General features: G+C 49.0%; 2 protein-coding genes across 2 annotated transcripts; both read left to right on the top strand.

Moving 5' to 3' along the window:
- Nucleotides 1–20,986: 20,986 nt before the first annotated feature.
- KEG (protein kinase KEG) lies at nucleotides 20,987–35,370 on the top strand. Its single transcript, XM_048681894.2, has 15 exons — nucleotides 20,987–22,004; nucleotides 23,702–24,052; nucleotides 24,129–24,359; nucleotides 24,863–24,988; nucleotides 25,073–25,406; nucleotides 25,484–25,641; nucleotides 25,835–25,992; nucleotides 26,149–26,270; nucleotides 26,369–26,503; nucleotides 28,764–28,888; nucleotides 29,251–29,355; nucleotides 29,568–29,801; nucleotides 32,501–32,834; nucleotides 33,169–33,357; nucleotides 33,488–35,370. Exons 1-15 carry the CDS (start codon nucleotides 21,268–21,270, stop codon nucleotides 35,045–35,047), a joined length of 4,899 nt encoding a protein of 1,632 aa, XP_048537851.1. The 5' UTR covers nucleotides 20,987–21,267; the 3' UTR covers nucleotides 35,048–35,370.
- A 12,482-nt stretch (nucleotides 35,371–47,852) lies between these two features.
- Nucleotides 47,853–55,511, top strand: LOC125516443 (xylan glycosyltransferase MUCI21). The gene is made up of 4 exons (XM_048681884.2): nucleotides 47,853–48,696; nucleotides 48,819–48,944; nucleotides 49,059–49,667; nucleotides 54,522–55,511. The coding sequence occupies exons 1-4, from the start codon at nucleotides 48,459–48,461 to the stop codon at nucleotides 55,220–55,222; spliced, it is 1,674 nt and encodes a 557-aa protein (XP_048537841.1). The 5' UTR covers nucleotides 47,853–48,458; the 3' UTR covers nucleotides 55,223–55,511.
- Nucleotides 55,512–71,680: the final 16,169 nt, after the last annotated feature.

Raw genomic sequence — 71,680 nt, 5'->3', positions numbered from 1 at the left:
GACGCGGCACATGTTATCGAGAATGTCTGCAAGCGCCTACTCCAGAACTTACGGCACGAGGCTCGGGTGCAGGCTGTTCGAGACTACTACGCCTTGCGTGGTATCAAGAAGACCAAGCCGGCGTGCCGCGATAAGTTCCTGAGTAAGGAGCAGTACATGAAGGTAATTCTTAAGGCCTTCTCTACTTAAGTTCCTTCATTTAGTAATTCTTAGCCGTAGCGCTCAAGTTTCTATTTGCTAACTTAGGCGCCTCCGAGATGGTGTGCGGATCGGATGGATTGTTGGGAGGTGTTGGTCGATGAGTGGTGCTCAAAACAATGGCTAGCCCTCCACAACGAGGCCAAGGACAAACGTGCCCAAATGGAAGGTGTGCCACACCATCAAGGCAGCTCCAACTTATATCAGTTCGGGCGCAACTGGGTATGTGGTTTGCTTCATGATTCATGCAATTCATTCATCATGCTAGCTTGAGCCCTTTAATTACTAATTTTCATTGTTTCTCTCTTTCAGGCACGCTACAATAAGGCGGATAAGGTGCCAGAGGTGTACGACCTGTATGCCATGGCCCACACTGCCTCTTTCAAGAAAGTCAAGGCTTTCTCTCAGTCTGACCTCGATGATGCAAACAACTTCACCAACATCTCCTCCCACAACAAGCTCGTGAGATATAGAGATGAGGGGAAGGCGAGGAAAGGGGAGGACTTTAACCCGAGCCAGGGTCCCATTGATCCAGAGCTGTTGATGATATCTGGTGGCGGGAGGTCCCATGGCTCCATAGCCATTGGAGATGGACTTATCCGTTGTCCTAGCACTCTCCCGGAGATCAAGGCGCGCCAGTCGAGCTCCGCTCCTGAGATAAGGCCTCGTGAACGGCCAGTGCAACTCGCCATCAAGGTTAGTGATACGTACTCAGTTATCTTTCTCCATTACATTGTGTGCGCTTCCATCAATGATTACAAATGATCATGTGAGTGGTGTTGCAGGCTGCTATACAGAGTGAGAGAGATAGAACGGAGAAACTTCTGGCGAAGGCGGCGGAGAGGCAGCGGGAGTTGGAGGAGAGGATGACAAAGATGATGGAGGAGGAGAGGGCACGGAATGACATGCAGGCAAGGGCCATGTACGAGCTCCTTGTGGTAAGTTTCTTCTGCAGATTAGCCAAAACATTCATGTAGTGTTTGTCTCATTACTAACTAGTATGACTAAGTCGTCAAAACCAAATGTGCAGTCTGTGTGCGAGAAGACAGGTCAGACCGCTCCGCCGATGCCAGTGATTGCTCCTGGGACCACGGTGAGTTTTATTTGAATGGACATTACTTGCTAGTCTTAACATTTGAGTGTCATCATGCTAACAAGACATTGGAAATGATCTTTGGTGCAGCGTAACTCCAGACAAGCATCGCACGATCCTTCTCCAGCTACCGACATGAGCCACCCCGCTCCTACACCTCCTGGATCTTGGTAAGTTTATCTAGTGTTTTGCTTAACACATGCATAAAGACCTAGACTTAGCTTTATTTCCTCCAATGCTTACCATAATGACCTAGACTTAGCTTCTTCTCCTCCAAAATGACTTAATAAGCTTACTGACCTCCAAAACCATCCATTTTACCTAAGTTAGCTCTAAAACGATCTGTACTTAGCTTACTTATGTCAAAAATTGCATAATTAGCTTAGTTAGCTCATAAACGATCCATTTTACCTAAGTTAGCTCTAAAATGACCCATTTTACCTAGGTTAGCTTATAAATGATCCAGTTCATCCAAGTTAGCTCAAAAATGACCCATTTTACCTAGATTAGCTCCTAAATGATCCATTTTACCTACGTTAGCTTTAAAATGACCCATTTCACCTAGGTTAACTCCAAAATGACCCATCTTACCTAGGTTATCTCATAAACGATCCATTTCAACTAATTTAGCTCATAAACGATCCATTTCACCAAGTTAGCTAAAAAACAATCCATTTCACCTAAATTAGCTCTTAAATGATCCATTTCACCTAAGTTAGCTCAAAAAGATCCATTTCAACTAAATTAGCTCATAAATGATCCATTTCACCTAAGTTAGCTCAAAAACGATCCATTTCAACTAAGTTAGCTCATAAATGATCCATTTCACCTAAGTTAGCTAAAAAACGATTCATTTCACCTTAGTTACCTCAAAAACGATCCATTTGACCTTAGTTAGCTCATAAACGACCCATTTCAACTAAGTTAGCTCATAAATGATCCATTTCACCTTAGCTAGCTCATAAACGACCCATTTCAACTTAGTTAGCTCATATATGATCCATTTCACGTAAGTTAGCTCATAAATGACATACTCTTCTTGTTCTAGTCTTCTTCTTGTTCTACTCTTCTTGTTCTAACTTTCTTATTTTTCATTTTGCCGATTTCATTCACTTGATGAAAGCTTGCATAGATGGAGTGCTCCTTATCCCTTTCTCTGTTTCTTTTGTATCGTTGAACTATGCATGTATCGTTGGATGAAACTATTGTAATATATATGGTTGGATGCCTCTATGTTGAACTTGTTATGTATGATGGAACTATGCATGTAATATATATGGTTGGATGATGAAGTTATGTGTTGGATATCTTATATGTTTGCTCTGTAATGGCCTTTTGAAATATATCTATATATGTCATATATATTTGTGATGAAAATTGTTGGATTTAATAAAAAACAGATAAAAGAGCCAATATGCAGGCTCTTTGCCGTCTGCCACCGACGGCAACGGGCTCTTTGCCGTCTGCCGCGGACGGCAAAGAAGACACGTGGCATCTAGCTGTGCTTCCTGGGAGCTGACCCATTTGGTCAGTTTGCCTACAGTGGCAGACGGCAAAGACTTTGCCATCAGTGGCGGACGGCAAAGAACCTGCACTTTGCCATTAGTGGCAGACGGCAAAGAACCTACCATGTAGTGACGTGTAGATGACATCATACGGCGGACGACAAAGACACTAGAAATTTTGCCGTCAGCGGCGGACGGCAAAGGCTTGCCGTTAGCCACTTAATGGACTGACAGCACAATTATTGCCGTCCGCTCTCTTTGCCGTCCGCCGTAGAAGGCAAAGGGCCTTTGCCGTCAGCCGCCAGGAAGCAGACGGCAAAGCAGTTGTTTACCGTAGCCTACTTTGCCGGAGCCTTTTGCCGTCCGCCGTTCATGCCTTTGCCGTCCGCCGTGGCAGACGGCAAAGTAGATGATTCCTGTAGTGATCCCTTCGAGGCAATCCACCACAAAGCTGGAGTAGGGTATTACACCACAAGGTGGCCCGAACCAGGATAAACTGTTGTGTCTCTTGTCCCTTGGGTTCGTCGAGCTAGGCTGTGGAATCATTGAGCCGGCGGGTTGGGAAGAGGGAGTCCTTCCCACGCACCCCAGTGTTCGAACCTATCAAGGGTCTGCGGAACCCCGAATCCGACAAATACTAGGTTTCAACTTTAATTTGTTCAGGGGGTGTAGGTGTTCAGGTAGAACTCCTACGAACCACAGTTGTAGCTTTAGCATGATCCTTTATCCTAACAGGAAAAGGTGGTTTCTCAATATAAGCAGTAGGAACAATAGGATCAATATTATAAGTAATAGTTTCTTCTTCAACTTTAATAGGTTCTACTACTTTCACTTTAATTGGAGGATGATATTTAAACCACTTCTCTTTAGGTAGATCAACATGAGTAGCAAAGGATTCACAGAAAGAAGCTACTATCTCAAAGTCAAGTCCATATTTAGTGTTAAAAGCACGAAAAGCATAGGTATCCATGAAAGATTTAACACAATCAAACTTAAGGTTTATACGTGACTCATTACCTTCGTCAAGTTCCCAATCTTCAAAGTTGCATTTAGTTCTTTCCAATAAATCCCATTTGAATTCAATATCCTTCTTCATAAGAGAACCAGTATAAGAAGTATCAAGCATGGATTGATCATTACGAGAAAGCCGAGCATAAAAGTTTTGAATAATAATTTATTTTGAGAGCTCATGATTGGGGCATGAAAGTAACATTGACTTAAGCCTTCCCCAAGCTTGAGCGATACTTTCTCCTTCACGAGGCCAAAAATTATATATATATAATTTCGATCACGATGAACCAGATGCATGGGATAAAACTTTTGATGAAATTCCAATTTCAATCGGTTGTAGTTCCATGATCCAATATCATCACATGGCCTATACCATGTCAATGCCTTTCCCTTCAAAGATAAAGGGAAGACCTTCTTCTTGACAACATCCTCGGGCAAACCTGCAAGCTTAAATAATCCACAAACTTCATCCACACAGATTAGGTGCATATTAGGATGTAATGTTCCATCTCCTGCATAAGGATTAGCTAACAGTTTCTCTATCATATCTGAAGGAATTTCATAATAAATATTTTCAGTAGGTGCAGTAGGTTGAGGAGCAACTCTTTGATCTTCCGGTCGAGGTGAAGATACCCCGAACAAGCCCCTCAAAGGATTATTTTCCATAGTAACAAGTGACAGTAAATTTCAGCACACTATATAAATGTTTCCTTACCAAATTCCACTTACCAAAGGCGCTTCACTCCCCGGCAACGGCGCCAGAAAAGAGTATTGATGACCCACAAGTATAGGGGATCTATCGTAGTCCTTTCGATAAGTAAGAGTGTCGAACCCCAACGAGGAGCAGAAGGAAATGCAAGCGGTTTTCAGCAAGGTATTCTCTGCAAGCACTGAAATTATCAGTAACAGATAGTTATGTGATAAGATAATTCATAACGGGTAACAAGTAACAAAAGTAACTAAGGTGCAACAAGGTGGCCCAATCCTTTTTATAGCAAGGGACAAGCTTGAGCAAACTCTTATATAAAGCAAAGCGCTCCTGAGGACACATGGGAATTACTGTCAAGCTAGTTTTCATCATGCTCATATGATTCGCGTTCGTTACTTTGATAATTTGATATGTGGGTGGACCGGTGCTTGGGTGTTTCCCTTCCTTGGACAAGCCTCCCACTTATGATTAACCCCTCTCGCAAGCATCCGCAACTATGAAAGAAGAATTAAGATAAAACTAACCATAGCATGAAACATATGGATCCAAATCAGCCCCTTACGAAGCAACACATAAACTAGGATTTAACCTTCTGTTACTCTAGCAACCCATCATCTACTTATTACTTCCCAATGCCTTCCCCTAGGCCCAAATCATGGTGAAGTGTCATGTAGTCGACGTTCACATAACACCACTAGAGGAGAGACAACATACATCTCATCAAAATATTGAACGAATACCAAATTCACATGATTACTTATAACAAGACTTCTCCCATGTCCTCGGGAACAAACGTAACTACTCACAAAGCATATTCATGTTCATAATAAGAGGAGTATTAATTATCATTAAGGATCTGGACATATGATCTTCCACCGAATAAACCAACTAGCATCAACTACAAGGAGTAATTAACACTACTAGCAACGCACAGGTACCAATCTGAGGTTTTGAGACAGAGATCAGATACAAGAGATGAACTAGGGTTTGAGAGGAGATGGTGTTGATGAAGATGTTGATGGAGATTGACCCCCTCTCGATGAGAGGATCGTTAGTGATGACGATGGCTTCGATTTCCCCCTCTGGGAGGGAAGTTTCCCCGGCAGAACAGCTCCGCCGGAGCCCTAGATTGGTTCTGCCCAAGTTCCGCCTCGAGACGGCGGCGCTTCATCCCGAAAGCTTCCTTCTAATTTTTTCCAGGTCAAAACACACCATATAGTAGAAGATGGGCATCGGGGGCCTGCCAGGGATCCCACAAGGCAGGAGGCGCGCCCAGGGGGCAGTGCGCGCCCCCACCCTTGTGGATGGAAGGTGGCCCTCCTCTGGTGCTTTCTTCGTCCAATATTTTTTATATATTCCAAAATAATTCTCCATGAAGTTTCAGGACTTTTGGAGTTGTGCAGAATAGGTCTCTAATATTTGCTCCTTTTCCAGTCCAGGATTCTAGCTGCCGGCATTCTCCCTCTTCATGTAAACCTTATAAAATAAGAGAGAAAAGGCATAAGTATTGTGATATAATATGCAATAACAACCCATAATGCAATAAATATCAACATAAAAGCATGATGCAAAATGGACGTATCAGCCCCGACCACCCACCGTAACCGGGAACTCCCTGATATTTTCCTCGCCCTCACTTCTACCATGATTTTTTCCGTCATGGACGGCCCAAAGAATGTCATGCAGGTGCGTCTCTGGCCTGCCCAGGACAAAAAGCCCATTTCTGTCATGATTTTTTTCCATAGAAGTAGGATCCCACCACATCTATGATGATATCGGGTTTTGTCACAATTATCATCATAGAAGTGTCATAAGCATGACAGAAAAAATTTGTTCAGCCCAAAATGTCACAGATGTGTCTTTTTTGTAGTGTAAGTTCATGAAGAACAAAGTAACGCTTTAAGTAAGATGACATGATGTAGAGGATAAACTCAAGCAATATGATGTAAACCCCATCTTTTTATCCTCGGTGGCAACAATACAATACGTGCCTCGCTACCCCTTCTTTGTCACTGGGTGAGGACACCGCAGGATTGAACACAAAGCTAAGTACTTCTCCCATTGCAAGGAAAACCAATCTAGTTGGCCAAACTAAACCGATAGTTCGAAGAGAATTACAAATATATCAAATCATGCATATAAGAATTCAGAGAAGATTCAAATAATATTCATAGATAATCTGATCATAAATCCACAATTCATCGGATCTCGACAAACACACCGCAAAAGAAGATTACATCAGATAGATCTCCAAAAACATCGAGGAGAACATGGTATTGAGAATCAAAGAGAGAGAAGAAGCCATCTAGCTACTAGCTATGGACCCGTGGGTCTGAGGTAAACTACTCACGCTTCATCGGAAGGGCAATAGAGTTGATGTAGATGCCCTCCGTGATCAAATCCCCCTTTGATAGGATGTCGGAAAAGGCCCCAAGATGGGGTCTCACGGGAACAGAAGGTTGCGGCAGTGGAAAAGTGTTTTCATGGATGCTTCTGGAGGTTCGGGAATATATGTGAATATATAGGAGGCAGAACTAGGCCAGGGGAGTCACCAGGGGCCCACAAGGTAGGGGGCGCCCCCCCCCCCTAGGGCGTGCCCTCCACCCTTGTCGCCGCTTCATGGCTCTTCTGACTTGAACTCCAAGTCTCATGGGTGTCTTTTGGTCCAAGAAAAATCATCGCAAAAGTTTTATTCCGTTTGGACTCCGTTTGATATTCCTTTTCCACGAAGCTAAAAAATAAGGAAAAAACAAAAACTAGCACTGGGCTCTAGGTTAATATTAGTCCAAAAAATAATATAAAATAGCATATTAATGCATACAAAACATCCAAAACAGATAATATAATAGCATGGAACAATAAAAAATTATAGATACATTGGAGACGTATCAATCTATTTGATGTAATATTCTTTTGAGGTGCGTTTGTTGAGATCCGATGAATTGTGGATTTATGATCAGATTATCTACGAATATTATTTGAGTCTTCTCTGAACTCTTTTATGCATGATTAAGATATCTTTATATTTCTCTTGGAACTATCGGTTTGGTTTGGCCAACTAGATTGGTTTTTCTTGTAATGGGAGAGGTGCTTAGTTTTGGGTTCAATCTTGTAGTGTCCTCACCCAGTGACAGAAGGGGTAGCGAGGCACATATTGTATTGTTGCCATCAAGGATAAAAAGATGGGGTTTATATCATATTGCTTGAGTTTATCCCTCTACATCATGTTATCTTACTTAAAGCGTTGCTCTGTTCTTATGAACTTAATACTCTAGATGCAGGCATGAGTCGGTCGATGTGGAGTAATAGTGGTAGACGCAGGCAGGAGTCGGTCTACTTGTCACGGACGTGATGCATATATTCATGATCATTGCCTTAGATATCGTCATAATTATGCGCTTTTCTATAAATTGCTCAACAGTAATTTGTTTACCCACTGTATGCTATCTTCAAGAGAGAAGCCTCTAGTGAAAGCTATGGCCCCCGGGTCTATTTTCCATCATATATTTTCAGATCTATAAACCAAAAAAACCAAAAAAATACCTTGCTGCACTTTATTTATATTTACTTTATTTTGCCTTTTTATTTATCTTTTATACATATCTCTATTAGATATAACTCTTGTTCGTGACCATGAAGGGATTGCCAACCCCTTTTTCGCGTTGTGTGCAAGTGTTTGTTAGTTTGTGCAGGTGCATACATTGGAGACTTGCTTGTGCCTCCTACTGAATTGTTACCTTGGTTCTTAACTGAGGGAAATACTTATCTCTACTTTGCTGCATCGCCCTTTTCTCTTCAAGGGAAAAATCAACGCAATCTCAAGAAGTAGCATTGTATACTCCATATTACGTAATAAAGTAATGTTTGGAGCACTATATCGTGAATCTAGCGCATACCGGGACCTGTCCTGAGCTGACACGTGCATGCATATGTCTAACGCGTGTCAGAGTGCAATGCAAGGGGCCGAAAATGTCGGATGTGGGGTTCCGGCTAACCCTTAAGGTTCGAACATTGGGGTGCGCGCGAAGTCTTTCCCTCCTACCGATCGATGCTCTAGCTCGCTAAGATCTTGCGGACGAACTCGACAAACTCACAACACAGAAAGACACGGGGTTTATACTGGTTCGGGCCACCGTTATGGTGTAATACCCTACTCCCGTGTGGTGGTGGTGGGTTGCCTCTTGGGCTGATGATGAACAGTACAAGGGAAGAACAGCCTCCTGAGGTTGAGGTGTTCTTGTGCTTTTGGAGTTGTGTGTATCTCTGGGTCTGATGATCTCTCTCCTCTCTACTGTGGTGGCTAGTCCTATTTATAGAGGCCCTGGTCATCTTCCCAAATATCGAGCGGGAAGGGAGCCAACAACGGCGGGCAAATTTGAAGGGGGACAACTAGTACGGGCCATCCTGACAAAAGTAGTCTTCGCCTGCACAAAGCTCTGGTGGTGACGCCGTCTTGGCCTCCACAATGACCTCCGCCTTGTCGTCCTCCTGGTCTTGGTCTCGTTGCACCAAGATGGCAACCTTTGCCTGATGCCTCGGTACTCCGCGGCTGCGCCTGGAAACAAGGACGCTGCGCGCGCTGGCGCCCGCCTGGCGCCCGCCTGGTGTCGATCGTCATGGCTCACATCACAAGAGCCTTGTGAGGTTCTCCCCACCTTGATATCTCCGCTCCTCGCGAGCTAGCCTGACCAGGCCGCTCCAGAGGAGATCTTGCATCGTCCGCCTCACGAGGCTTGGCCCCTCGCGAGGGTCTTGGATGCCTTGTTGATGAAGACGGGCCGTACGGCCTGCTAGCTCAGCCATGCCATGGGCCGCAGGCAGGCAGGTCTGGGGACCCCCGTTCCCAGAATGCCGACAGTAGCCCCCGGGCCCAAGGTGCGCTCGGGCTTGGCTTCGCGGCGAAGCCAAGGGTCAAGTTCGGAGCACCGCGGGCCCCCAAAAGCCCGCGGCCTCGGTCGACGCGTGGCGGTTGATTGGACGTGGGCGTCTCCGCTTCCCCACGCTGCCCTTGAATCCGCCTGGCTATGCGGCCCCTGCGGCCTACACGGTTATTTTTCCTTTGCCACGCCTGGTTCTCCCAATCTCCCTGCTTCCTCGACGCCTTGCTCCACCTTCCCAATCTGACCAGCGCTCCGCCTGCTTCACCTCCATGGCGCCGAAGCAAGCCCCAAAGGGGAAGAAACCTCTGTCCTCGCCAACTGCGCCTCCATCCTTCGAGCCGGCGCTCGGCCGGCCTCGGGTGCTCAACGACGAGGCCATGGGCAAGGTGCGCCCCATGCTCACCTCCAGCTTCAACGAGTGGGGAGAGACGCTGACCTGGCCTGCGTCTCGCTCCAGCATGGCTCGGGCAGTCACCGAGGTTCCGATCTTCATTGACGCCCTCTGGGCTGGCCTGCTTCCTCCCTTCTCCGCCTTCTTCAATGCGGTGCTCGAGCATTATCAGATCCACATGCTCCATCTCGACCCTCAATCTGTGACCCTTCTTGCCGTCTTTGCTTTCGTGTGTGAGGCCATGGTGGGCATCACCCCCCCCCCCCCGTGGCACTCCTCCGCCACTTCTTCTCGCTGCATCTCACCGGTGCCCGACAGAGCTCAGGGTGTGTGGGCTTCCAGCTCCCCTCATCTGCAAGCGAGTTCCGCACGCGATGGGTGTTTGTTGATGCCGGCGTGCTCAATCCTCTGCTCCAAGCACCGGTGGGGCCTTCCATTCCAAACTCCGGCTGGGGCCATCAGAAGATCACGAGCCCATGCCTTGCCCCCGTCTGGGCTAGGCTGAGGTGGTTGAAGGACCTTGGCGTGACTGCGCCCATGGTGGTGAGGGAGTTCTTCAGGCGTCGAGTTGCTCCGCTTCAATGCCATTCTCGCTCGATGTGGGACTTGCTCAGCAGACAGGACAACATGAGGGTTCAGGAGGAGGGGCTTCCTCTCGCTGCGCGGCAAACGGTGCTCATGGTCCTATCTGGTGTCCCTCTGCCGGACGAGATGCCCAGGAAAAGCTGCATGTTGTACCGCTGCGAGAACAAGGTCACCTTTGCCGCGAACATGCCTTCCTTTGATGAGTGGGGGCTGCGCCCAATTGGCTTGGTGGGGCCCCGCGAGAATCCCGTCATCGTGGTCCCATTCTTTGTCGCCGGTGCCGAGCTCGCCCCAGGTGACGGTGCGGGGGAGCGAGCGGCGACGGTGGTCGGCTGCTCAGATGTTGAGGAGCACATGCCGAGCGGTGATCCGAGGGCGTCGTCCTTGGGAGTTTGCGACTCCCCTCCTGAGGCGTCGGTCGCTGATGAGATGCGGCATGCGGCTCCCGAGGCCGAGGCTCCAGGAGCCTCGGGAGGTCGCAGCAAGAAAGAGCTGGGCTGTTCGCCACATCCAGGCTCCCCTAAGGCTATCCCTCTTGGTTCTTCTTCGGCTCCGCCGCACGCCGGCCGTCACGTCCAGTGCTTCGGTCGCCTTTGTGTGGACTTCGAGGATCTCCGCAAGAGGAAGGGATCCCCCAGCGGCAGCAACAACTTCGGGCCGTTGAAGCGACGGAAGTACATCGCTATCGACAAGTAAGTACCTTATCTTGGTGATCTTCTATGTGCCGCCTTCCTTTCCTGACGATTGTGCCCTCAGGTCCCCTTTTGTTAAGGCCGTGAAATCTCCAGAGAAGCAGCTCCCTCTCGTCCCATCGCACCCACCAAGCTCCAGCGTTACAGGCTCGGACGCTGCCCACGGCGTGGGGTCAGCCATGGGAGTTGGCCCGTCATCATGGCGTCCCGAGCTCGCGCCTTCGTTGTCCTTTCTTCGCGGCCCTGCTCAGAGCACAGGAGGCATGCCAATGGCTCCTCCCTTGGTCACGGTCGGTAGCTGGCTAGCCTCGATCCTGGAGTCTTCTTCAAGCAGCGGGCCTTGTTCGGTTCGGGCCCCTCGCGAGGGTCAGCTGGTGCCTGGGGCCGTGCCAGCCCCCAGCCCCCAACCGGGAGGTGGTGCGCCACTTGATGCTCCACCCGCAGCCCCCGAGGTGGAGGACGAGGTGGGCCGAGCGTTCGAGCTCGAGCACGAGTGCAGCGTGGTCCGCCACGAGCTCTTCCAGGAGGTGATGGGCGCGATGAACCGCCTTGATGAAGAGCTTTCTGGTGTCGACTCGCGTCTTGAGGCTGAAGGTCTTCGGCTGGTGGAGGAGCGGCGCAAGCTGCGAGTGGCCATCAACCTTGGTCGTTATCATCGTGACCTCGAGAACGCGAAGACTGAGGCGTCCCTCAAGATTGCCAATGAGGCCCGAAGAAGCTCACGAGGCCGATCGCCGCCGCGAGGCTGCGGAGGAGCGCGCGTGGGAGCTCTAGGCCTGGAGCGCATCCCTTGAGTAGCAGGTCGAGGCGCGCGAGGCCTCCCTTGCGTCGATGAGGGGGACGCCTGCGGAGGAAGAGGAGGTCCGGCAGCGCGAGGAGACGCTGGCCCTGGAAGCCGTGGAGCGCAGCCTCGAGCTCGAGCGACTGGAGACGAGGGAGCGTCAAGTCGCTCAAGTTGAAGATGCCGCCAGGGCCCGCGAGGCCAGAGTCGAGGAGGAGATCAATCGCCGGGTGGCCGTGGTTCGCGTAGATCTGGAGGGCAGGTACAACCTGAAGCTGAAGCTTGCCGGGCAAGAGGGTGCCGGTAGGGCCGCCGCCCTCAGGCCCAGGTTGGACGAGGCCGAGAGGCATGCGGAGGACACAACTGCCGCCCTGGTTACGGCGCAGGCGGACTTGGCCTCCGCCCGCGCCGAGCTGCTTTCCCTCCGGAGACGAATCGACGACGCCGAGGCCGTCGCTCGGCAACACAGGGATGAAGTGCTTCAACGCCGAACGCTGGAGCGCGAGCATGATCCTATGCTTCAAGACCTTCGGAACAAGGCCAACACCGCCCTGGGTTATATCTACGACGAGAACGCCCCGACCCCTCACTCAAGTGACTACGCCAGCCACCTGACCTTCTTCACCGAGGTGGTGACGCGCCTGGAGGCTCAATCTGCCAGAGCTCGGCAGCTTGTGGAGGAGAGGGGTCGTGGCCTGCTTCAGCGCGCCTTCTCCCGTGTCTTCAGTCACCTTCTGAACGCCGACCCCGACTTCGACTTTGATGCCGCCATTGCCCCTGTACCCATGGCCGTCCGGGGCGACCTGGCGCGTTGGGTAGAGGACCATGTCGACGCGTTGGTCAGGGCCTTCACCTTGGAGAATGATGGGGTGGTGGTCATCACAAACGAAGGTGACATAGTCAACAACGGTGATGGGGGCGTCGCCGACGGCGGCGACGATTCCGACGAAGATGATGACGATGCGAGTGGCACGTCCATGGACGATGCAGCGAGCGATATCTCTGGCTGATCCCATATTCTTCTGTTGTTTTACTCTGCATGCAAAACTCGGGCATGGCCCTTGGAAAACTTGTAAGAGCATTTTGAGAGGGGGAGCCCCTCGTGTAAGCAAATCGCAGTTTTTACTTTCCTATGCAATGTGGGTATATGTCCTCGTGAGCTCATGAAGCTGGGGGTGAGTTTCCCGACGTGGCATACCTTAGTCATCGCCAACTTAGGGCTGGGTCGTGAGGCGACGAGTTACTGAGAATCCTGCGGAGCTTATCGCCCCGTTTGAGGGGGCCCCGCAAGGGGTGAGCACCAGGCGTAGTGCTAGCGCGTGCTTTGCGCGGTCCGGCTCGCGAGGAGCTTTGCGAGGGAAAGGCGATGGACGTGAGTCCCAAACCAAACAAGATCCAGAAGGCGAGAAACGGCTCGAACGAGAAAAGGCACCCCCCCGCGTGCATCGATAAAAATTTAGCTTCAACTTAAGTCCAGAATCAGAAAGCAAAGCCACAGAAAGAGAGATCCAAAGCAAAAGGCCGCGTCCGGCACCTAGTCTAGTCTTCAGGTCTTCAAGTCTTCTCACCGGCACGGAGCTAAGTGTTGTCCACTAGGCATGGGAGGGAGCCCCAGGGCCTGAGTCGGGCGCTCCTGGGACTCCGGGGCGTGTACAACCCCAACTCATTATTACGTGAGAGTGTCACGGGCGGCGAGCTTCACAGGCACCGAGCCTTCTTCACAGGTACCGGCCTTGCTTCATATCGCCAGACGAGGGCCCCGCCTTGCGCCACCCTTGACCTCCTTTGAGCCGACCGGAGACCAGGACGACACAAAGGAGGGAAAGAGGACGCCAGCGGTTCCCTCGGCGACCACAGGTCCTCTGCGGGGGAAGGGTTGTTGAAGCCACCCCGGCAGAGGGCCTACCTCCGGGTGTCCCCTGGTTTCGCGTGCCTTGGGGAGGGGCCTTGCTCCTGGCTCCCTCCCGGCGGCCCCAGCGTGTCTCCCTTGTTGAAACGGGTGCCGCCATGCCAGGGTTGCCGATCGATGCTGCAACCTGATTCATCTGCAGCCCATGGTTAGCATAAGCCTGTTCCTGAGAGGTTAGCGGTACCCTATAGTTGTCGTTGCCGGCGCGATCGTTGTGGTTCTCCGCTGGCTCTTGGAAGGCTTCGACTCCTAGCGCCCCCTTCTCCCCAATCTTCTCCAACGAATGAGCCGATGTCGTCCTCTGGTGTGTACCCTTGGTCCATCATGCGGGGCACGTAGGCTTCCGGGGCCGTCACCCCGAACACCTCGTCGTGGTGCCCCACGCTCCATGTTGCTCTGCCCATCATGGCGTCCTAGGGATGATAATATGGCATCTGGCTGGTGAAGGAAATATGCCCTAGAGGCAATAATAAAGTTATTATTTATTTCCTTATATCATGATAAATGTTTATTATTCATGCTAGAATTGTATTAACCGGAAACATAATACATGTGTGAATACATAGACAAACAGAGTGTCACTAGTATGCCTCTACTTGACTAGCTCATTGATCAAAGATGGTTATGTTTCCTAACCATAGACATGAGTTGTCATTTGATTAACGGGATCACATCATTAGGAGAATGATGTGATTGACTTGACCCATTCCGTTAGCATAGCACTTGATCGTTTAGTTTATTGCTATTGCTTTCTTCATGACTTATACACGTTCCTATGACTATGAGATTATGCAACTCCCGTTTACCGGAGGAACACTTTGTGTGCTACCAAATGTCACAATGTAACTGGGTGATTATAAAGGTGCTCTACAGGTGTCTCCGAAGGTACTTGTTGGGTTGGCGTATTTCGAGATTAGGATTTGTCACTCCGATTGTCGGAGAGGTATCTCTAGGCCCACTCGGTAATGCACATCACTATAAGCCTTGCAAGCATTGCAACTAATGAGTTAGTTGCGAGATGATGTATTACAGAACGAGTAAAGAGACTTGCCGGTAACGAGATTGAACTAGGTATTGAGATACCGACGATCGAATCTCGGGCAAGTAACATACCGATGACAAAGGGAACAACGTATGTTGTTATGCGGTTTGACCGATAAAAATCTTCATAGAATATGTGGGAGCCAATATGAGCATCCAGGTTCTGCTATTGGTTATTGACCGGAGACGTGTATCGGTCATGTCTACATTGTTCTCGAACCCGTAGGGTCCGCACGCTTAAAGTTTCGATGATAGTTATATTATGAGTTTATGAGTTTTGATGTACCGAAGGAGTTCGGAGTCTCGGATGAGATCGGGGACATGACAAGGAGTCTCGAAATGGTCGAGACGTAAAGATCGATATATTGGACGACTATATTCGGACATCGGAAAGGTTCCGAGTGATTCAGATATTTATCGGAGTACCGGAGAGTTACGGGAATTCGCCGGGGAGTATATGGGCCTTATTGGGCCATACGGGAATAGAGGAGAGAGGCCAAAAGGAAGGAGGCATGCGCCCCCCCTCTGGTCCAAATTGGAATAGGGGTGCAGCCCCCTTTTCCTTCTCCCTCTCCTCCTCTTTCCTTCTCTCCTACTCCAACAAGGAAAGGAGGAGTCCTACTCCCGGTAGGAGTAGGACTCCCCCCTTGGCGCGCCCTTCTCCTAGGTCGGCCGCCTCCCCCCTTGCTCCTTTATATACAGGGGCAGGGGGCACCTCTAGAGACACAAGTTGATCAAGTTGATCGTCTCTTAGCCGTGTGCGGTGCCCCCCTCCACCATAGTCCAACTCGATAATACTGTAGCGGTGCTTAGGCGAAGCCCTGCGTCGGTAGAACATCAACATCGTCACCACGCTATCGTGCTGACAAAACTCTCCCTCAACACTCGACTGGATCAGAGTTCGAGGGACGTCATCGGGCTGAACGTGTGCTGAACTCGGAGGTGCCGTACGTTCGGTACTTGATCGGTCGGATCGTGAAGACGTACGACTACATCAACCGCGTTGTTATAACGCTTCTGCTTTCGGTCTACGAGGGTACGTGGACAACACTCTCCCCTCTCGTTGATGTGCATCACCATGATCTTGCGTGTGCGTAGGAAATTTTTGAAATTGCTACGTTCCCCAACAACCGGGACTATGGGGGGTGACGCTTGCATTCGTGCTTGTCGAGGGCGACATGGGGGGGGGGGTGGAGCCCCCTATGTCGTCGGCCGTGCTGATGTTGACGAAGCCCCTGGGCGTACTCGATGGCACGCAGATGTGGTGAGGCTCGCCGCGCGACCTTGCAGTGGCCTGGGGGGAGTCGATAGCAGAAGGGTGGCGCTCCCGATGCCGCTGCGTCCAACAGCTCAGCAACACGCTCAAGCAGCGTGTCCCGGCCGCTCTCCATCAGCCTGCATCACAGTAGCTCCCTTGCCACTGTTAGTGCCGTCCGCATGTTCGCTTTGCTCCCGCCGTGAGTGCGGCGCTGTTGCTGCGGCGTGACTCGCTGCTCTCGCCGTGGCTCGTACTTGTCGCGGGGTGAGGGTGGATGATGCCTGGTCATGCTGTCCACGCCCAACGGAGCTTGGTGGCACCCGCGTCGCTTGGGGTGCGGGGTCGAGACCTTCATGGGCAGGCGGCGCCATCCGGGCCGTCCGGGCCGGCCAGGCTGCCCAGCGGTCGGATCCGGCCCTTGGGTCGCCAAACATCGTAGCCGGTGAACGTCGGAGAGCTGATTGGCGGAGAAGAAGCTCCGGTGCACCCCTACCTGGCGTGCCAAATGTCGGATGTGGGGTTCCGGCTAACCCTTAAGGTTCGAACATTGGGGTGCGCGCGAAGTCTTTCCCTCCTACCGATCGACGCTCTAGCTTGCTAAGATCTTGCGGACGAACTCGACGAACTCACAACACAGAAAGACATGGGGTTTATACTGGTTCGGGCCACCGTTGTGGTGTAATACCCTACTCCAGTGTGGTGCTGGTGGATTGTCTCTTGGGCTGATGATGAACAGTTCAAGGGAAGAACAGCCTCCTGAGGTTGAGGTGTTCTTGTGCTTTTGGACTTATGTGTATCTCTGGGTCTGATGATCTCTCTCCTCTCTATTGTGGTGGCTAGTCCTATTTATAGAGGCCCTGGTCATCTTCCCAAATATCGAGCGGGAAGGGAGCCAACAACGGTGGGCAAATTTGAAGGGGGACAACTAGTACGAGCCATCCTGACAAAAGTAGTCTTCGCCTGCACAAAGCTCTGGTGGTGACGCCGTCTTGGGCTCCACAATGACCTCCTCCATGCCGTCCTCCTGGTCTTGGTCTCGTTGCACCAGTATGGCAACATTTGCCTGATGCCTCGGTACTCCACGGCCGCACCTGTTTCCTTAGCACCAAAGAGGAAACAAGGACGCTGCGCGCGCTGGCGCCCGCCTGGTGTCGATCGTCATGACTCACGTCACGAGAGCCTCGTGAGGTTCGCCCCGCCTTGATATCTCCGCTCCTCGTGAGCCAGCCTGACTAGGCCGCTCCAGAGGAGGTCTTGTGTCGTCCGCCTTGCGAGGCTTGGCCCCTCGCGAGGGTCTTGGATGCCTTGTTGATAAAGACGGGCCGTACGGCCTGCTGGCTCAGCCACGCCATGGGTCGCAGGCAGGCAGGTCTGGGGACCCCCGTTCCCAGAACGCCGACAGAAAATGCCCTTTATGTATCAATGGATTGTATCTAAATGAACTATCGATTAAATTGTATTGTTGATGTGCATGAATCAACTTTCTACTAGGGGGTGTTCTTACTCCTTAGTAGCGTGGTCAAAAATTAGTGAGGGTGTGTGTGACGGCCTTATACACCTGGCAAAGTGGCACGACGATGTTTTGTAAATAGGTTCAACCGTCTTGTGGTAGAGCGACCTATGTCCTATGGGAGGGTCATCGAAAGTGGTGTCCGGCGCACGGGGCACTTAGAGTGCGGCTGCTTCTGGTGTCCCACGACTCCCGACTAGTCCAAGCCTTATAATGTCCCTCGGCTTCAAGCTCTCGGCCTTCGTTTGCCCTCCTGAAGGGGCTCAAAAGGGGAGAGTGACCCTCCACTTGAGTGTATTTAAGTGAGAGTGAGTGAGTTACATGCCCATGGGTGGCTTCGTATAGGCTAGGGGTCCTTGACAAATGACGCTACCCTTGAAGTAAGGAGGTGGGAAAGTAGAAATAGGTAATTTTCCATCCTTTGGCCCATGTGATTCTTATTGGGCTATGAGGTGGGATGTGGCCCATTAGGGGGGAGATTCCTACACTAGAGGAGGTCTTCTTGCCTGGACCTGTACTCTTCTTGCCTTCTCCGTTGACTTGTTCTTTTATCAGGTCTTCCTTCTTTGACTCATTGACCATGAAGCCTCGCTTAGACTTTCGTTGACTAGGGTGGCTTGGACTATCGTTGATTGCCTTGATTGGTCTTGAATTGTGTTGACCACATGTGTGGCACTCCACGTGGGATAAGGGATGGCACCTGAAGTAGGATTAAAATACACTACACAACATGTACAATGCAAATAAATGATTATCTTCTATATACCTTGCTTTGCTTCTAGGTTGTGTTTGACTGACCAATTCAACCGAACTAAACTAACATCATGTTGTAGCATGTCATCTCATAGGCTAAGTTTTGTACTTTCAGATGATTCATTTAGAGCTTCTTTTCTATCACTCGTTTAGCTTTGAAGGTACATTAGTTAAAGACTATTTCATATAGTTTGCTTAGTTTTTTTGTTGCAGTGGCTCTGCGTTAAGGGCGCAACAGGTCATCTAGGGGGAAGAACAAAAGCCGAAATAAGGCTAGAATAGGAGAGGTTGGGACTCCAAATTGTGAAAGCCTTGTTGTAGGTACCAAATGATGCGAGGCAAGCCATGTAGGGTAGCCCGATCTTCAAAATTGGTGATGGATTCATGAGCGAACACGAAAAAAAAGAGGGAGCCAAGGGACATCACAAGAGGAATAACACACAAGACTAAGATTCACCACCAATCATTCACTCATAACCCAAAGTCAATACATGAGGTGCATGCGACTTAGATACAACAAAACAAATAAAGCTAAAATGCAACACAAGGTAGTTCATCCCCAAATCCCAAATAGAGATGGGGTCTTGAGAGATAGTTCTCCCCAAACCAGAGAGAGAAGGCTTGGAATTACTCTACAAGATGGAGGCCTTGGTCCACTCAGGGTGGGTAGGTCAGCAAAGCCATCTTAAGTTGATAGTCTATACTTTGTTACCTAAATTTAAGAAGGGTGCAATGTATATAGTATGGGAACAAAGGGGTACAAAGGTAATGAAAGCTAAGCGGACTGGGCCCGAAATCGTGCTTGTTGGCATGTCTCGGAGGGTTCAAGCACTCGGAGACTTTAAGGTGACTCCGAGCGAAGACAAAGAGATGCGGGGTTTGGCTCGGAGGGCCCTTGGAAGCTCGGAGCGGGCCCTGAACCTGTGTAGTGCCTTTGCACGTTGCCTTGGAGGTGACTTAGAGGCTCCGATGGGCACCAGAAGCACCACCGAGGCTCCAAGCTTCGCCGTATCCTTTGACTGGCCTTGCCCCCATCACTCCGACTTCACTTCTTGTCCCTTCTTTGAGTCCTTCACGATCCTTGTATTCCGTCCCTTCATACCTAAGCATACATAGTGTTTTCACTTGAGGGTAGGAGCCATGCTTCCTTAAAGTGCATAGGAAGCTCAAAAGATGAACAACATCACATTGGTCTGGATTGCATGTGCACATGCTTGTGTCATCGGTCCACTTAGACTTGACATTAAGTTCCCGGTGATGTCCATGATATGCCCCACATCAGCTGTCCAATGACACGAAAATGTAAACACTTTGTTTGCCAGTTTGTGACATAACTCAAGCCATGGATATGATTTGTGGCTAGTCAAACAAGGGCATGTTCCATGATTTATGTGCTTGTCCACAAGCTCGTGCCCTTTAGGCATGCGTTTATACTTGTCGCAACATCTTGCATGTGCCCAATGCCTGGAAATTCTTGAATTGAAAGATTTCTCAATTTACTCCATAAGCCTATGTCGGTGCCAATGACAGTATAAATGACTTGCATATATGCAATGCCATTTCCTACATTAAGCCAGTTTTGCCCAAGTGAAAGCATCACGACATTTCACTTGTAGTTTCTAGCAAATGCCCTCGTGAATCAAATAGCAACCGTCAACTAATTTGGTAAAGAGCAAACACGTGATCAACTATTAATGACACGTGCATGCAAGGTTGAGGTTGTTCTAGCTGCAATCATACTCCAAAAAATGGGAAGACCACCATAAGGATGGACCAACCAAATTGTTGACGTATCATTTGTATCTGCAATGGCGGCGAGCAATGCTTCATTATCATGACATCCAGAGTTCGTGAACATGCACATGTTGAGAGGGCTTAAACCGTTCTCTCCAATAGACTACACTGCTAGTGAAGGTGGAGATGGACTTAGCGATGACGGTGTCAATGCATTTCCAAGAAGACTAAATGGCCAATTATAACGCATGGGCTTGATTGAAGACGCAAAGTCACATGTTAGCATAGGCAAGGAGATAAGAAAACTCTTTTTCATAGGATTAGTTGGTTCCAAATATAGTAAACAATGACCTCACAAAATATGTTCGAGCCCATAGTTAGACGATGTCCAACACCAGTTTGTGGTGTTTTGACATGGCGAAGCCTCACTGAAGGTGTGTGGTCGTAATGTTTGCATGTGTAAGGAGATAAATAAATTCTTCTCTATAAGATCACTCCGTTTCAAAATATAGTAAGCCATGAATCCGTGAAACATGCTTCGAGTCCACGCAATCGGAGCACCGACTCAGACATGTTTCGATGAGGTGGACCTAGTAGACATGTGAACATGTGAAAGAAGAGGGGAATGTCTCGATTTTCTGTCTCTTAGTTACATGATGAAAACCCTCGTTTCATAATACTCCCTTTGTCTGGAAATACTTGTCAAATAAATGGATATATCTAGATGTATTTTAGTTCTAGATACATCTATTTTTATTCATTTTTGTGACAAGTAATTTCGAACGGAGAAAGTACAAGACAAGGATCTTAAAACGCGTTGACTAAATCTTCCTTCCTTCATTCGGCATTGAGACGTCTGGTCATGCCCATGCTCCGAAAGTAAAAAACCCAAGCACGGGAACAGATCGCCACCGCCGAAGGAACGAACACGCGCGCCGTACCACCTCCATTCCCCAGAGAGAGAGAGGGGGAGAGAGAGCAGGAAAAGGTGGGCGGAGCAAGCAGGCAGGCGCGTGCTGTCGTCCCTCGCAGGCTCCCACCGCATCATCACCAACCCCCCTCCCTCTTCCATCTACAGCTCTCTCTCTACTCCACATCCCCTCAAAAAATCCAACTCCTCCCCGCAAACCCCACAGCCCAGATCTGCCCGGCCTAGGGCACCGGCGCGGCCCCAAAACCCCCGTCCCCCCACCCCGGGCGCGGCACGGCGCGGCGCGATGCGGGTGCCGTGCTGCTCGCTCTGCCACGTCCGCTACGACGAGGACGAGCGCGCGCCGCTGCTCCTCCACTGCGGCCACGGCTTCTGCCGCGCCTGCCTCGCGCGCATGCTCGCCGCCGCGCCGGGCGCCGTCCTCCCCTGCCCGCGCTGCCGCCACCCCACCGCCGTCGGCAACTCCGTCTCCGCGCTCCGCAAGAACTTCCCCATCCTCTCCCTCCTCTCCGACTCCCCCTCCTCCCCCTCCTTCCTGCACTCCGACTCCGGCTCCTCCGACGAGGACGACGAGGACGACTTCTTCGCCCGCCCCAAGCGCGCCCCTGCCGCCGCCCCCGCGCCCGCCGCCGGCCCGCCACCCTGCACCTCCGTCGACCTCGCCTCGCACCCGGACCTCAAGCTAGCCCGCCGCATCGGGAGCGGCCCTCCTGGCCCCGCTGGCCAGGAGGTGTGTGCCGGCACGCTGTCCCGCGCGGGCCGCCCCGGTGGTGCCAAGAGATGTAAGCACCCTGTGGCGGTGAAGAGGGTGCCCCTGTCAGCGGCGGACGAGCTTGAGGGCGTTCATCAGGAGGAAGTAGAGCGGTTGAGACGAGCCTCCACTTGGTGCCGGAATGTCTGCACCTTCCATGGCGCCGTCAAGGTCGACGGCCACCTCTGCTTCGTCATGGATCGGTACCCAGGGTCTGTGCAGGAAGAGATGCGGCAGAATGGTGGACGCCTCACGCTTGAGCAGATCCTCAGGTCTGGCATTACATCTAATCATGGAAACTTACTAGTTGTTGGGTAGCTATTCTGTTGCTTGTCGAGCTTATTGAGCGCAGTAAAATACCTTCAACCATAGATGAGATGCAACTTAACGTGTGTCGGTTTATCTGCTACCTGCACATGCTCATTTGCATGTTTTTTTGCGCCAAGCAGTCTAGCTAAGAATGAAATTAACGGTCGTATATTGTCGTATGCTAGTTTGAGCTGCGACGTGGAAGGCGCTTACTTGATTAGTGGTGCTATGCAATTCATTATCAGCACGTGCTCATTTGCATGTTTTTTACGCCAAGCAGTCTAGCTAAGAATGAACATTAACGGTCGTAGTATTATCGTATCCTAGTTTGAGCTGCGACGTGGAAAGCGTTTATTTGATCAGTGGTGCTACTCAATTCATTATCAGCGAGTTTCTCGGTATGAATACGTGCCGAGCTATGTCCGGTTAATGCTGCCAGCTTCTTTGTCCCCTTTAGTCTGTATGTGTTGTCGTGTTGTAGGCGTAACAGGCTCGGAGCTCTCATGAACTTAAAGTTAATTTTAGTTAATGCCTGTAAGACCAAGGTGCTCTCTGCTTCCATTAAAATCCATTGGTGGATTTTTCTAGCCAAGATGCTCACAGAACCGCATGGCTTTGGCAATGTGTTTGATGGTCAATTCCCATCAAGCTGCTGAGCCGTGAAGCTGCAGTTATCTGTATTATCCATGAGCTGAGTGACCAGCATGCTTGGGTATGCTAAGAGCATGGACTTTTCCAGCGTGCATGCTCATAAGTAAATTCCTAGATAGTGTATGTTGGTGACTACGCCCTGCTGATCTTTTTTCAGATCATATCTTGCACATCAGACGTTTTTCCATCAAACTGGCACGGTCTTTAAAATGGAAGGCATGGAGCAAAATTCCCACCTGTGGTTGTTTTCTACTGTAATAATACTCCCTCCGATCCATATTAGTTGTCGCTGAAATGGATGTATCTAGATGTATTTCAGTGCTAGATACATCCGTTTCAACGACAACTAATTTGGATCGGAAGGAGTATTATTAATATCAGCACTGACCACTGTTTTTGAGTCAAACGACTAGTCGGGACTAGTCGATGAGTCGTAAAAAGAAGTCGACTCAAACAACGTATTGACTAGTCGATGAGTCGCAACTGCAGGGTCGACTATTCAAGAGTCGCTACCCCAGAACGACTCGTCGACTCGAAAACCTTGGCACTGACTATGGTTTCCAAGCATCTGTTATATATTTCTGTGCAATTGACTAGCGGAAGACATTTTATATTTTGGCTGATATTTGAATTTTATTGCATGCTAATTAAGGCCATTTCAGACAATAGGTTCAAGTAGCTTGCCTTGTTTGATGTATTTGCATTTACCAGCTGCCCATTCTCCAATGATTTTCTGCGCAGTTGACTGTTTATCTATCTGTGGTTAGATTATCCTAATGCGAACTGCATAGTTAATCGCTTTAATGCTAAGCGCATGGAAACACCCATACCATAAGGAAAAGTTACTTATTTTGTCATTCAATCCATTTATTTCTTATGCTGCAAGGAAGTGCAACTGCCTTGTTTACCAGTATGTCTGTTGTTTTCATTCTCGCAAAGGATAATAATTATTTGGTTCTTTTTTAGTGTGCTCTGTCTGAAGACTTCTTTTATGGGCCTGGCTTTGTAGGTACGGAGCAGATATTGCTCGTGGAGTAGCAGAGCTACATGCAGCGGGTATTGTTTGTATGAGTATAAAGCCTTCCAACATTCTTTTAGATGCAAACGGCCATGCAGTCGTCTCCGACTACGGTCTTTCGGCAATTTTGAAGAACCTCACTAGTCGGAAAGTGCCTGATGACTCCAACACGTCTGGCATGGATGCTACGGTGCTTAGTCCCAATTATACAGCCCCAGAGGCATGGGGACCATTGAAGAAGTCACTGAATCTGTTTTGGGATAGTGCAAATGGAATATCACCAGAGTCAGATGCATGGAGTTTTGGATGTACACTTGTGGAAATGTGCACTGGAGCTGTTCCGTAAGTAGTCTGATTATTACTTTTGTGTTTCTTAATGCTTTGCAAATGGTGTGGTTAGATGCTGATTGAAATGCAGATGGACTGGGCTAAGTGCAGAGGACATTTATAAGTCTGTTGTAAAAGAAAAGAAGCCACCTCCACAGTATTCAAGAGTAGTCGGTGTAGGACTTCCTGGAGAGTTGTGGAAGATGATTGGTGATTGTTTGCAATTCCGTGCCTCGAGAAGACCATCTTTCCAGGACATGCTAAAAACTTTTCTTCGCCATCTACTAGAGATACCAAGGAGCCCTCCTGCAAGTCCCGAGAAGTAATTTCTTTATCTAAGTTTGTACTTCTTTGTAGCATTATAATTGGAATATGATCTCTAATACACACACATTTTCTAAGTACAAGCTAGCGCAGGTGGTGAAGAATATACTGATATGTAGTACCTTTGATAATGATGGCAAATTTACTTATAGCAACCCATGCAATTAATACAAATGCTTCTATATGGTAATGTGAGTTTTGAAATCTTGATTGCACGCGTTCTAGAACGGCATATAGTGCAACTTACCAACATAAGTTAGACATATTGGACGAGGATGAAGGAAGTGTTTGCTTTGGCTGCTGGCTCTCCAGTGTGTTCACTTGTGTCAGTTCCAGGCTAATGTTTAAGGTTTATGGAAACTTAACTGAAAGCGTGTCAGCAAAAGACTGAAGATGAATATTATCTTCAGTGGAATATATGTTATATTTCCCCAAGTAATTTTCTTGTGAGTTTTTAGCTTTCTAATATAGTTGATTCTAATACATTACTTGCTTAAGCAGTGACATTACAAATGTAAGCTTGCCGAATGGTGTGGAACCATCACGAACCTCCATGTTGGACCTCGTTCATGATAATCCGAATGCTTTACATCATCTTGTGTGCGAAGGCAATGCTGCTGGTGTTAGGTTAGCTCTTGGCAACTTCCTATGGCTACTTATACAGCTATAGCCTGTACTGTATTAACACTCATTTTTTTCCGAGCCTGGCAGGGATCTACTTGCAGAGGCCGCCTCAACGGGAAATTCTAGTTTAATTCGTTCCCTCTTGGAAGCACAAAATACAGATGGATATACCGCGTTGCATTTAGCATGCCGTAGAGGCTCAGCAGAGCTTGTGGAAGCTATTGTAGCTTACCAAGAGAATGTGGACATATTAGACAAGGATGAAAGCCCTCCAATTGTGTTTGCTTTGGCTGCTGGCTCTCCACAATGTGTTCGTGCACTTATTAGGAGATCCGCTAATGTTAATTCTATGCTAAGAGAAGGCCTTGGTCCTTCTCTTGCTCATATCTGTGCTCATCATGGTCAACCAGAGTGCATGCAAGTAGGTCATCATGTTCATCTCCCATGTTCTGAGATAAGCTGGTTCCTATTTTTAGTATCTTTCTGTGTGTTATGCAGGAATTGCTCATGGCTGGAGTTGATCCTAATGCAGTAGATGGAGATGGTGAATCTATTTTGCATATTGCTGTGACCAAGAGATATACTGACTGTGCTATTGTCATACTGGAAAATGGAGGTTGCAGTTCTATGAGCATACCAAATTCCCAGAATAAGACGTAAGGATATATACACTACGTAGAAATAGTGAGCTGGGAATTAGGTTTTATTTATATGCTCTTTTATGCTGCTTTCTGCCAATGTTTTCTGTTCATTCATTTGAGCCGCTCCAGCTTGAGATCTTCCTCTTTTGTGGTGCTTTATCTGTCTAATTTTTTCTATACTGTGACATCATTCTCTCACGATTAATAGGCCATTGCATTTATGTATCGAGACGTGGAATGCCAGTTTGGTGAAAAGATGGGTCGAAGTTGCATCGAAAGAGCAGATAGTTGAAGCAGTTGATGTACCTAGCCCTGTTGGAACAGCTTTGTGCATGGCAGCTGCTCTTAAAAAGGAGCATGAGAAAGGTAATTGCTCAATTACTTATATCACGCTCAAAAGATACTGCAGTAGCCAATCTTTTTATGTCAGTTCTTCAAGGATAATGATACAATAGACAAGCTTGCCTTTATCCATTGCATACCACGTTTGTCCTAATAGTATATCTGGTTTGTATTTGCTAGAGGGCCGAGAGTTGGTAAGAATATTGCTGGCTGTCGGTGCTGATCCTACAGCACAAGATGACCCACATTGCCGAACTGCGTTGCATACTGCAGCAATGATCAACGATGCAGAATTGGTAAAGGTAAAGGTTATTTGCTGGTTACATTTTTTCTACACTCTTTTGCTGTTCTGTTTTCTGTATCAAAATAAGACTTGTTTTGTCTTTGTATCTTATGGCAGATTATCCTCGATGCTGGAGTTGATGTAAATATAAGAAATGCTCAAAACACAACACCACTTCATGTTGCACTGAACAGAGGTGCAAACTCATGTGTTGGCTTGCTTTTAGCTGCTGGGGCAGACTGTAATCTACAGGTATTGTGGCTTAGTTTATTTTCCAATCATTTCAAAAGATAATTAGATAAGTCTAGAAGCCGAGTTAAAAAAAATCTCTCGCGCAAGTAGCCAACTGGATATTAGGAGTTGTGTGGTAATGCTACTACATGGGAGCTGTTCCTAACATGCGATTTACTATTGTACTTGCTCAAATTTATGTGATTTCCATCATGAGTTCACCATATAACATTTTGAATTATATACAGTAACATGCTGTTCAGCCAAATGTATGTGTTCGTCTGTGACTTGAGAGTGGTCGGGAGGACCTTACTAACATAATATGTTTTTTTAATAATTTACTCTAGAAAGTATTAATTACAGTAGAAAAAGAGACACCATCTCCAAAGAAGCATGGAGACACGGACACGCGATACACAGCCGTTCGGGGATACGGAGTTAAAAATAAAAATAATACATCAAATTGCAAATGCTAGTATTAGTCTATTAGAGAGTAGAGACCAGGCTGCCCTCACTCTCACCCCTGGACAATTGGCTACTGGCGGTGGTGCTCCCAAACGCCATGCTCCCTGACAGCAGCAACAATCAAAGCAGCAGCACCAGCATTCAAGTGAGCGGCAGCTCAACAGCAAGCATCAACGGCATGGGTGCATGGGGAAGCAAGCAGCAGCAACTCAACATCAAGAAATCGAGCAGAGAGATGAAGAGGTTGAGGAGAGGCTTGTTGGGTTACCCGCTTGACCATGGTTGCTGTGGAGGCTGAGTCCAGGCGGCGGCGGCGGTCGAGTCCAGGCGGCAGTAGCGTTGAGTCCAGGCGCCGGTGGCACATCTGCTGTAGCTCGGAGCAGCGCTCCTTTTGTGGCGTTGTATTAGGCAGAGGCTGTTATTGGGCTTCCCATGTCCCTAACGTATTCCATACATGTCCCAGACGTGTCTTCCATTTTTTTCCTTTTTTCTAATTTGGAAATCAGGGGATACTGGGGGATAAGCTAACGTATCCAGCCGTATCGCCGTGTCCCGCGGAACTAGGACAGCAATTCGGCTGTTTTGGCCGTGTCCATGCTTTGTAGACCATCTCTAATTACTGGGATGTAGCAGCCTGTATAGGGGAAACTGTAACTTGAAGTAGTTCTGCAGCCACCAACAACCACTTTCTCCTCGTAGCTATATATTTGAAACCAAATGTGTCAGCGGCCCAATTTTATTTCCCAGGCAACATCGAAGATTTCAAGTTTCACTGAGTTAGACATCTCTATCAAGTACCAGGGTCACTGTTTGAATCCTTGGACATTAGTTTTTCTGTTATCTAAGGGTGTGTTTGGTTGCTGTCACGTACAGGAAAGTCATGGGTCGGATCTGTTCCTGGGCCTGGTTTTCGTGTTTGGTACATAAGTGGAACGGTGACCAACTCGTTCCCTCGAACCGAATATTCGGCCCAGATCCGGAACGAGGCGAGACCTCGAAATTGAGCGGACGACGCGGAACCATCTGCCCCTTGTCTCACTCGCGCGGCAAACCCTCTCGCTCACGGCCGTCGCTCTTCTCTCATCCTTCAGGCCGGCGGCTCCTCTGTCGTCTCTCCCTCGGTCCGGCCCCATCCCTGCCGCCCTCATCCCTACTGGCGGTGGCGCCCCACCACAGATCTGACCAGGGCCGGACGCGCCGGAGGGACGGCGACACCCTCATCTCTGCGTGCTTCATTGCGGTTTCCTACGGCGGGCGAGTCCTTGCTTGCTGGAAGGTGGCAGCGGACAGCACCGACCTTGCTTCCTGGAGCACGGCGACGATGCTGTCTTCAGATTAGAACTGGCAGGAACCACTTTCCATTGTTCTAGGTATTTTACGATTAGGATTGGGTTGTCTGCTAGAACATTTCCATGTTAGTTTAGGGCCTTACTAAAGTTAAAAAGTGCATGCCGATAATCCTGATCTAAATATCATGAATAATTTACAAAAACTAAGTTTACTGTCTCACTGATGTACTCCCTCCGTCCCAAAATAAATGTCTCAACTTAAGTACAACTTTAGTACAACACTTATTTTGGGACGGAGGGAGTATAAATTGGTCCTCTGAAGTTGGAACTCCCTTTGTCTCCTATGTTTTTCTTGTACCTTTCTTTGGTTCTCCTGACCTTCTCATGGTTTATAGGTATTGTACGCAGAACTGGAGTTCTGACATAATCTTTGTTGTTACTGCTTGTATTTTCTTCAAAACCTGTTACCATTGTGTCAATACTAAGTGTTCATGTCTATTTAATGTTGTGCAATTTGGTTAAATCAGGATGACGACGGTGATAATTCTTTTCACATAGCTGCTGATGCATCCAAAATGATTCGGGAAAACCTGACTTGGGTTGTTCAAATGCTGGAACATCCATCACCTGCTGTTGATGTGAGGAACCACAGGCAAGTTACTATTGAACGCTTTATTATTCCTATTTCTTACGGCCACTTGTGGTGAGGAAGAGTGTAAGTGTTTTGCTCTTTTCTTTTTTTGAGGAATCCTTCTGTCAGGAACTCGGGATACACCTTGTATCCTGAGAAAACATTAAATGACATGACTTGAAAGTTGAAACTGACAATTGATTGCTTAAGTAACTATCTCCATTTATTTGAAGCCTTTTGCGGCAAAGCTGTTGGAACTTATCTTCTTGTACTTGCTTTTGTGTTTAGTTGTGTGATTGTGTGAAGACAATGGTACCATGGGTTAGTTTGTGTTATGCAAACTTTTCACAGCATATGTTCTCAAGTTTGAATATTAATTTCAGAGGTTGGACACTGCGAGATTTTCTTGAGAGGCTCCCACGAGAATGGATTTCTGAAGAACTGATGGAGAAACTTGAAGATAAAGGAGTTCATCTCTCTCCAACCATGTAAGGAACTCATGTCATATTGCTTTTATATTTCTTTCTGCATTATGTTTTAGGCTTTTAGCTGTTTCCTTGATGATCCTTATGAGGTCTAATGTTGACTTTTTGTTACTTTCAAATTTAATTCCTTGAGCAAAATTGCTGTGTTCTTTTAGCTGGTCATTGTGAATTATTGCAAGATCATCTTTAATGCATTTACTTCATTCTATAACCAGATATGAGGTTGCGGATTGGGTTAAATTTAGAAGAACAGTTACTTCTCCGGATTTTGGCTGGCAAGGTGCTGGACCCAAAAGCATTGGCTTTGTCCAGTCTATTGTAGACAATGACCACCTTATTGTGTCATTTTGCTCTGGAGAAGCTCGTGTTTTGACCAGTGAAGTTATCAAGGTCATTCCATTGAATAGGGGCCAGCATGTGCAGCTCAAAGCTGATATTTTGGAGCCAAGGTAAATGAACCTCGATGCTTCCCTACTTCGTGGCTTTTGCCTACCAGTGAAGTGAAGAAAGCAATGCTGAGTTTGTTTATGGGATACTAGTTATTTTGTTGCAATGGTTCAGTGCTTCACTTACCTGTTTGAAAGTATGGTGACCATTTTTGTGGTTTATCTGGGCAATAAGATAATTAAAATTAACAGACACCAGATGAAATATCAAACATGTGAAAGTTTTACCAAGTTCACATAAAACAAATAAAACGCAAATATATATTTCATGATTGATCTAATGATACCCGATTTCTATTGCAGGTGTTGATTTTTTTATATAAATAAACTCGGTCAAACATATAAAATCTTGACTTCTGAAAATATTTATAGTTTTGGACCATTCGACACGGTCTCTCCCATTGCACTGTGCAGGGGTAAGGCTTGCCTCGTATAATCCTTCCCCATACCCCATCCGGTGGGGGAGCTTCTAGCACTGGGTCTGTCCTTTTTATATTTTCGACCAAAGGGAGTATGATTGAGTTTCTGCACCGTCTATTTGTAGGTATCTGCTAGTAAATGACCCAAATGATACTAGCGACAACAACAAAGCCCTTTAGTCCCAAACAAGTTGGGGTAGGCTAGAGCTGAAACCCATAAGATCTTGAAACCAACTCATGGTTCTGGCATGTGGATAGCTAACTTCCACGCACCCCTGTCCATGGCTAGTTCTTTAGTGACATTCCAGTCCTTCAGATCTCTCTTTACGGACTACTCCCATGTCAAGTTTGATCTACCCCGACCTCTCTTGACATCATCAACACGCTTTAGCCGTCCGGTATACACTAGACTGGAGGCCTGCGCTGAATATGCCCAAACCATCTCATACGATGTTGGCCAAGCTTCTCTTCAATTGGTGCTACCCAACTCTATCATGTATATCATCATTCCGAACCCTATCCTTTCTTGCGTGGCCACACATCCATCTCAACATGCGCATCTCCGCTACACCTGACTGTTGAATATGTCGCCTTTAGTCGACCAACACTCGGCGCCATACAATATCGTGGGTCGAATCACCATCCTATAGAACCTGCCTTTTAGCTTTGTGGCACTCTCTTGTCACAGAGAACGAAGCTTGGCACCACTTCATCCATCCGGCTTTGATTCGATGGCTCACATTTTCATCGATATCACCGTCCTTTTGCAACATTGACCCCAAATATCAAAAGGTGTCCTTTTGAGGTGCCACCTGCCCATCAAGGCTAACCTCCTCGTGCCCAGTAGTACTGAAGTCGCACCTCATGGACTCATTTTTAGTTCTACTAAGCCTAAAACCTTTCAGTTCCTATCATCCCCCGTCCGGCTATCATCGACTAGCACAACATCATTCGCAAAGATCATACATCATGGGCTCATCCATCACCAAAGCGAAAAGATAAGGGCTCAAAGCTGACCCTTGGTGCAGTCCTATTTTAGTCGGGAAGCCATTAGTGTCGCCATCGCTTGTTCGAACACTTGACACAACATTATCGTACATGCCCTTGATGAGGGTAATGCACTTTGTTTTGGACTTTGTGTTTCTCCAAGGCCCACCACATGACAGTCCATGGTATTATTCTTATCGTAGGCCTTCTCCAAGTCAATGAACACCATATGCACGTCCTTCTGCTCCCTGCATCTCTCAATAAGTTGTCGTACCAAGAAAATGGCTTCCATGGTCGACCTTCCATGCATGAAACCAAACCGACTTTTGGTCACGCTTGTCATTCTTCTTAAGCGGTGCTCAATCACTCCCTCCCATAGCTTCATTGTATGGCTCACCAGCTTAATTCCACGGTAATTAGTACAACTTTGAACATCCCCCTTGTTCTTGAAGATTGTACTAATATACTTCGCCTCCATTCTTCTGGCATCTTGTTTGCCTGAAAAATGAGGTTGAAAAAAGCTTAGTTAGCCATATTATCGCTATGTCTCTGAGGCCTCTTCACACCTCAATGGGGATACAATCAGGTCCCATCGCCTTGCCTCCTTTCATTCTTTTTAAAGCCCCCCTTACCTCAGACCCCTGAAACGCCTGCTGGTATCATCAAAGGGGTCGTCCAGTTCAATGGCAGAGCTCTCATTCTCTCCATTGAACAGCTTGTCGAAGTACTCCCGCCATCAATGCTTAATCTCCTTGTCCTTCACCAGGAGCTAATCTCCTCCGTCCTTGATGGCATTTGACTTGGTTGACATCCCTCGTCTGTGCTAGGTTACAGGCGCTAATTATGCTGTCTATTTGTAGGTTAAGGATCCACTAAACCAAAAACTTGGTGGAGACCTTCCCGGTCTGCTTTACGTTATGAATATGTTTTGCTGTTTAAAGTTTAATTTAGACTAATGTACTAGGATCGTGTCTAATCACAGGTGGTTAAAATGATCATAGCCTGCAAATGGTATCTATTTGCAAGACATAATTCTGTGCTTCTGCCTACTGCCAAATGTAAAGCTTGAAGTCTAATGTTGGAATATGTGATTGCCATTTGAGTTTCTTGCAAAAAATCTATGAATTGTCATTTGCATGTTAGTAATCCTAATCTTTCAATATAAAATAATTCTTACTGCATATCTATTAAGTATCCAACCTAATGGTTTGTGAAGAAAAAGAAAAACATAATGCACTTAATTAACCTTTCTGTGTGAAAATAAATGGTCTTCTGATAATCCTTTTGTTTCTCCAGATTTGGATGGCGTGGTCAGTCACGAGATAGCATTGGCACAGTTCTCTGTGTCGATGATGATGGAATTTTGAGAGTTGGTTTTCCAGGAGCATCTAGGGGATGGAGGGCTGATCCTGCTGAAATTGAAAGGGTTGAAGAATATAAGGTTGGCAACTGGGTCCGGATTCGTCCGTCACTAACGGTTGCCGTACATGGCATGGAATCTATTACGCCTGGAAGCGTCGGTGTTGTATACTCGATCAGACCAGACAGCAGCCTTCTATTGGGTCTCTGCTATCTGTCCAATCCATGGCTCTGTGAGCCAGAGGAGGTCGAACATGTAGACCCCTTCAAGGTATTTGTTTTGTACTTATACCACTCGTCTCATGAGGTCCACAACTCCATACTCAGATAGTCAGATGTCTTTATCATGAAGCGGAGTTTGGCGTTATGTGAGTATTTGTCTGCACTTTTTAATGGACTAACTAAACAACAACCTCTCATTAAGACCACAACAGAAATCTTTTACTATAATAATTGGTTAGTCAATTTTGTAAAGGTGACTAGATTTGACTGCGCTACACAGCAAATGACAAACTGGCCCTTGTGTATGTGTGTGCTTCTGAGATATTTTCTGTCCTGCTTTGATTTTGCTTTTGTGTGATATTCTTTTATCTGCTTACTTCCAGATTGGACACCAAGTGTGCGTAAAGAGATCTATTGCAGAGCCCAGATACGGCTGGGGTGGTGAAACTCATCACAGTGTGGGGAAAATAATCGACATCGAGAGTGATGGTCTGCTCATAATTGATATCCCTAACCGATCTACACATTGGCAGGCGGATCCATCAGACATGGAGAAGATCGATGATTTTAAGGCACGGAGCTTCCTACTTTCCCCTTCATTAGCTACTTTTAACTTTTCTGTTTTGCGTTAGAGCTATTCTTTGTCCTGATATTTGCAGAGCAAATCCTAGATCCTCATCTTATGTTTGTTTGTGCTTGCAGGTTGGTGATTGGGTTAGAGTCAAAGCAACAGTCCCATCCCCAAAATATGGCTGGGAGGATGTGACTCGTAGCAGTATCGGTGTAGTTCATAGTCTGGAAGAAGATGGTGACATGGGTGTTGCTTTCTGTTTCAGAAGCAAGCTTTTTCTTTGTTCGGTAGCAGACGTGGAGAAGGCACAGCCATTTGAAGTGGGTGAAAAGGTTCATGTGTTACCTTCCATAACTGAGCCACGCCTTGGATGGTCAAATGAAACTGCAGCAACCATTGGGGCCATCTCGAGGATAGACATGGATGGCACTCTAAATGTCAAGGTTTCTGGCAGAAATAGCTTGTGGAAGGTCGCTCCAGGTGATGCTGAGAGGCTCTCAGCTTTTGAGGTTGGAGACTGGGTGCGCTTGAAGCCAAGTGTTGGAAGCAGACCTACTTATGATTGGAACAGTGTTGGAAAAATAAGCATAGCAGTGGTCCATAGCATTCAGGACTCTGGTTACCTGGAGCTGGCAGGTTGTTTCAGGAAAGGGAAATGGTTAACTCATAACACAGACATCGATAAAGTACAGCCCTTTAAGATTGGTCATCATGTTCGGTTCCGCGCTGGAATTTCAGAGCCGAAATGGGGTTGGAGAGATGCAAAGCCTGATTCGAGAGGCATAATTGCTGGTGTGCATGCTGATGGAGAAGTAAGGGTGGCCATCTTTGGTGTGCCTGGGTTGTGGAGAGGTGATCCTGCAGATCTTGAGATTGAGCAAGTCTTTGAGGTTGGAGACTGGGTAAGGCTGAAGAACGATGCGGATGACTGGAAGTCACTCAAACCAGGTAGCATCGGGGTGGTGCATGGGATTGGATATGAAGATGATGCTTGGGATGGAACCATTCATGTGGCATTTTGCGGTGAGCAGGAAAGGTGGATAGGGTTTTCTAGCCAGCTTGAAGGAGTCAGCAGGTTTGTCGTTGGGCAGCGTGTGCGGATCAGAGGCTGTATCCGTCAGCCAAGATTTGGTTGGTCTAATCATAATCATTCAAGTATAGGGACCATCTCGTCTATTGATGCTGATGGGAAGCTAAGGATTCACACACCAGCTGGTTCGAGGGCTTGGTTGATAGACCCAGCCGAGGTGGAGAAAGTGGAGGAAGAGGAGGAAGTCTGCATTGGAGACTGGGTAAAGGTTAAGGAGTCGGTTGTAACCCCTACATATCAATGGGGTGATGTGAACCACAACAGCATAGGGGTGGCCCACAGGGCTGGGGATGGGGAGCTCTGGGTTTCTTTCTGTTTCTGCGAGAGACTATGGTTATGCAAAGGTTGGGAGGTGGAGAAGATTAGGCCCTTCCGTCAAGGTGACAGAGTACGGATCCGACCCGGTCTTGTCGCCCCGAGGTGGGGATGGGGCATGGAGACATATGCGAGCAAAGGTGAGGTTATAGGTGTGGATGCAAATGGGAAGCTGAGGATCAAGTTTCGGTGGAGGGACAGACTTTGGGTTGGAGACCCTGCTGATGTCATTCTCGATGATACCCCATCACCGACGGAAGCTTCTAATGGCGGCTTTTGTTCATAGCCTTGGGCATTCTTTTGACCCCATACATGATTTCTTGCTCCCTTCCATTGTGCATCATTTCATATTTAATGCAGTGGAGTTGCAAGTTGCACATAGGTATCATCATCGGATAGGCATGGCGTGTTGATAGGCAGGAGGGGAAAGAAGAAAAGAGGGTGAAAACCAAACCTTGAAATAGAAGACATGATAACCAGCACCTTAGGGTTCTTGCATGCATGTATAATTATGCGCCTGACTCGTTTTTTCTTTCTTTCAGTGTATCATATAGCAGTGTACAGGTTTGGACCTGAACATTAATTTAATTGATAGTGCCCCTGTCTGTATCCTTGACTTGTCTGGCGGCTGTGCATTGCTGGTAGAATTTTAGAATCTGTGGCTCCATGTGATCCTGCTGTGATGCAGATCAATGCTGCTTGTGCCTTCTTCCCAAAGCTGCTACGTATATATGTTCAGATTTTAGCTGCACCTATGGCGAGTGTAGCAAACATTTTAGTTGCCAAAATGAAGAAAAAACATTTCTGTTAGGAGGGCTTGCCACTTTTACCAGCGTATCAGAGAGACAGTTTCTGTTCCGAGGAACGTACAGGAACAGAGTACTTGTCAGGTGCACGACACTGTCCGGTGTCCGGAGGCAGTTGAACCCGACCAATTGCTTCTGTTTAAGATCAAGTGCGGTCAATCACGTTTAGCTACGTACTCCAGCGTGCTCTACTTCCAGTGGCACCGTATTCCCCCCAGCACATGTTCAGCTCATGCTTCCCTACGTGCGTTGAAGATGGGGAAACGATTCAACCGCAAGGCAGCTTTCGACCTGAAAAGAGGAGCTGCTCTTGTTTAAGTTGCCTACTTGCAGAGGGCAAAAGTTGCAAGTTTGCGATATTTAATCGTGTGTGCACAACACACTGATACTGGTTCTGCTTATGCACTACTCCCTCCGTACTCTTATATTTCTTTACCTACGAAAGGCCATTCTGCCCTAATAAGAAGAAAAGAAGTCCTTTTGGAAAACGAAACAGAGTTCTTATCATACAAGACAGAAGAATATTTGCCTTGAAAAGTGACTAGTGCCACATAGACTATCCCACCACATCAGAGTCACTACTCACTACCGTCTTAAATAGACGGCAGAATGATTCGTGCACGACATCTTGTCCAGTTTATTCACGTAGCTCTCAAAGAGCACATCAGTATGTGGACAGTAAGTGACATGTATTATGCGATCTGATCATCTAGTACTACCTGTTTAGCATCGGAGGGGCAGGAGCACCCACCGGATTAGATCATCTACATGTAACCACCAGAGTTCTATCATAGCTGCTACCAGATCCCTACCGGTGCTTATCGCAACGGAGGAACAAAAGAAAAGTGCTCACTTACCGATAAAAGGAGTGGATGGATAACGCGGATCACAAGCCAGACTGGGCTGGGAGTTGGTGCCAAGATGTGTTGTTGGTAAGCGTTTTCTAACGGCCGATGGGTGCTGTCAGCGTCATCGCAAATCTCGACTCACCAAACGTGCTCCTCTGAGTAGAGCCCATGCCTGGCCTACTAATCATGCATGACTATGCATGCACTTAAGCACTTTGTAGGGGTTGGATGGCCTCGTGTCAAAGTGACACCAGCACCGTGCCATGCATGGGCATGGGCGGTAGTTCGCGCGTGTCACATGCCGACGATCCGAGACAAACATAGTGAATCAGCTGGAAAAGAAGGCCTGATTACTTTCCAAGGACAGAGTTTGTTAGTGCAACCGCAAGCATGATTAGAGGTGTCTAACAACCTGGGCCATCCCCTTCCTTAGGACACGATTGTTAGTTAGTGATAATTTCGAGCTTTCTCTTCATTTCATCTTTTATTAGCAGTTCCTTTGTTTACCCTCTTTTTGAGCCTTCTTTCATCTTTTCTTCACCATTTCCTTTCCTCTCCTTTGCCACTCGTACGATCAGCGCACACGAATAAGCGAGTGAGTGAGTGATGGGGGGTACCTTATAAAATTGTAAACAAGAAAGGAAGGATGGGGAGTACCTTATACATCAAGCAAACAGCGAGTGTGATTCCATGTTTCTCTTGTCTGTCCATGCAACGATCGGGATAAGACCGACAGGCACCACCTCTTGCTCGTTTACCTGCTGATTGGATGACCATGCGCCATGTTCTCGCTGCAACAGCAGGGGTACATTACAAGAGAAAGAAGATGTAAAGAGTGTTTCTGCTTACCTTTTTCATATACCCATGGAAACTAAGCGGGTGTTGAGACAATTTTTTGTTCATAAGTGTACTTTGTACTAAGTTTGATACACTTATTTTGGGATGAAAGGAGTACCATAGTACATCTCTTATTCGAAAAAAAATGCAAACAAACATAGTACATCTCTCGTTAGACCAACTCCACTGAAACAGGCCGTACTGGAATAAACAACAATTGAACGATGGACTAAATGTGAGCGATCATTCTAACTACTTCCCTTCCACAAGAAAGTACCCAGAGTCTTCATTTCTTCTGGACACCATGCTGTTATCAACATCAGTAATCGATCGCAGGTGTTTGGTGAGCTAACACAGGTCAAGCCAAAGACATGCTCCAAATAATAGTCGGTGGATCAACGAAATGTATGACAAAAGGGGCGCAACATATTCAAGTTAAATTAGGAGCAATAATTGGACACGGGAAGCTTCTACTATACCAACTACGAGAAAGAATAGATTCGAAACTGTTGATATGGTATTAGGTGACGCCGTTGGAATCTCATCCTTTTTAGGCCAACGAATAAAGATTTATTTTGTTCTTGTAAAATGCTTACGCAGTGGACATCGTACACATGCAATTTGTCATGGCAAAAGGACATGAAAAGGAGAGGAAGTACACGTACGTGCTAGGCGTGGATAAATCGTTGAGTTATACGACAAAATAGGGTTTACTTTTCAAATAGATGTTTTTACACGGATTTTTCAGCAACGGGTTTTGCTAGGTACTCCCCAAAGGAGAAGAATGCCCTTGCCACACTTGTGTAAAATCTTGCAAGTAGAAAAAATGTTTTACAAGTGACACATTAGATACCTTTAATCTGTGAAATTAAGATCATGCACTAAGGGAGACAACATGTCTTCGGAGGTCTTTGTCAATAGTTCATGACCATGAGATTGGCAAAATTACTCTCTCTTCCTGCTAAACATTCCTTTCACTTGATGTCTTGTTTTGTTAAAGTGTCGACTTTATCATTATGCCTCTTCTTTTCTTCTCTATTGGGGACCCTCTAGTGGTTAGGCACATTCTACATCAATGTACGGTGTATGGCTCTATGCAACCTAAAAACAACTAAATATGAACAAACAACCTGCAACATCCGAGGTACATTTCTATGGACAAGATTACATTGGTAAAGAGAAAGGAAAGCGGTGGCCCAACCGCTCAGCGCGGAACCATCAAGCTGGCGGCACCCCCTCACGAATAGATGAAGAAGAAAACCAGTTTGCACCCTCTCATGGCATCAAAATAACATAGACACGCGAGAGGTCCTATTCGACGCACAACGCGTCGAGGGACGACTAAAAGCACACGCCCCAGGACGCTTGCTTCATTTGGTTGGCCAGTCGCCCTATTGGACCTTAGCCCAGCGAAGCAGAAAACCAGTTTGCCCCTCTGCTATTAGCGAAATAACCCACACGTGCGGGAGGTCATATTCAGCATGGAACGCGTCTAAGGACAACCAAAAACACACACCCCAGGACACTCGCTTTGGTTGGCTGATGAGTCGCCCTATTCGGCCTCACCTATCCGGAGAAGTGAAGCAAAGAAAATTGAAAAAAAAACTAGAGAGAATATTAAAAATGTTTCAAAAAAAATGTAGAAGTCACAAATTTTGAAAAAATTTCAAAAAAATAAAACATGTAACCTATTTGAAAAAAAATCATGAATTAAAAAAATGTCAGTGAATTCCAAAAAATGTTCCCCAAAATTCAAAAATATTCATGAATTTAGAAAATGTTCTCGGATTTTGAAAGAATTTCCCTGGATTTAAGAAATGCTCACCCATAATAAAAACTTTTATGAATTTAAAGATTTTTCTATCGATCAGCATAGAAGCGCCACACTCACATGCTAATAGACCCGACAACAATGCACGACTGATTTCCTCCCTGGTATGTGGGGCCACAAATGCAAAAACCTATCTCAATGCACCAGGGGCGGGCTCCATTCTAGGGAGCTCGTGAGCAAAACAACTCCATCCTTTTTTGTTTTTGTTTTTTTATGCGAGGAACTCCCTCTGTAAACAAATATAAGAGCGCTTAGATCACTATATTTACTTACACAGGGAGTACTTCAGTTTTTTTTTTTAGAATCATGAAGTACTTCGGTTAGTCAACGCTGTTGCGCTTAGGCCGTCGACGTACGTGTGAATCCGCAGGTCCTGAAAATATCACGTAGTCAGCCATGTGAGAGAGATTGACTCTTAAGTCTCAACTAACGTTCATAAGCTTAGCTAGCCAACAATAACGGCAATGACACGAGACAATCTCCGGAAATGGCACGTACTCTCGGTGGCCGAATTGGTCTTGGACGAGGCCGACACCTCACCTCATCGCGAGCTGCTACGACATGTCGTTAACTTGTTATTATACGTTTGCAATAATCTGTTTGTATGCATCATCAATATTTCTTCTTCTTATTATTATTATTTCATGTATCAAAAAGGAAAAACATGGGTAGCAGTCTCCCACATCATATCCTACTGCTGGTGAAATGCATAATTAACGCATTAAGATACTAGTGATTATTGAGATGGTGAATAGGGTGACCTATTCCTAGAGGAATTGAGCGGCAACTTAATTATGACGAACTGGCTTCTTTCTGGCATGTCTTCCTGTGTTGCAATGCTTTAGGGCCTCTTCGATTCGCGGGATTGTAAAATCACAAAAATAGAAAGAGCGCCGGATTAGAATACCGTGCACATCCAGTTCTACATGATTAGAATTTGCTTAATTGCATAACAGGGTGTACAAATTTTTAACAGGTTTTTCAAGGTTGAAGTGGAGGCTAGATTTTCTATGAAACACAATAAAAATGAATTCTTTTTTATGTGTGTGGAATATATAAATGATTATTCATAAAAAAATTCCTACTCTCCCCGTCTCATAATATAAGACATTTTTGGGCACTAAATTCTTTTTTATGTGTGTGGAATATATAAATGATTATTCAGAAAAAAAATTCCTACTCTCTCTGTCTCATAATATAAGACGTTTTTGGGCACTATAGTGTCAAAAAAACGTCTTACATTATGAGACGGAGGGAATATATGATTCTATCCTACAAATCAGACACACAACGAAGAGAAAAATTCTAAGGATTCTAATAATTCTCCAAAGGTCCTATGAGAAATCCTCTGAATCAAAAAGCCCTCAACGTTGTCGAGCCTGCGTGCTCCCCCATGTCCATTTCTCTCGATTATTTTTCATTAAATACCGACGTACATACATCATGTGGTAACGTACAGTACGTGGCGATAGCGGAAAGACCGGCCGGCCCAACAGCGCGAACGGCGTATTATACTACGTGCTCATAGAACATGGCCACGAACTGCACTACATTCCATTTCCCATTAGGATACCATAGAGAGGTTGGCGGCCTCAAGTCGTATGTTTGACTAGCACCTCCAATTAACTTGGCTTCTTGATTTTTTGCAAGAGAAAAATACGCCGCGTCCGGTGAGTAAACAAAGCGTTCCCAATCCCGCTTACGCCGGCTCGTGGTCTGTGATGCGCCCCCTCCGGTTGAACTGCAAACTTTAATAAGTGGAGTATCTCGCCACTTCGCCAATACTACAATCTTCCACTGCCACGATGAAACCCTCGTTTCAAACTTGCCGCGACAGCCGGATCCTGCAGCGGATAGGCCAGCAGTCGCAGCTTACTGAATTTCGCCGGCTGTTTTCTCAACTGACCAGTCCATGGGCATTTAGTTAGTCAGTAATGAGCACATCGGCTTGTCTGCGACGGACTCGGGATCCGGCGCATCCCAGAGCCAGCGGCGGCCTAGAAACGCAGGGCGCCTCATGCCGCCTTGTCGCTTCCTCTGCGAGCTTCTCCTCAGCCGCGCACCGGAGAATATTTAACCGTTGAGCCGCAGCCTGACACGGAAACATATATGTAATGCTAGCAAACACGGCAGCAGCCACGGCCTGAAAATGTTCGGTCCTACGCAGCAGCCACACAGTCCGTGCCAATAATGCTTCACTTACGGACGGCCTCCACGGAAAGTGAGCTACAAACAGACGCCCTTTGATTTCAGGGTGGGGTCTCTCTCACCACAACCAGATAATGCCACATCTGCCTGTAGATTATCTTCCATGAAATATTGCCTGTAGCTGTAGCATTGTTGCAGTCCGTGCCTCTGTTGGATCGGATCTCCCGCTGCACTGCACTACTGGTGACGAAAACCGAACGGAACAGGAAAAATGCAAACGGCAACGAACGTGCTGGCCATCAACAGTTTTTCCATGCAGATGCAGTAGTACGTGAGATCGTTTGAGGCGACGAAACCGCAAGCATGTGCCGACGAGATTTGGAGGGCCGGTCGACGTGCGTGCCAAGGACACGTTCGTGAACTCGACGGAATCCCAAAGTGCCTGGTCGATGTCGTGAAAAGTTGTGACGGAAGAAATCAGCGGCCGGCCGGTGAAGATCGGCTTACCGGTCAGGGGTCACCGTTTAGCAGATTCTGTGCTGTGTACGTGGCGTGCATGCACCAAACCAAACCGACCAGGTGCTCGGCGCCCACAAAACTAACCACTTACCTGGAAAGAAAGACCGATGGTGTGCACTCGAAGCTAGAATCATGCATGTGCCGACCCGCACATAACAGCCGGACCGGAGCATACCGCCAAGCCGGCCGGTGGCACGTACTACGTACTCCTACAATCATGCCAGGACCTACCACCACTCACGGTCACTCACGGCCACAGCCTACTCCAGCCACGAGGGTACTTTCAGACTTTTTTTTCCTTTCATTTGGCAAACAATCTCAGAGATGGTGCCATGATTGAAACTCGTCGCAATGAGATTGCACCACCTGCTGCACCCAAGAAGATGGGGCGAGACGATCGACTCTGCATGCAGCGGTGAATAAATTCCGGTTCGGGGGCAGTGGTGGCGGCAGGCAGGTGGGGCCAGGGCCGCCACCAACCGTTGGTTGCGCAGCGTACCGCGGACGCCAGTTTCGAGTTATTACCACTACGCCTGCCACTGGTAGTACAGTGACAGCGTACTACTACTACGCCGCCACTGGCCGGCCGGCAATAATTTTCCGTGCCCGGCCGATGGACGCGCGCGGCAGATTCAGATTCACCCGGCCGGTCTCGCCGACGTAGCCGTGGTACCACGCCGAAGCTCGCTCGCCCGGACCGACCCCGTGACGCCGCGCGTCGTACCGGGCCGACGAGACGAGGAGAGGTGGGCCGTATGTATGCGGTAAATGGAGGATTGAATTCGTGTCAGACCGCATTCCATGTAATAGCTCGGTCCAGCTACACTAGACGTAGTCTGTGGCCATGGGTGCATCATCAATTCATCATCGTCTTAGAGGAGCGGAGGGGCCGTGGCGATCGCTGGGACGGCGGACGGGGATCTCACCGACGTACTACTCAGGAACCCCCTCCTTTGTTTTTTCCCTGATAGGAACTTGGTTTCATAATCATACGTATGTAGCACGGCCTCGGCTGCTGTCAGCTAATCATTGTCACCGTCTATTTTCTCCTCAAACAAAAACCATGACCAGCCCCCGTGCAACACACGCGCGCGCGCGCGCGCGCACACGTCTCTGGAGAAACAGCAGAAGGACATACACGGGCGCAAGCTGTTGGTGACAAGAGACAAAGCAGCCTTCGGCATAAACAACTTCCCGCCCCGTCCCGGGGGCAAGCCAAGAAGACGATCACAAACAAGCTGTGACGCATAAACTCTAGATTAGCACTGTAATCTAATCTAATCTAATCACCACTGAGGTGTTTAGTTTGTGCCAAGGAATTCTCCACTGAGACCTCCGGAGCACAGGAATCCAATCCCAGCTCCAATACGGCCAACCGCCCCTTCCTTGTCTAACTAATCTAACCTGTCCCGGCCGCATCCACTGCTAATAATGAATACATCTTCTTTACATGCCCACACAGGGTCATGGCAGGGGCAGTGCTAATCCTAGTCGAGCAGGCCCCACGGCGACTAAGCACGCACGCACGCACCGTTTTCTCTCCCGGCTAATCATCTCCCGCACCACTATTATTCTCCTCCTCATCTTCATCCGCATTTGTGGACTTGCGGTGGCAAACAGTAGTGGAGCGCATGCACGGCGCCACGCAAAGCCAGCCAGCCAGCCAGCCGCGCACGCCATGCGATGCCATGCGAACCCAAGCCAAAGCAGCGGCGTGCCGTTGCGCTCGGCAAGGCACGAACATTACCAGCACAGCAGAACAGAGTGGGGTGCTGCGACGATGCCATTCCATGCCCTCCACGGCCGGAAACCAGCTGACGCGCGCCAGCGTGAGCCGAAATGCAAGGAATTTCCGTGCGCCGCACTGCCGCAGGGCGGTAAAAAGCCGCTTTTTGTTTCTTACATTCCTTCCGTGAGCTCCGGAAACCGTGCGCCCGGTGGAATGGCATGGTTGCTTGCGGCGCCGGCGGCCCGTTGCCCCCCGGACCGGACAACCGGGCCGCAGAGGCGGCAGCGGCGCGTGTCTCGCATGCGCAGACGCCCCGGATCCGCACTGTGGCTCGTGGCTCGTCGCAGGTTCCCTCCCTGCCCCCCGTGAGTCGCGACCGAGCCGAGGGAGTAGCAAGCAGGGCAGGGCAGGGGATCCGATCGAGCCGTTTTGACCGGAGGAGCTCTCTCCCCCGTGTGCGCGCGCTTCCGGTTTTCCTCTCCTTTTGTCACGGGTCGTGTTGCGATCCTATTTATGTTCGCATGCTGTAACAGTTCGCCCACAACACTTTTTGTCGCCTGCCTCTGCCCGGGGCTCGGAATAGCAACGGCTCCTAGTGGTAAGATGATGATTGCGTGCGAGTATATCTGGTATGGTAAACCCACTGTAGGGCATGCTAAATTGGACGGTAGAGCTTTCGTGCACAAGACTAGTAGTAGCACATTTGGACCTCCCTCTGGTGATCTTGATCTCTGTAGTTATCGCGTTATCTCTTTCTTTCTTAGTTGGAAGGTGACTGCTTCTACAAGTTGATTCTTGGTGGGTGGCTATTGCTACGTCACGAGTGGTGATATAACGGGAGGCGTTCCGTATTCGCGGTGCCAATCTGTGCGGTAGAAAAAGTTGAAAGGGATAAGCAAAGAGAAAGAAAGAAAGAAACGGAAACCCTTTCCCAAAAAGAGTCTAAATTGCAACTAAATCCGTGGAGCATGCATACACTAGTAGAGTATATACTACCTCCGTCCTGATTTATAGGACCTCATTGTATTCTGTGCCAATTTTGATTATAAGTTTGACTAACAAAATGTTCACGCATGTCATAAAAAAATATAATTGACACTATGTTTAAATACGAATCCAACGATATAATTTTTGTTGACATGCATTAACATTTTATTCGTTAAATCTTTGATCAAAATTTGACACAGATTACAAAGGGGGCCAATAAACCAAGACGGGGGTAGTATTAAGTAAATAAAGTGGTTGCCTAAAACCTCTCTCCGTCTCCCAAGTGATTTGAGCTTCTAGAGAAGAAATCTTATAAATCTCGTAGCAAAAAGGAAAAGAAAACATACAAATCTTTTTTTCTAACTCCGACAACTTTTATTAAACAGTAACCATATCAGTTACAAGGGAGAGGATTAAGAACTCAAGGGTTTGCTCATGCTAGACCTAGTAAGTAGTAAGCTTCCCTCTATAACGTGCTTCTCGCTAGCCAATGTGTTGCCGCATTACTTTCCCTAGCACGGTGAACAATCGTGGCCCTGCCGGAAAAACTCAACAACTTGTGGCAATCATGAGTTAACACCGGAGCGGAAGCACGTTACTTCAATGGATCTAGACTGGCTTGTGCTATCTTCTGTGAATCAGACTCCACAACCGCTAAAGAAATTCCTAGCTCGCCTGCCGGACACAACCCTTTCAGTAAAGTGAACGCCGCCATGGAAGAAACATCCATAGCGTACTGTTTATAAGAGCAAGAAGCAGCGATAAACGCTCCTGAACTGTCAGGTAGCACAACCCTTGTAGCTCCCACCCCTCGTCCACATGATAGCTTGCATCAACATTCAGCTTTATAACCCAATCAGCTGGTCTGGTCCTCTTATATTTCTCGTAACCTTTGCTCTATCACAAGTAAAAAACATGTGGTGCAGGTCCTTACGGTCACTACGGCACACTGGACAAATCACATGAGACAACATGTGGCGATCAGATAATGTACAATAGCATGGCACGATCCCATGAAGAAATGTCCAGTTAAACACATTCGCCTTTCGAGGGACCGACCGTCCCCAAAGAACATTCCAAACCGGGTGCGGATCAATCCTTCCCACTCCCAGGTTCATCAGTGCTCTTGTTCTGTACTCAGTTTCCCACGTGATATGGTACGAAATGTGAAACATCCTGAAAAATGCCAAGTTTATCTGACTAGCCATGAGATGCAAGGAGAATTTGGAATATCCTTTCAAAATCCGCAGGCCAAAAAATTCCTTTACTAACTGTTCATCCCACTTTTCAGATATAGGGTTAATCAAATCTTGTATTTTTCTGCAGTAGACATTGCCCCCTTGGGGTCATTACCTTTCGATCGTGGCTTGTCGGATCAACCGAGCCTTCCAAATGTTAATTGATGCACCATTCCTAGGCCGCCGCTTGTTTAAAAGTTTTCATACCTACCATGGTGCTTTGCCACGTATGCGACGAACCTTTTGTTATAGTAGCGTTCATCAAAATTCGGGTAGTACTTAGCTCGTAACACCTGGACACATAAGGATTTTGGATCAAATAGTAATAGCCAGCATTGTTTAGCCAGCATGGCTTTATTAAAATAGTGTAAGTCTCGGAATCCCATGCCACCTTCATGTATAGGGATACACATCTTTCACCATGCTTTCCAGTATATTTTTCTTTTATAATGTGTGTCACCTCATCAGTATCTAGCAGTGGCATCACAAATAACATTACAAATATTTTCGAAATGTTGAAGAAGACATAGCATAGATCGGGATGGCTTGTGCCACAACCTTCAAAAGCGTCTCCTTACCACTAATCGATAGCACTTTTGAAATCCAGCTATTGATGACCGCACATACTCTATCAAGAAGGTTTTTGGAAGCAGTCACTACAGTCGATTCCAACCTTCGACGGTAGTCCCAAGTACTTATCAAATATAGCATCTGAGACAAAATAAAAAATTGAAATTTCCCATAGAAACAATATTATTAAATTTGTATCAAAAATAAAAATTGCAATGTATAAATTTTATGACACGTGTTTATGTATTACTTGTTTAATTAATGGTCGAAGTTAAATCACGAAATCAGATGTGATCATGTAAATTGGGACGGAGGAGGTACTTCGGGTGATTCGAGTGGGTCAACTCCTATTTCGACTACGAGAAAGTAAGAATAGCCAAGGTCCATGCCAAATATGGTCATCGGGACACAAATGGAGCAACCGCTTAAACCTTGCCGCGACCAAACCTCTATTCAATGCTCATGTGGGTGTCACATGAAAAGCCATGTCAAAACTCCCTACATCGCAAGTTAGGGCTCATGACGGACGCAATGTTGACCACAATGTTGTGTGCAAAGTGTGAACATGATAAGTGTCGTTGAAAACATGTCCACGACCCAGTCTAGTAAGGTGGGCTTTTGTCCCACAAAACACAACTCTAGACTATATCAGGACACATATATCCCCAACACGCCGCCAAAGGGGAATAACGACGCCCACCAGCTTGATGAGATCTCGATGGATAGACTCGAACCAACACCCGTGCAAATGTCCAAGGAAGGAGCCACAAACCGCCAAAACACGGCCACTCACACACCTCCGTTGTCCTAGGTAATTCCGATGCAACGACCACACCATCGCCACCTCGAAACCAAGCCACGAGCAAGGCCCACGGGATAGATCTATTAGAGCCGAGCCACATCTGCAACCACCTATCTATATCCATGCCACCGTCATTGGAGCCACAAGCATTCGTGCGACGCCTCCGTGTGACGCCTGCCACGCCAGAAACACCCTTGTTGTGCGCTAGGAGGGTGAGCTGCCACCTCATCTATCCCTCAAGATGGGTAGAACTATGAGACGTAGTCTGCATCTCCTAAGTTCCATCATGACGTCGGGAGACATTTAGCACCAAAAGCCAGCAAAGCCGCGCGATTGGAGGGCACTCGAGTCACCGTTTAGGAGAATAAGTAATAACACCCGTAACCGGCATTCGCCTCACGGGTTTAGCGTGACGACTTCATACAATGTGCGGCGAGGATGGAGCAAAACCAATAACAGAGCTATGGTGCGGCTAGGGTTTTATCGGAGTCAACCCCTAAAACTACATCCGTGTAGGAGGGGATTTCCCCCCGACGACGGCCATGCATGTGCTGGCACATTGCCAGGATCTACCAGAAGCTCTCGCAAAGTCGCAAACAGTGCGCCGCCGTACTAACACAAGAACAGTTTTAGGGGAGGCAGCCCCGGCCGCGTCGCGGGCGATGCACGGCATTGTAAACGTTTCAAGCCGTCATCGCATCCAGTGGAAGACGACTTTAAAAGGCAAACACGACACGGCAAAAGCCGTTATCCTTTCACGAAAAACCCTCGTCCCGGAAACCAACAAGGCGAGGCTGTAGAGCCGAAAGACAGCGCAGAAACTTCTAAGAATTCCCCAGATCGGCCCTGCGTTTTGCACACATGCGGCATATGATTTGGACCCTCTCCCCCCTCCCCGGCGGCGATCGCAGATTAGTAGGCCGGGACAGCGCGGAGGAGGTTAGCATATATAATTAGCGCCATCAAACCACCCTGTTGGTGTTGGGCTGTGTTTCCTCTTGTCCTCCATGTGATTCCAAAGTGCTCTGCTCTGTATTCCTATTCCCTCTCTTCAATCTTCATTACCCCCTCCCCACCTCCTCCCCCTCCCCCCCTTGCCCTCTGATCGTGACCAGCTATTACTCTCGGCCAGCCAGCCCACCCTTCCTCTCCGGCAAAGCCCCCCTCGGTGTCCTCCTGTTCTCCCCAATTGGCCCCGTGCTGTCCGGCGTTCGGCTCGGCTTGCGGGGCGCGCGCGGGTGGCACCCAGAGGGGCGGCGGGCGGAGCGCGGGGAGCGCCGGAGCGGAGCATGCGGCGGTGAGAGCGCGGGCAGGAGGAGGAGGAGGAGCGGGGAGCTTCGCTTCGCTTTGCTTGCTTGGTTGCTGGCGCGGAGGGAGGGAGGATGCAGCAGCCGCAGCAGCACCACCATCACAAGCCCAAGCCGTCCCTCTCCGGCAGCCTGTCGTGGATCCGGAGGTCCCCGCCGCCGTCGCCGCCGCACAGGAAGCCCTGGGGCGCCGGCGGCGGCAGGGGCCGCTACGCCTGCCGCGCCGTGCCGCTGCTCGTGCTCACCGTCTACAGCCTCTTCACCGTGCTCCGCATCCCCAGCTCCTCCCTCGTCGTCAACACCGCCGATTCAGGTGCGCCCCCCGCCGCCCGAATGCGATTTCTCTCTGCTTTGCTCGCAGCGCGCCGCCACGCCTCCTGGGTTAAATGCGCCCCCCTTTCGGCCGTAATGGTGACGTGTGTTCTCTGCTCCCAGAGCGCGTGGACCGGCGGGAGGATGTGGAGGCGTTCAAGACCCACCTGCCGTCGAACCAGAACGGCCTCGAGGCCCGCCAGGAGACCCGCTCTCCGGCGTCCCTCCCGTGCTCCGCCTTCATCAGCGGTGAGCTCCTTGCTCAAGCTATTACTATTCTGTTAGCCGCTTGCTTTCTCGCCTAGCTTAGCTAGCTGATTTGCGTGCGGGATGCTAATGGCGGGCGAATTGGTGCGTGCGCAGGCGAGGCGGGCGGCGGGCCGGCGGAGGAGGGCGTGCTGTGCTGTGACCGGAGCCACTACCGCAGCGACGTGTGCTACCTCCGCGGCGACGCGCGCACGGACCCGTCCACCTCGTCGGTGCTCCTCTACAACGCGCCCCGCGGCGCCGCGCCGGAGAAGGTGCGGCCGTACACGCGCAAGTTCGAGGAGAGCATCATGCGGTCCATCGACGAGGTGACCATCGTGCCCGTTCCCGCGGACGCCGGCAACGGCACCGCCGGCGAGGACCCGAGGGACAGCCTGCGGCGGCGGTGCGACGTGCGGCACGCGCCGGGCGTGCCGGCGGTGGTGTTCTCGACGGGCGGGTACACGGGGAACGTGTACCACGAGTTCAGCGACGGGCTGATCCCGCTGTTCGTGACGGCGGAGCGGTTCGGCGGCGAGGTGGTGTTCGTGGTGCTGGAGTACCACTACTGGTGGCTGGGCCGGTACGGCGCCATCCTGGAGCGGCTGACCAACTACAAGATCATCGACTTCCGGTACGACCGCCGCGTGCACTGCTTCTCGGAGATGATCGTCGGCCTCCGCATCCACGGCGAGCTCGTCGTCGACCCCAAGCTGATGCCCAACGGTACGCTCCTAATTCAACCCCCCGCTGCTGCTAGATTCCAATTCCCCAATCACATCGCCGTCGCGAGTTCAATTGCCACCGCTGGTTACGTAGTAGCAGCAGCATTCTGCCGCGCCCATTGCGCGCGCTGCGACGTCGATTTGTTAGTTTGTTACGAATGTGCTCCGCCAATTCGCGTGGGCGTGGCGATTTCGGTGGGTTTTTCCGTTAGAAAGAATTTCGGTGGGATCGTCCGGCGCCGTGGAGCCGAACTTCTCGCCAGCGTCAGCGGCGGCGGCTTGTTGCTTACGGAGGGGAACGGGATTAGCGAGGAGCAAAAAGGCGCGTGAGAATTCGTGCGGCCCGGTCGAGATCCGTGCCAATTCTGGTCGGATGAACCATTCATTCCCCCCTTAGCCGCGGTCAGGGGTACTAATTACCCCCGACCATGTCCACGTGTGAGTCGCTTTTCACCTCTCCCCTGGTTTTTAAACCAGGCCTAGCAGTACGCAAACAGTTGGTTAGGGCGGGTAGAGGGGAGCCCGAGCATCGGTGGAGCGATAGATAGATTGCAAATGACGCATCCGACGCTCCACGGCGCCATGCCGTCAGCGACAACGACCGTCCGATCGGTGCGTGGCGACGACATGCCGCACGCGCGCGCGCGTAGGACGCATCTGACACATCTCCGGCCACCTGCTCTGCCCGACACTCCGGCGGCAACGGTAAGCGGCATGTGCGCGAGCGCGCTTTTTCGTTGGATGCCAAAGGAGACGGGTGAGGTGATGAGCGAGGGAGGGAGGGAGCACGACGGGCGGGGGAATCTGGCGGCGATGATGAGCGGCGAGATCGATCATGGCGGGGGTTGATTATTTTACGGGAAACGGGCAGGCAAAAGCCGGCTTTTGCGAAAGCGTCGCCCGGAAAAAGCGCACGGAACGGATGAGGGGTGCGAGACCCTGACGCGCTCGGCGGGCGGGCGGACGGACGGATCGGTGCTCCCGTCGCCGTCGCCGTCGATGCTGGCGTGCCGTTTTCGTGCGCGGACCGGTAATATCGCAAGTAACTGGCCGTACTGCCGGTGCTCCATTTATTACCCCCGCCCGTTCCGTTTCCCTGCAGATAGACGGGGGCCGGGCACGCAATGCTCGTGCAGCATTGTCAATGCGCACCACTACAGCACTTTGGATTAATTATTACTAATGCACTGCGAGTAGAGTAGAGTTACTTGCACAAGTGGGTTAACTTAATTGGGATGGTGCGGTGACAGGAGTTCACAGCCACTGCATTCGAATTTTGAACCAAAGCATAGCAGAGCAGAGGAATTAGTTAATGGATTTGTAAAATATTAGGTGAGATTTGTACGTCGATTATTTATTTGTGGGGCAGGGCCGGGCAGGAAATGCGATGAGGGCTCCACGAAGGGAGGCGCAGTACCCACCTCCACGTTCGGCTTGGCGACCCGGTTGTAGTTGGTTCCAATTAATCCGGCCGACGCCGAGTTATTGTACTGTAATGTGCCCATTCATTTATAGCCCCATAAACACCCATGTACCGGCCAGTGTACTAATCTCCCGCTGTTACGCCAGATCTTGGGTCAGCTGTACTGCTGAATTACATTACACAGTACTACTGTTAATGGAGCTGAGCACGTTGCTCGTTCAGAGCGTCAATAGTAAATCGGCGTGTCAGGGAACAGAATTGGAGACGCGCATAGAATAGTTGGATTCGACGGATCGGGCATGTAGATGTAGATGCAGGGGCGGGGGGCGTGTCTGTGCAAAAAGAATTTTACTTGCCTCGTGTCGGGGCCGCACTTACCATATCGATCGGGCGTTGCTAGCTTGTGTTCGTTTCTAAATCGAACTACTCCCAGGCGTTAATAAAGCATGTGTCTCTCTCTTGGCGTGGAGCATGTGCAATGGGGGCAGCGTCATAAATCTTTCTCTTCTTTTACGCCCACATGCGGTGCCTAGTTTGGGTATGGGTACTAACCACCCCTGTATATTTACGCCTCCTGTCGCGTCCTGTCCTCTAGCGCCCAAGAGGAGCGGCAGCATGAGAGGCTTGCGGATCCTTCCCCAATTGCAGAAGGCATCGTGCGATATGCATATACTCTTAGTGTTACTTTTTGATAGTAACGTCATGGGTGTCAATTAATTCCTTTGATAGATTGCACGAAATAGCCGGTTGATTGACGGAGAGCACGGAAAAAATACACCCCATACGTTTCATTCTCCTAATCCATCCCCGGCGACGTCAACGCACCGCCCATTTTGATTGATGATGGGCTCCGGATATTTTCTTGAGAGCCATTGACAGGGGGATCATCCGTTTAGCAGCACGGCGACAGCGGTGTTAGGCTCTTGGCCGCTGGGGATATACATCTGAATGCTGGCGATAAGAGAGGAGATATCGGCCGTGGGCTTGACTAGGACATGTAGGGACTCGGAGGCGCCGGGCGGCCCTGCGAGCAGCACCACCATGCCGTAGCGCTAAGCCTCACTCGCCTACGTCCTAATCGGCCCGTCCCACCGGATGATTAGTTATTCGCTGCTGGCCGCCGGTTGACGGAATGCTGCTCTCGCGCGCGCGGATGTGCGTCGGCGGGTACCGCATTGCTGTCAGCCGATCGGGCGAAAGCGTCACGGCATGCGCCTTTGGTTTCATTTGTTTTTGACACGCCTGATAGAGTCTCTTGTGATGTGCGTGGGAGCGTGGGTGGAAGGGAGGGAGGGTGACCGATGGAGAGTAAGCTCAAGCTGGGAGGGACCATGCGTGATAGTGGAGAGAAAAGAAAGGGCGGTTGGTTTAGTTTAGCCGGAGCAGCACACAAACGGCTTCGTGCTCCGTCATGCTTCCTCGCTCGCTTTTCGCCGTATGGTACGTGGTGACGCCTCCACTCTACAGCACCACTACAGCCACGGCCAGGGTGACGGACGTATGGAAGTGCCTCACGTAGTTTAGGTCTGGACCTCTGCTTTTCTCCGTCTCTGGGTTGAGCAGTTCTTCGGTGTCAGGAGTGGCAATGGATGCACCACAACTAGCATCACGCTACTGGACCGAGGAAAAAAATGGATGGTTGGTAGTAGCTTTTTTTTTTAGATGTTGGTTGGTAGTAGCTGATCCAAAGCAAAAGAAGAGGAAGGCACAAGTAGTGAGTGGCCCGTGGTTTTTATCTATCTATCTGTCTGAGTATACAGGTAAAGCAGGACGAAAGAAGGGAATGCATGTGATCCGGAGGTTGGGGAATTTTTTTAAATCGATTTTATGACTGTGACCACCAAGGCAAAGAGGCTCCAGATTTTGACCGGCAAAGGCCCCCTGGAACGAACTCTTTAATGAAAGGAGGCGAGGACTTATTTGGGGTGCCGCAAAAGGCCGGCCTTTGAACAAGACTAAAAAGGGGAAAGGAGAAGGGTGGTGAGTCTAGCGACTAGGTAGGCAGTAACTACAGGGGTGGGGTACGGCATATCATCTTGAGATTTACGAAGTCACCGTAGGCGCCTCGTCGTCGACGAGAACGTCTCCTCCCACTGAAATCGCATCGCCGGAAATCCTGAAATAAATCCAGGAATAATGCGAGCACCAGGATTTGAACCCTGGTGGGTTAGGGATACCACTGTCCACCTAACCAACTCAACCACAGGTTGATTCGCGCAACTTCTCTGTCGGTGAGTTTGCGTCCACAGGGTTTCTGGGTTTGCGCGCGCACACACACAGAGTCAAAATGGACTTAGGATTATAGATTGGTAAGAAAGCTTTTGCACCATCTCAACGTTTATCCGATTATTATTGTCTCTGAATTGCAAGTCTCTTGTGTACTCCAAGACCAAGTAACAAGTCGAGGGTTAATCATATGCTTGGCCAGCTGGCAGACAATGAGGATTACGTAAGAGTTGACTTGGGGCGCACAATCGGCTTGGATCTTGGAGCAAAACTACTAGTCCATCTCCATGCATGGCAGCCGGGCTGGCCAATGGTAACATCCGGGAGTGGCGTTGCGTCATTCTCAGATCTCGCGGAGGTCGCGGATGGTTGGCCGTGGAGTGGAATAACCCGTCGTGCGCCGGAGGCTACCGCGGCACGCAAAGGCGCCGTCGGCAGCGGAGGCCAGCTGTCCGTTTGTTTGTTAATAAAGGCCTGGCCAGTCAATCTCGGGGTGCGAACGAACGCGGAGATGCATGGGATGGACCATTTACGTGCGCAGCTGGATCGCGAGGAATGCACATTCAAAAGGGGTTTACATGCCGCCGCTGTTTTCCATAGGCCGGTTGGTGATTGACATGCATAACCTAGCACTAGTAATGGCCTCCTAGTAGACTATGAGTATGATTGATGGGGCCGGCTAGCTGCTGATTAGTTGTAGTGGTATAATTGTTGTCTGCCTTATGACAAGTTGGTGGCTAGTCTGCGTGCTCTCAAGTGTAGATAGCTAGGGTTTATACGTACGTGTTTGGAGTGTGCATTGTACTGTATATATACTACTTGTGGGCTTGATGGAGAGCGACTGGTTGCGTCGAGGTCGATGTCGATGTCTTGAGCTCGAGGCAGGTAGAGAGGCGACGACACTCGACATCACATGAGCAGCAATAGTTGGGCCTTCTTCTTTGGGGAAATGCGATGCGTCTTGGAACGCCTCTGTTACGGCAACGTTTAAGGCTCCGCTCGCAACTTCGGACTGCACCTGATTTGCCCTCAGTACTCAATTTTGGTGCATAAACATAAGTTGACACAAGTGAAACGAACACAGTTAATAAATTCTAGTGTCAGAACTTAATTGGTGCATAAACATATTCCGAGTACATTAATTGCACCTGCAAGTAAACTGCTGCAATTGCTAATATCGTGGTGGATCTGTGCACGTGCTTGCAGGCAAGAGCATCAAGGACTTCCAGGCGCTCCTCCACCAGGGCTACAGCGGGAAGCCGTCCGCGGCGTCGTCGGCGCCGCTGCCGCTCCCTCTCGCGACGCCGGCCCGGCCGTGCGTCGACCACGCCAAGGCCGCCAAGCCCAAGATGCTCATCTTCATCCGCAAGCAGAACCGGGTGATCCTCAACCTGCCGCACGTGGTCACCGCCTGCCGCCGCGCCGGCTTCGCGCCGCACGTCATGAACCTCCGGCGCCAGACGCCGCTCCCGGCCATCCACGCGGCGCTCGCCTCGGCCGACGCCATGGTGGCCGTGCACGGCGCGGCGGTCACCCACTTCCTCTTCATGCGGCCCGGGACGGTGCTCCTCCAGATCGTGCCCGTGGGGCTCGACTGGGCCGCCGAGTCCTTCTACGGCAAGCCGGCGCAGCAGCTCGGGCTGGAGTACCTGGAGTACCGGGTGGCGCCCGAGGAGAGCTCCCTGGCCGCCGAGTACGGGCTCAACAGCACCGTGGTGCAGGACCCCTCCGTCATCAGCAGCCAGGGCTGGTGGGAGATGAAGAAGGTGTACATGGACCGGCAGAACGTGACCGTCAGCATCAAGAGGTTCGGCGAGCTGCTCCGGGCGGCCAAGCTGCACCTCAAGAAGAACGCCACCGCGTGCGGCGGCAAGGCCGCCGGCGCGAGCCACGCGGCGGTGAGGTAGCGAGGGGCTAGTTGAGCCCCGGATAATTAGGTGTTAATGAATCACAGTCCACAGCCGTCAATTTTTAAGTGTTTCTTCTTCTTCTTCTTCTTTCTTCTTTCTTGTGTTATTTCTGGTTGGAGGTGGGGGAGGAGGGAGAGTATATCGAGTACAAAAGAGGAGATCATCATGTACATAGAATTGGATTGGTTGGAAGCCCCCGTGCACAGTACTCCTACATTCGTTCAGTTCATGTTGTTGTTAGGGAAAGTAATAATTTATGTTAGGCCTCCAAGTCAAGTTCACAGCAGCAATCGCCATAGTTTTCTTTCCCAATCTCCATGTTACTTTTCATTTTTCATTTTCTGTCAAGTGCAGTAGAATCCAGACCGAGATATGTGATCATTGATCAGCAACAAGGCCTTGACGAGACGAGTGACAGTGCAGAGCCGCTTTTTCACGAGAAAGAGGGAGGCAAAGGTCGGACGTGGAGACGACAGCTCTGTTCATCTGCGTCTTTTTACCACCGTGGATTCCGTGGCGCGAGCAGCACGTGGGTCATGCATCTTGTCTTTTCCCTCTGATGGCATGGCAGCCGCGTGTTACGCTCACCGACAGGTGCGCGGCAGAGCGGCGTGAGGTGGAGCCGACTTGAACGCCGAGGTGTGCTAATAATGCTGACATGGGGACACTTGTCCTCTCGCGCTGTGCTCGCCGTCGGGGTTTTACCGTGGCACCGTTTTTAGTACCGAGGCTGGATGCCGGCGGGTGACCGTAGCAACGGGTAAGAGCAACTTCAACGGCGCCACCCACCCAGACGGACGGCGCTTTTGTCCATCTAAATCGGCCGCCCGTCCTGCGTCCGTCCTGTTTTAATTTGAATCGGCTATGCGTCCAACGCGTCGACCTATTTCATATTCACACACAATTTTTTTAAAAGGTCCGCGGTCATAGATCATGTCAGCGGTCATGTCATTGTCCGAAACTCATGTCGGCACAATGCCATCGCTGGCATACAATGCCAGCTTCAAAATAACACCATACAGTTCATGCTGGCGCACTCGCCGGCGGCCGATACACATGCTAGCACATAAAAGGGATGGGAGTTAAGTTCAACCACGCCATCGCGGCCTCGTGGTCATGCCAGCACACCTGCCGGCATACAAAAAAAGGATGGCGCTTGCCGCCATAGATCACTCGCCGTCGAACTTGAGCATGTCGGCCTGCATTTTCTCGAACCACGGTCTCTTTCTTGGCGACACGGTGTTGAGATCCACCTTCATGATCTTCACCCCGGTCATCATGCTCGCGAGAGCCACTTCTTTCGTCTTGGTCTTGGCGTTGGCGGCCTCAATCTCTAGCATCTTGGCTTGGTTCTCTGCATCCATCTCAAGCCTCCTCCTTTGGATCTCCATAAAGGCGTTCATTTGTTCTTCTTTGTATTGCCGGCACTCCTCCTCCCTCGAGTCCTTCTTGCTCATCATGCCCTCCACGCTTGCGATCAAATTGTTCGACGCCGCATCCCGCTTGTCCTCCTTCCTGGAGTTGGTCTTCGCCCGCGGCCGTGCCTTCTCGCCGTCCCCAACCTCCTCCACGGCTTGCTTCCCCTACGCGACTTGTGAGCGGCATATTGCGCCTTGAACTTCTCCTCATCTTTGATGACCCTAAAGCAATGGGAGAGGTTGAAGCACTTGCCAATATGTTGGACCTTGAATGCCTCCAAAGTTTGAAATGCCTACAAATATTTTGCATGCAAGCATATTGGCAAATAGTATGCAAATGAACACGCAAGCATAAACGGAATGACACAAAAGTGGGCGGCTTGCTAGCATACCATGTCTTGCATGCCGATGCCGCCAACGGGGCGGGCCTTGACGCTCTCAAGAGTGGCACAAAATTTGTTACACTCTTGTTGGATCACCCTCCATCGTTTCTCCCACCCGCGCGTGCTTACTATTTGGTACGGCGGAAACTTCTTGCGCTCATGGAACTCAGGTGGACACGAATCTGAAAGGTTGGTGCCTTTTGTTCGGCGCCCGTCTCGGGGTCTTGCCCAATGTCTCTCCAACACTCACAAAGAAGTTTGTCCTCGGCCGCCGTGTATGCCTTGGTCCGCTTGCTCTTACGCTTTGACTTTGCCCCGGCGGCTTGGTTGGCGAGCTCGTCCTCGAACAAAGGCTCCCCTTCGATGTCGCACTCGTCCTCTTCCTCTTGCTCGTAGCCCTCTGGAAACTCGTGGTCAACCGGGAAGTCGTCCAGGTCCAGGTCGACCTGATCATGCATGAAGGCCGTCTGATCTTGCTCAAAGGTTGACGGCGTGAATGCCCCTCGGCCGTCCTGGCTTTGTCTCTCATCGGGATCATAGCCGGCCTCGGCGGCACCGCCAGCGGCCGGCGCACCACCCTCGACGATGATGTTCTACATGTAGTCGTCGTCGCCAGAGGCCGACATTCCGTCGAACAGCTTGCGTGCGCCCGGCAGCACTTCGGCTGGCATGTGTCACGCGCATTTCCTCGCGCCTTTGGATAACGAGCCACCGGTCACCGGTGTGGCGTTGAGGTCGATGGGCGCCGACACGGGCGTGGAAGGCGCCACCACGCTCACCTCGGTCGAGCACTCTCCGGAGAGGTCGGAGGCCTGCGGGTAGACGTGGAAGACGGGCATCGGGGTGCAAGCCGACGCGCGGGGCGAGTCGGGCAGCACCATCCAAGGGAACGCGGATGAGCCGGTGCTGGCCGCGGCCACGGCGGCATTGACGAGGCCGTGCTTGCTAGGGTTTAACCCTAGCATATAGAGCGCCTCCCTCGTTGCCGCCGTGACGCGGGCATTGGTGACCTCTTGCTGCGCGGCAGTGATGATGGCTTCGTCCCTCGGGTCCGTCGCATGCCTCCGGCCCTTCCTCTTGGCCGACTCCCTTGCACGTTGTTCGGGCATCAGCGTCCTCTTCGGCTTGGGCACGGCGGTGGTCTTGCGGAGGGCGCGAGGCCTGCCTTTGCCGGAGGGGGCAGTCGTCATGCTGGACGAGGCGAGGGAGGCGAGGCCGGCGGCGTCGTCGAGGTCGTCATCCATGGCGTGGGGCGGGAGCGCGTGCGGGCGGGCGGGAGGTTTTTTTTGGGGAGGGGGTGGAGGGAAATGGTGTAGTCTGCCACCGACCAGCGGGCCCGGGGAAGGAGAAGGCGAGCGCACGCGTCAATCTTGTTGGAAATATGCCCTAGAGGCAATAATAAATTAGTTATTATTATATCATATTTCATTGTTCATGATAATCGTTTATTATCCATGCTAGAATTGTATTGATAGGAAACTCAGATACATGTGTGGATACATAGACAACACCATGTCCCTAGTAAGCCTCTAGTTGACTAGCTCGTTGATCAATAGATGGTTACAGTTTCCTGACCATGGACATTGGATGTCGTTGATAACGGGATCACATCATTAGGAGAATGATGTGACGGACAAGACCCAATCCTAAGCCTAGCACAAGATCGTGTAGTTCGTTTGCTAAAGCTTTTTTAATGTCAAGTATCATTTCCTTAGACCATGAGATTGTGCAACTCCCGGATACCGTAGGAGTACTTTGGGTGTGCGAAACGTCACAACGTAACTGGGTGGCTATAAAGGTTCACTACAGGTATCTCCGAAAGTGTCTGTTGGGTTGGCACGAATCGAGACTGGGATTTGTCACTCCGTGTAACGGAGAGGTATCTCTGGGCCCACTCGGTAGGACATCATCATAATGTGCACAATGTGACCAAGGAGTTGATCACGGGATGATGTGTTACGGAACGAGTAAAGAGACTTGCCGGTAACGAGATTGAACAAGGTATCGGGATACCGACGATCGAATCTCGGACAAGTATCGTACCGCTGGACAAAGGGAATTGAATACGTGATTGATTGAATCCTCAACATCGTGGTTCATCCGATGAGATCATCGTGGAACATGTGGGAGCCAACATGGGTATCCAGATCCCGTTGTTGGTTATTGGTCGGAGAGTTGTCTCGGTCATGTCTGCATGGTTCCCGAACCCGTAGGGTCTACACACTTAAGGTTCGATGACGCTAGGGTTATTAGGAAGACTTTTATGTGATTACCGAATGTTGTTCGGAGTCCCGGATGAGATCCCGAACGTCACGAGGAGTTCCGGAATGGTCCGGAGGTAAAGATTTATATATGAAAAGTTGTTGTTCGGGTTCCGGGAAAAGTTCGGTTTTTTCCGGCATTGTACCGGGAAACTTCTGGAAGGTTCCGGAGGTTTCCGGAGGGGTCCGGAGGTCCGGAAAATGTTCCACCACATCCAATACAGCAGCGTGGGCTGTAGGGGGGCACCCTAACCTTAATGGGCCAAGGGCACCAGCCCCCCTAAGGCCCATGCGCATGGGAGAGGGGAAACCCTAAGGGGGAGGGCCTCCACTTGACTTGGGAGGCACTCCTCCCCCCTTGGCCGCCACCCCAACCGTAGATGGGATCTAAGGGGGCCGGCCCCCCTCTCTCCCCACCCATAAATAGTGGAGGGGTGGGAGGGCGGCCACACCCTTTGAACCTGGTGCAGCCCCTCCCCTCCAATACCTCCCCTCCTCCGCGTGAGCTTGGCGAAGCCCTGCCGGAGAACTGCCACTCCATCACCACCACGCCGTCGTGCTGCTGTTGGACTCTCTTCCTCAACCTCTCTCTCCTCCTTGCTGGATCAAGGCGTGGGAGACGTCTCCGTTTCGTACGTGTGTTGAACGCGGCGGTGCCGTCCGTTCGGCGCTAGGATCATCGCTGATTTGGATCACGACGAGTACGACTCCATCAACCCCGTTCACTTGAACGCTTCCACTTAGCGATCTACAAGGGTATGTAGATGCACTCTCCTTCCCCTCGTTGCTAGATTACTCCATAGATTGATCTTGGTGATGCGTAGAAAATTTTAAATTTCTGCTACGATCCCCAACAGTGGCATCATGAGCTAGGTCTATGCGTAGTTTCTATGCACGAGTAGAACACAAAGCAGTTGTGGGCGTCGATTTTGTCAATTTACTTGCCGTTACTAGTCTTATATTGATTCGCGGCATCGTGGGATGAAGCGGCCCGGACCGACCTTACATGTACTCTTACGTGAGACTGGTTCCACCGACTGACATGCACTAGTTGCATAAGGTGGCTAGCGGGTGTCTGTCTCTCCCACTTTAGTCGGATCGGATTCGATGAAAAGGGTCCTTATGAAGGGTAAATAGAAATTGGCATATCACGTTGTGGTTTTCGCGTAGGTAAGAAACGTTCTTGCTAGAAACCTATAGCAGCCACGTAAAAACTTGCAACAACAATTAGAGGACGTCTAACTTGTTTTTGCAGCATATGCCTTGTGATGTGATATGGCCAAAAGGATGTGATGAATGATATATGTGATGTATGAGATTGATCATGTTCTTGTAATAGGAATCACGACTTGCATGTCAATGAGTATGAAAACCGGCAGGAGCCATGGGAGTTGTCTTAATTTATTTATGACTTGCGTGTCAACATAAATGTCATGTAATTACTTTACTTTATTGCTAAAGCGTTAGCCATAGTAGTAGAAGTAATAGATGACGAGACAACTTCAAGAAGACACGATGATGGAGATCATGGTGTCATGCCGGTGACAACGATGATCATGGAGCCCCGAAGATGAAGATCAAAAGGAGCAAAAGATATTGGCCATATCATGTCACTGTTTGATTGCATGTGATGTTTATCATGTTTCACATCTTATTTACTTAGAATGACGGTAGCTTAAATAAGATGATCCCTCACTAAAATTTCAAGAAAAGTGTTCCCCCTAACTGTGCACCGTTGTGAACGTACGTTGTTTTGAAGCACCACGTGATGATCGGGTGTGATAGATTCTAAGATTCGAATACAATGGGTGTGACGAGCCTAGCATGTACAGACATGGCCTCGGGACACATGCGAAACACTTAGGTTGACTTGACGAGCCTAGCATGTACAGACATGGCCTCGGAACACGGAAGACCGAAAGGTCGAACATGAGTCGTATAGAAGATACGATCAACATGAGACGTTCACCGTTGATGACTAGTCCGTCTCACGTGATGATCGGACACGGCCTAGTCGATTTGGATCATGTTTCACTTAGATGACTAGAGGGATGTCTATCTGAGTGGGAGTTCATTAAATAATTTGATTAGATGAACTCAATTATCATGAACATAGTCTAAATTGTCTTTGCAAATATGTTGTAGATAAATAGCTCACGTTGTAGCTCCCTGTTTCAATACGTTCCTAGAGAAAGATTAAGTTGAAAGATATTGTAAGCAATGATGCGGACTAGGTCCGTAGTCCGAGGAGTGTCCTCACTGCTACACAGAAGGCTTACGTCTTTGATGCACCGCTCGATGTGCAAACCCCTACAACGTCGTCTGTGGATGTTGTGAACACCTGACAGACACATCCTGACGACTACTTGATAGTTTAGTGCACCATACTTTACGGCTTAGAATCGGGATTCCAATGACGTTTTGAACGCCATAAGGCATATGAGATGTTCCAAGAGCTGAAATTGGGATTTCAGGCTCATGCCCGTGTTGAGAGGTGTGAGACCTCTGACAAGTTCTTTAGCCAACAAGATGGAGGAGAATAGCTCAACTAGTGAGCATGTGCTCAGAATGTCTGGGTGCTACAATCACTTAAATCAAGTGGGAGTTAAACTTCCAGATAAGATAGTGATTGATAGAGTTCTCTAGCCACTATCACTAAGCTACTAGATCTTCTGATGAACTATGACATGCAAGGGATGGAGTTGATCCCGGAGCTGTTCACAGTGCTTAAGACCGCAAAAGGTAGAAATCAAGAAGGAGCATCAAGTGTTGATGGTTTAACAAGACCACTGGTTTCAAGAAGGGCAAGGGTTAGAAGGGAAACTTCATGGATGGCAAACCAGTTGCCGCTCCAGTGAAGGAACCCAAGGTTGAACCCAAACCCGAGACTAAGTGCTTCTATTGTAAGGGGAACGGTCACTGGTAGCGGAATTACCCCAAATACATGGTAGATAAGAAGGATGACAACTTCAACAAAGTATATACGTGTTATTAATGTGTACCTCACTAGTACTCCTGGTAGCACCTGGGTATTGGAAACCGATTCAGTTACTATTATTGGTGACTTGAAGCAAAAGCTACGGACTAAACGGAGACTGGCTAAGGGCGAGGTGACGATGTGTGTTGGAAGTGTTTCCAAAGATTGATGAGATCACCATCGCACGCTCCATCTGCCTTCGGGATTAGTAATGAACCTAGATAAATGTTATCAGGTGTCTACGTTGAGCATGAATATGATTAGATCATGTTCATTGCAATACGGTTATTCATTTAAATTAGAGAATAATGGTTATTCTGTTTACGTGAATAATACCTTTCATGGTCATGCACCCTATGTGAATGGTTCATTGAATCTCGGTCATGGTAATACACATGTTCACGCCAAAAGATGTAGAGTTAATAATGATAGTACCACTTTCTTGTGGCACTGCCGCTTAGGTCATATTGGCGTAAGATGCATGAAGAAACTCCAGATCGATGGATGTTTGGAGTCACTTGATTTTGAATCGCTTGACACATGCGAGCCATGCCTCATGGGCAAGATGACTAAGACCCCGTTTTCAAGTATAATGAAACGGGCAAGTGACTTGTTGGAAATCATACATGCTGATGCGTGTGATCCAATGAGAATTGAAGCGTGCAGTGGATATCGCTATTTTCTCATCTTCACTGACGATTTGAGTAGATATAGGTATATTTACTTAATGAAGCACAAGTCTGAAACGTTTGAAAAGTTCAAGCGATTTCAGAGTGAAGTTAAGAATCATCATAACAAGAAGATCAAATTCCTACGATCTGATCAATGAGAATTTCTGAGTTATGAGTTTGGTAAACACTTAAGACATTGTGGAGTTGTTTCACAGTTGAAGCCACCTGGAACACCACAGGGTAATGGTGTGTCCGGACGTCGTAATCGAACCTTATGAGATATGGTGCGATCTATGATGTCTCTTACCGATCTACCGCTATTATTTTGAGGTTATGCATAAGAGACAGCTGCATTCACTTTATATAGGACACCATATAAGTCCGTTGAGACGATGCCGTGTGAACATTGGTTTGGCAAGAAACCAAAGTTGTCGTTTCCTAATGTTTGGGGCTGCGATGCTTAAGGCTTCAGCCGGAGAAGCTCGAACCCAAAGCGGACAAACACATCTTCATAGGATACCCAAAGGTGACAGTTGGGTATACCTTCTATCTCAGATCCGAGGGCAAATTTTTTGTCGCTAAGAACGGGTCCTTTCTCGAGAAGGAGTTTCTCTCGAAAGAATTGAGTGGGAGGAAGATAGAACTTGATGAGGTTGTCGAACATTTATTTCAACCAGAAAGTGATGCAACACAGAAAGATGTTTTCTATGGCGCCTACGCCTGTTGAATAGGAAGTTAACGATAGTGATCATGAAGTTTCGGATCAAGTTGCTATCGAACCTCATAGGTCAACAAGGATATGTACTACTCCTGAGTGGTACGGTAATCCTGTCTCAGATATCATGTTGTTGGACAACAATGAACCTATGAGCTATCGAGAAGCGATGGTGGGCCCGTATTCCGACAAATGGTTAGAAGCCATGAAATCCGAGATAAGATCCATGTATCAGAACAGAGTATGGACTTTGGTGGACTTACCCGATGATCAGCGAGCCATTGAGATAAATGGATCTTTAAGAAGAAGACGGACGTGGGCGGTAATGTTACCGTCTATGAAGCTCGACTTGTGGGAAAGAGTCTTTTCACAAGTTCAAGGAGTTGACTACGATGAGAATTTCTCACCCATAGCGATGCTTAAGTCCGTCAGAATCATGTTAGCATTAGCTGTATTTTTCGATTATGAAATCTAACAGATGGATGTCAAAGCAAGTTTTCTTACCAGTTTTCGTAAGAAAAAGTTGTATGTGATACAATAAAAGGTTTTGTCGATCCTAAGGATGCTAAAAGGTATGCTGGCTCCAACGATCCTTCTATGGACTAGAGCAAGCATCTCGGAGTCGGAATATATGCTTTGATGGAGTGATCAAAGCTTTTAGGTTTATACAATGTTTGCTAGAAACTTGTATTTACAAGAAAGTGAGTGGGAGCACTACAACATTTCTGATAAGTATATGTGGATGACATATTGTTGATCCGAAATAATGTAGAATTTCTGGAAAGCATAAATGGTTGTTTGAAGAGTATTTTTTAAAGGAAGACCTGGATAAAGCTGCTTACATATTGGGCATCAAGATCTATAAAGATAGATCAAAATGCCTGATGATACTTTCAAAGAACGCACACCTTGACATGTTTTTGAAGGAGTTCAAAATAGATCAGTCAAAGAAGGGGTTCTTACCTGAGTTGTAAGGTGTGAAGTTGAGTAAGACTCAAAGCTTGACCACGGCAGAAGAAAGAAGAAGGACGAAGGTCGTCCCCTATGCTCTTGTCATAGGCTCTATACGGTATGCCATGCTGAAGTACCGCACCTAATGTGTACCTTGCCACATGTCTGGCAAGCGGGTACAAAGGTGATCTAGGAGTGGATCACCAGATAGCAGTCAAAATTATTCTTAGAGGAATAAGGAAATGTTTCCCGGTTATGGAGGTGATAAAGAGTTCGACATAAAGAGTTACGTCGATGCAAGCTTAACACCTATCCGGATAGCTCTGAGTAGAGACACCGGATACGTATAATGGAGCAACAATTTGGAATAGCTCCAAGTGGAACGTGGTAGCATCATCTATGATATGACATAGAGTTTTGCGAAATACATAGGGATCTGAATATGGCAAGACCCGTTGACTACAACCTCTCTCACAAGCATAACATGATCAAACCTAGAACTCTTGAGTGTTTATCACATAGTGATGTGAACTAGATCATTGAGTCTAGTAGACTCTTGGATGTTGGTCACATGGCGATGTGACCTGTGAGTGTTAATCACATGGCGATGTGAACTAGATTATTGACTCTAGTGCAAGTGGGAGACTGTTGGAAATATGCCCTAGAGGCAATAATAAATTAGTTATTATTATATCACATTTCATTGTTCATGATAATCATTTATTATCCATGCTAGAATTGTATTGATAGGAAACTCAGATACATGTGTGGATACATAGACAACACCATATCCCTAGTAAGCCTCTAGTTGACTAGCTCGTTGATCAATAGATGGTTACAGTTTCCCGACCATGGACATTGGATGTCGTTGATAACGGGATCACATCATTAGGAGAATGATGTGATGGACAAGACCCAATCCTAAGCCTAGCACAAGATCGTGTAGTTCGTTTGCTAAAGCTTTTCTAATGTCAAGTATCATTTCCTTAGACCATGAGATTGTGCAACTCCCGGATACCGTAGGAGTACTTTGGGTGTGCCAAACGTCACAACGTAACTGGGTGGCTATAAAGGTTCACTACAGGTATCTCCGAAAGTGTCTGTTGGGTTGGCACGAATCGAGACTGGGATTTGTCACTCCGTGTAACGGAGAGGTATCTCTGGGCCCACTCGGTAGGACATCATCATAATATGCACAATGTGACCAAGGAGTTGATCACGGGATGATGTGTTACGGAACGAGTAAAGAGACTTGCTGGTAACGAGATTGAACAAGGTATCGGGATACCGACGATCGAATCTCGGACAAGTATCGTACCGCTGGACAAAGGGAATTGAATACGGGATTGATTGAATCCTCGACATCGTGGTTCATCCGATGAGATCATCATGGAACATGTGGGAGCAAACATGGGTATCCAGATCCCGCTGTTGGTTATTGGCCGGAGAGTTGTCTCGGTCATGTCTGCATGGTTCCCGAACCCGTAGGGTCTACACACTTAAGGTTCGATGACGCTAGGGTTATTAGGAAGACTTGTATGTGATTACCGAATGTTGTTCGGAGTCCCGGATGAGATCCCGGACGTCACGAGGAGTTCCGGATGTTGGAAATATGCCCTAGAGGCAATAATAAATTAGTTATTATTATATCACATTTCATTGTTCATGATAATCATTTATTATCCATGCTAGAATTGTATTGATAGGAAACTCAGATACATGTGTGGATACATAGACAACACCATATCCCTAGTAAGCCTCTAGTTGACTAGCTCGTTGATCAATAGATGGTTACAGTTTCCCGACCATGGACATTGGATGTCGTTGATAACGGGATCACATCATTAGGAGAATGATGTGATGGACAAGACCCAATCCTAAGCCTAGCACAAGATTGTGTAGTTCGTTTGCTAAAGCTTTTCTAATGTCAAGTATCATTTCCTTAGACCATGAGATTGTGCAACTCCCGGATACCATAGGAGTACTTTGGGTGTGCCAAACGTCACAACGTAACTGGGTGGCTATAAAGGTTCACTACAGGTATCTCCGAAAGTGTCTGTTGGGTTGGCACGAATCGAGACTGGGATTTGTCACTCCGTGTAACGGAGAGGTATCTCTGGGCCCACTCGGTAGGACATCATCATAATATGCACAATGTGACCAAGGAGTTGATCACGGGATGATGTGTTACGGAACGAGTAAAGAGACTTGCTGGTAACGAGATTGAACAAGGTATCGGGATACCGACGATCGAATCTCGGACAAGTATCGTACCGCTGGACAAAGGGAATTGAATACGGGATTGATTGAATCCTCGACATCGTGGTTCATCCGATGAGATCATCATGGAACATGTGGGAGCAAACATGGGTATCCAGATCCCGCTGTTGGTTATTGGCTGGAGAGTTGTCTCGGTCATGTCTGCATGTCTCCCGAACCCGTAGGGTCTACACACTTAAGGTTCGATGACGCTAGGGTTATAAAGGAAGTTTGTATGTGGTTACCGAATGTTGTTCGGAGTCCCGGATGAGATCCCGGACGTCACGAGGGGTTCCGGAATGGTCCGGAGGTAAAGATTTATATATGGGAAGTCCTGTTTTGGTCACCGGAAGAGTTTCGGGGTTTATCGGTAACGTACCGGGACCACCGGGAGGGTCCCGGGGGTCCACCAAGTGGGGCCACCAACCCCGGAGGCTTGCATGGGCTAAGAGTGGTGAGGGACCATCCCCTTAGTGGGCTGGTGCGCCTCCCACAAGGGCCCATGGCGCCTAAGAGGTGGGAAGGGGGCAAACCCTAAAGGGGATGGGCCTTAGGGCCCATCTAGTGGCGCCTCCCTCCCCTCTCCCCTCTTGCCGCCACCCTTGTCCCCATCTAGGGCTGCCGCCCCCCCTAGGGGTGGGAACCCTAGAGGGGGTGCAGCCCCTCCCCTTCCCCATATAAATAGAGGCCTAGGGCTGCCCCAAAACACACGTGATTTGATCTCTCGTTGGTGCAGCCCTGCATCTCTCTCTCCCTCCTCTTCTGTGGTGCTTGGCGAAGCCCTGCAGGATTGCCACGCTCCTCCATCACCACCACGCCGTTGTGCTGCTGCTGGATGGAGTCTTCCTCAACCTCTCCCTCTCTCCTTGCTGGATCAAGGCGTGGGAGACGTCATCGGGCTGTACGTGTGTTGAACGCGGAGGTGCCGTGCGTTCGGCACTTGATCATCGGTGATTTGAATCACGACGAGTACGACTCCATCAACCCCGTTCACTTGAACGCTTCCGCTTAGCGATCTACAAGGGTATGTAGATGCACTCTCTTTCCCCTCGTTGCTGGTTTCTCCATAAATAGATCTTGGTGATACGTAGGAAAATTTTGAATTTCTGCTACGTTCCCCAACACCAGAATGGTCCGTAGGTAAAGATTTATATATGGAAAGTTGTTGTTCAGGTTCCGGGAAAAGTTCGGTTTTTTTCGGTATTGTACCGGGAAGCTTCCGGAGGTTTCCGGAGGGGTCCGGAGGTCCGGAAAATGTTCCACCACGTCCAATACAGCAGCATGGGCTGTAGGGGGGGGGCGCCCTAACCTTAATGGGCCAAGGGCACCAGCCCCCCAAGGCCCATGCGCATGGGAGAGGGGAAATCCTAAGGGGGAGGGCCTCCACTTGACTTGGGAGGCACTCCTCCCCCCCTTGGCCGCCGCCCCAACCCTAGATGGGATCTAAGGGGGCCGCCCCCCTCTCTCCCCACCCATAAATAGTGGAGGGGTGGGAGGGCGGCCACACCCTTTGAACCTGGCGCAGCCCCACCCCTCCAATACCTCTCCTCCTCCGCGTGAGCTTGGCGAAGCCCTGCTGGAGAACTGCCACTCCATCACCACCACGCTGTCGTGCTGCTGTTGGACTCTCTTCCTCAACCTCTCCCTCCTCCTTGCTGGATCAAGGTGTGGGAGACGTCTCCATTCCGTACGTGTGTTGAACGCGGAGGTGCCGTCCGTTCGGCGCTAGGATCATCGGTGATTTGGATCACGACGAGTACGACTCCATCAACCCCGTTCACTTGAACGCTTCCGCTTAGCGATCTACAAGGGTATGTAGATGCACTCTCCTTCCCCTCGTTGCTAGATTACTCCATAGATTGATCTTGGTGATGCGTAAAAAAATTTAAATTTCTGCTACGATCCCCAACAAATCTCGTGTCTGCGTCGACGTGAATCCGGCTCAAAAATGGGTCAGGAATGGGTCGAAGGCGGACGAAAAGCGGGCGCGCGTCCATTTGGCTCGAGCCAAAAGGACGCCCATGGACAAAATGGGTCGCCCCATTGGAGTTACTCTAAGAGCATCTGCAGCCGCGCCCCCAAAAGAGCCCTTCAAAGCGCTTTTTAGCGCCGACGCTGAAAAAAGACTCAGTCGCGTCCCTAGGAGCCAAATTTTCGCTGGTTAGGTCTGAAATTGGCGTCGACAGACCCAGGCCGAACCCGGCACGCTCGGGGGAACCGTTTTTGGAGCAAAATAACAGCGGGCCCACCGAGTCAGTGACCCTGGCGCGTCGTCGTCCTCATCGCCTCGGCTCCCCCGGGAAATCAATGTCAAGGGTGCCGCGCCGGTCAGCCTCCATTGATGCCTCACGGGCGGCGCAGTGAAGGTGCGAGGACGTGCGTCCCGCCCAATCCCGCCATGCATACACACGTCGGCCACCCTACCACCACTCAAGCCCGGCTATAAAAAGTCGCCCCTCCCCTGCCGGAGAGCACGCACACTCCATTAGCCACAGCTGCTCCTCTCGTCGACGACGCCCCTCTCGACTGACTTCGCCTCTCCTCTTCCTTTCTCCCCGCCGACGAGCATGGCCGAGCGTTACCCATGCGACGGCGCGGCGGCCAATTGTAACACCCCGGATGTAACTTACCATATTTGTACTCCAACTCTTGCCATTTTCAGCTCTAAGTTATGATATTCCCTCGTGGTTGGGTTTTTGTTCTTGTTTTGCATTTTGTCCATGTCATGCATTGCATATCATGTCATCATGTGCATCTCATTTGCATACGTGTTCGTCTCATGCATCCGAACATTTTCCCCGTTGTCCGTTTTGCGATCCGACACTCCTATGTCCTCCGGCGCCCTCTTTTTGCCTCTTTTCGTGTGCGGGTGTTGAACATTCTCAGAATGGATCGAGATTTGCCTGGCGGCCTTGGTACACCACCGGTCGACCGCCTGTCAAGTTTCGTGCCATTTGGAGTCCGTTTGATACCCCAACGGTTAACCGGGGAACCGTAAAGGCCTCGTGTGTGTCGCATCCCAACACCCCTTCAAAGTGGCCCAATAACCCATCCAAACCCCCTCCATCCTCTCGGCCGTTCGATCACGATTGCGTGGCCAAAAACCGCACTCCATTTGGACTCTCCTAGCTCCCTCTACCTATAAATATGTCCTCCTCCATCAAAATCGGGGTCCCGAAACCCTAAAATTCCCCTCCGCACCGCCGGACACGTCCGGGCGACGCCGGACGAAATCGCGCCGCCGCCCGCGGCCAACCGCAGCGCGCCACATGGCCTGCTCCACCGCCTCCGCCGCCAGCCCGCCGCCCGCACCCGCGCCTCGCGCCGCCCGCCTCCGCCTACCCGCGCCGTCCCCGGCCTACACCGCCGCCCCTGCCTCGCCGGACCATCGCGGCGCCCGCCGCGCTCGACGCCGGCCACGCCTCGCCACCCGACGCTGCCACGCCCGCGCGCGTGCCTCCTCCGGCCTCCTCCCGACCGGATCCGGCGAGATCCGGCCCGGATCCGTCCTCTCCGGCCACCTCCCGCCACTTCTCCGGCGACTACTCCGACAGGTTCGGCGATCCTCGACATCCGCGCCGGAGTAAACCCTAGATCTGAGATTTTCGTGCGAGGTCAAATTTCCCTAAGTCTTTTCGCTTCTCATTTTATAGCCATGTTCATTGCATCATAACTCCTCATATGTAGCTCCGTTTTGCGCGTGCCATATATCAAAATGTTCATCTGGATGTGCTCTTCATTTTGTTCCATTGCACCATGCTTGTTTGTGTCCATCTTGATGCCCAAATTGTTGACGCAAGAGGGCTATAAAATGTTAGTTCCTGTTACTTAGCAGATTATGAGCATTTGTCATTTTTGCCACATTTATTGTGTGCTGCATATGGTCATGAACTCTACATGTGTTTTGGGATATGCCATGCAATCTTTATAGGGGTGTATGCCATGTATTTTTGTGATCAATGTGGTGACTAACACAAGCATACAAAGTAGCTCTCGTAATATTGCTGATTTCAGGGACTTAGAATTTCACTAAGTCATTTCCCTGCTGTTATTTTAATGCCATGTATTCATGTTGCTACAGAGAGACCCATGCTTCTTTTGAGTATGTTCAGTAAGGATGATTTGGGCATATGGTTATGCTCTATCCATACATGCCCCTGTTTGTATCTATGGAGTGCCCTAGCATGACTCAATCTTGCTCCACTTTTGTTATAAAATATTCCTGGCAGATTGTTTACGTGTTAATCAATTTTGCCAAGGTTGTTGTAGTTGATCCATACATGCTATGAGATTGTTCTTGCCTTGGTTAGCTTCTTGATCATGTCTTCTTGCTGGGAGTATACTTAGTTTGTCATGCAATGCCTTGTGTTGAGTGCATCGAGCTCGCAAACGTGCCTTCATAATTCTGTTTTTGCCATGTCCAGTTTTTCTGCTAAGTCTGAATCTGTTAACGAAACTTGCTATGTTTACATGGGTGCCATTATATGTTCTGTGCCCGTTTGTCTTATGGTCAGTAAGGGACTTTTGTTATATGCTTTGAGTAGATTCATGCCATGCCTTGTATTGCTATGATCTGATCCTGTAGCATGTTGTTATCTTGCTCTAAACATTGCTTCCTGATGTTAATTCCTGACATGTTAGTATTTTCTCCAAGTCTGTGATGCTGTCATCTTTTGCATTTTTGCCATGCTTGTTTGAACCTGCTAGTGTGTGATTTAGCCGTAGCTCAGTGTTCATCTTTTGTCAAGCATCTTGATTAGATCACAGCCATGTGCTTTGTTGCTATGTTGGAGTGCAGTAGTTTAGTTTCTTGTTGCATT

The sequence above is a fragment of the Triticum urartu genome, chromosome 1A (genome assembly GCF_056163025.1).
Source record: "Triticum urartu cultivar PI428250 chromosome 1A, HENAU_Tu73, whole genome shotgun sequence".
In the NCBI taxonomy this organism is placed as follows: Eukaryota; Viridiplantae; Streptophyta; class Magnoliopsida; order Poales; family Poaceae; genus Triticum; species Triticum urartu.
The sequence above is the reverse complement of the archived record's forward strand: the minus strand, read 5'-3'. Positions and strand labels throughout refer to the sequence as shown.

Bases quoted from the DNA above. Each gene is read 5' to 3' on its own strand.
- KEG (XM_048681894.2), top strand. From the start codon at position 21,268: ATGCGGGTGCCGTGCTGCTCGCTCTGCCACGTCCGCTACGACGAGGAC. The intron at 25,407-25,483 runs GTAGGTCATCAT...TGTGTTATGCAG, and splicing joins GTCAACCAGAGTGCATGCAA to GAATTGCTCATGGCTGGAGT. The intron at 29,802-32,500 runs GTAAATGAACCT...TTGTTTCTCCAG, and splicing joins GCTGATATTTTGGAGCCAAG to ATTTGGATGGCGTGGTCAGT.
- LOC125516443 (XM_048681884.2), top strand. From the start codon at position 48,459: ATGCAGCAGCCGCAGCAGCACCACCATCACAAGCCCAAGCCGTCCCTC. The intron at 48,697-48,818 runs GTGCGCCCCCCG...CTCTGCTCCCAG, and splicing joins CGTCAACACCGCCGATTCAG to AGCGCGTGGACCGGCGGGAG. The intron at 49,668-54,521 runs GTACGCTCCTAA...ACGTGCTTGCAG, and splicing joins CCCCAAGCTGATGCCCAACG to GCAAGAGCATCAAGGACTTC.